The sequence below is a fragment of the Myxocyprinus asiaticus genome, chromosome 29 (assembly GCF_019703515.2).
Source record: "Myxocyprinus asiaticus isolate MX2 ecotype Aquarium Trade chromosome 29, UBuf_Myxa_2, whole genome shotgun sequence".
Lineage (NCBI taxonomy): Eukaryota > Metazoa > Chordata > Actinopteri > Cypriniformes > Catostomidae > Myxocyprinus > Myxocyprinus asiaticus.
In genome coordinates, this window is record NC_059372.1 from 7,525,520 (window position 1) to 7,597,608 (window position 72,089).

General features: G+C 38.0%; 3 protein-coding genes across 7 annotated transcripts in view; 2 read left to right on the plus strand and 1 right to left on the minus strand.

Annotated features, from left to right (window-relative positions):
* Nucleotides 1-2,068: 2,068 nt before the first annotated feature.
* Nucleotides 2,069-12,490, minus strand: LOC127420544 (glucocorticoid modulatory element-binding protein 2-like). Of its 4 annotated transcripts, none has more exons than XM_051662912.1 (10): nt 12,409-12,490; nt 11,925-12,098; nt 11,759-11,835; nt 7,273-7,391; nt 6,831-6,934; nt 5,659-5,816; nt 5,382-5,453; nt 4,768-4,905; nt 3,546-3,668; nt 2,069-3,068 (listed from the first exon to the last, which is right to left on the minus strand). In XM_051662912.1, the coding sequence occupies exons 2-10, from the start codon at nt 12,053-12,055 to the stop codon at nt 2,476-2,478; spliced, it is 1,515 nt and encodes a 504-aa protein (XP_051518872.1). In that variant the 5' UTR covers nt 12,056-12,098; nt 12,409-12,490; the 3' UTR covers nt 2,069-2,475. The 4 variants fall into 4 exon arrangements, with proteins under 4 accessions (XP_051518872.1, XP_051518871.1, XP_051518870.1 ...); XM_051662911.1 differs by having other exon boundaries at nt 12,236-12,490; XM_051662910.1 differs by having other exon boundaries at nt 12,219-12,490.
* Nucleotides 12,491-22,424: 9,934 nt separating this feature from the next.
* LOC127420557 (sterol carrier protein 2-like) lies at nt 22,425-47,680 on the plus strand. Its single transcript, XM_051662931.1, has 5 exons — nt 22,425-22,582; nt 27,171-27,270; nt 30,121-30,250; nt 31,323-31,402; nt 44,935-47,680. Exons 1-5 carry the CDS (start codon nt 22,560-22,562, stop codon nt 45,028-45,030), a joined length of 429 nt encoding a protein of 142 aa, XP_051518891.1. The 5' UTR covers nt 22,425-22,559; the 3' UTR covers nt 45,031-47,680.
* An 8,726-nt stretch (nt 47,681-56,406) lies between these two features.
* LOC127420540 (podocan-like) overlaps nt 56,407-72,089 on the plus strand; it is a 31,117-nt gene continuing 15,434 nt past the window's right edge. The window contains exons 1-6 of one of the 2 annotated variants that reach the window (XM_051662904.1): nt 56,407-56,548; nt 60,826-61,173; nt 61,709-61,802; nt 63,967-64,031; nt 67,126-67,235; nt 68,892-69,048. In XM_051662904.1, the coding sequence (XP_051518864.1) occupies nt 56,462-56,548; nt 60,826-61,173; nt 61,709-61,802; nt 63,967-64,031; nt 67,126-67,235; nt 68,892-69,048 (861 nt within the window). In that variant the 5' untranslated portion in view covers nt 56,407-56,461. Of the gene's footprint in view, nt 56,549-60,752; nt 61,174-61,708; nt 61,803-63,966; nt 64,032-67,125; nt 67,236-68,891; nt 69,049-72,089 lie in introns of both variants that reach the window. The other variant, XM_051662905.1, reaches the window with a different exon arrangement.

Consider the following 72,089-nt stretch of genomic DNA (forward strand, 5'->3'; position numbering starts at 1 on the left):
AACAGCTCAGTCCCGTGGAAGATAGAACGGCTAAAATAGCCTACAGCAACTTTAACTGGGATAATAGGTTAACAGCCTGCAAAACATCAGTTAGAGACCATAGATTTATTTTAATACTGGTCAAATAAATTCTCTTCCCCTTGTATAGATATCAATGTAAAGCAGGGGCGTAGCAGTCATTTTAAAAGTGGGGGTTGAGGACACGGGACACACAGCTGTTAGTATGTGGCTCGCACTAACCCAACACTTACAGTGCAGTATTAATATTTTACGGTATATATTAATATATTATATACTTGTATTTGTAATATTTTAAAGATTCACGTATTGCAAATTAATTGCAAAATTATCTGCAAAAATAAAGGGCATCTTGTGGAGCACTTGCTTCTGTTTCACCCATGACAATAAAAGATTTAATAATAAATTATTTAATAATTAATAATGTGCACAATTGTATTTTTTACTCTGTGCTTGTGCATTGTGGGATTTAAATGTATCCAAGTGGCTCGAGTTTTTTGACTACGTTCACTAAAGTTTGTTCAGATCCATTTAATGATTCAGTGATCATTCGGTGATGCCAGAAGGTGGTGACAAATAAGTGTCTTGTGTGAAATTAGTTAGTCACTGAATCAACAACCAAAATAAATTTTTAATCCTTTAAAATATGTATGTCTACAGACCTACAAAGAGACTTTAGTAGAGGTTTTAAGCATTATAAGAACAAAGCAAATCTATCATTTCCCTACAGTTTGTGAGCTGCTGTGCATGACTTTTATCAAAAGACAACAATAACAGTCTTATAATAATTATGAGTTTCAATAACATCCGTATGTTTTCATGTATATAATAAAAGTGTCTACATATCTATTGACTTCAATAAAATGCCGAAGCAGATCTATCTTTTTCCTACAGTTTGTCGACTGCACACCAGCATAGAGGTAAAAAACAGAAGCTGATATTAAAAATAGCTTTACATATTTAACACAGATCAAGTAATCTCTTAAACTGGCAAAAACAACAGATCAAACTATTACCTCACAAACATAATGTAAAAAGCATAACTTAATGAAGACTCATGCGCTGATATAAACTCCACTTACAATGTGTTTAAAAGAAGGATTGTCCTTTGTTTTTTTCTGCAGTGCATTTCAAGTAATGCTGCAAATCAAGAACAATATGCCGATAAATAACTCTCATTTGTGTGTTCCTCATCTCTAGATTATTAATTTACATCAACATCAATGCTGATTAAAAAACTTGGATAAATGAGCATTGTCGAAAGCAACTTTATAGAAATGAACGGAGCCGCATTGATTAGACTGTCTGACTGACGGGCTAACACGTAAGGGTTGTTTAGGCTCATGAAACTCACCTCTGATTGGACGGATGGTTGCTCAATCAACCCTAAGTAACAAAACGCAAAGAATACTGTATACAGATCCACCATTTGGACTCGGTATGGGTTTAGCTTGGAAAAGAGCGGGGGACCAAATCACCTTTTTAAAGAGTGCGGGTCCCCCGCGGCTGCTACGCCCTTGATGTGAAGTACCTTCAAAACAGCTAATATGTACAACGTGTAAAGATTGAAAAAAAAACAAAAAAAAACAAAAAAACAAGTCAACTTGTACAGTGTGATATCAATATTTGAAAATGTAAAATTTTAGGACAAAATTAAAGGAATATTCCGGGTTAAGCTCAATTAACAGCATTTGTGGCATAATGTTGAATACCACAAAAAATATTTTCGATTTGTCCCTCATTTATATAAATAAAAATAAGCAAAAATTTAGGTTACAGTGAGGCACTTACAATAGAAGTGAATGTGGGCAATCTGTAAGCGTTAAAATACTCACCGTTTCAAAAGTATAGCCACAAGATGTAAACATTATACGCGTTTACGTGATTTTAGTGATAAAATCGCGTACTAACCTTTTTTGTGTAAAGGTATAGCCAATACTACTGTGTAATACTTTACACAGATAAGGTTAGTAAGCGATTTTATCACACTAAAATCAGGTTAACACTTGTAATGTTTACGTCTTGTGAATATACTTTTGAAACAGTGTGTATTTTAGCGTTTATGGATTGGCCCCATTTACTTCCATTATAAATGCCTCTCTGTAAATTCTTTTTTTTCTTTATAAACGAGAGAATTATTTTTTGTCCACATCAACATCATGCCACAAATGATGTCAATTAAGCTTCGCTTGTATTGAACCCGGAATATTCCTTTAAGTCCACTGTTATTTCATACAAAATGACCCTTTTTTTTCACTACAAATAAATCAAATGAAACACAACAAAAGATATTCTTTTCATATTATGAGATGCCAGTTTTTAAGATACAAATATCTCAACAAAACCACTGGCAAGGCAAAGTCATCAGTCTCAATGCCAAACGACACAAGTTCATTTTGTGTATACAAATTTTGTGACACACTGACATTTGGTAAAACCAAACTTTTCAAGAGTATTTTACTCTTTCTCCTTCTGGTCATCACTCTGTTCTGCAGTCTGTTCTGCCTGTAGCCCAACAGTCTCCATGGAAGCAGTGCTAACCGTACTTACAGGCACCACAACTACAGTGTTGCCTGCAGCTCCTCCTACTGGTGCTGCCAGGTTCTGCACCGTGGCTCCAGCTCCAACCGTTGGCAGAGTGACCAGCTGAAATGGACTGACCACTTTGACGATAGTGGGTCCCGTGGTGCCCTCCGGTACAGCGGCAGTGCTCAGCACCTTTAGATTCGAGCCATCGCACTGGAGTTCGGCCCCTCCCGGTGACGTCAACACTGTGTATCCACCAATCAGAGGAGACTGCGTCTGGGTGGACAGCACTTTGTCCAATGGGATGCCGGCGAGCTGAGTGATGGGTAGGGTGAAGTGGGTGGGTTGTGCTGGCGTGGCAGCCCCAGTTGCAGGGCCTGAGAAGGCACGGGTCAGGCGAGGGTGCTTGGAAGTCGGAGGTGAGGTCACAGGGGTCAAGGTCATCAAGACGTTGTTGAGGTGTTGCGATTTGCTCTTGAGTTCTTTGGCATGCTTGCGATGTTCGTCACACTGTTGCTCTAGTGCTACAAACGCAAAGGTTGAGAGGTCACTTGCTATAAACCTTCCTTTAAATTTCCCCCTTCGATTAACTGGTCTAATTACACAGCTTTCTGGAATACTTGATTCTGATTCTGACTTGGCGCTCTCTACTCACATGATAAAATAATTTCAACCTAAATCAATATCATTTATATATTTGCTAAGTAGCCACGCATTAAACAGGACAATTTACAGTTAGAAGGTCATTATTGCAAAAATAAGATAAGCCGCTTTAGGGTGACACAAGACCCTGTCCGGGTTTATTTAGCAAGAACGACTGGCTAACTGTATGTTATCCCTTACATATAGACAAATATATGGTGCTGTGTTGTGATTTACTATGACTGCACATAATTTAATAAAGACGATTGTAATCCATCTGTGGCTACTACACTGCTAATTACTCATTTTTGCTTGCTCAATGAACATACACAAACACAACACACACAGAAGGTACTGACCCACTAAGCTGCGAGTGTACTGCTCTCTGCAGCGGTCCATCTGGCTTTTGTGACTGGCAAGAACTTTCTTCACCAGGTCCAACATCCCAAAGTTCTGAACAATATTGTTGAGCAGAGCTGCATCTGTTCACAGATCAATAAAGAATATCAGAAATGCATGATTGTGATAATGTACAGCACATTTATATACATATATATATCAGGGTTTCTGTTAGCCGATAATTACCGGTTTTTGACCATTAAAATATCCAAATGTCCACCAAATTCAAACATTGTCAGACACAATGTCCAGTGAAAATATTAACAGGAAGTGTCAGCAACCTGTTTAGTTCATGTCACAAGTGTACAGCATGATGCCATCCCAGTGATCACAGAGGTTTTAACTTTCCTGAAGCTTGCGAATTCCTAATCTGCGAGTGCACCACGTCGTATCCCACACATTGGCAAAAGCAGCCTGCGTTATTTTCCGGTATTCCTTATTCCCGCATCTCTCGTGCCTGCAGTCAGAAGCTTCTCACTTAAGAGTTGCATTAAAATAGCCTTGCGTGGCCATCTTCTGGAGAAGGACACCATGGGATTATGTGAATCTCAAGTTGTAGAGAAACACTGGACAAGTTTGACTTCACTTTGGCAGCAAAACGCTTTTGTGCTGCTATGAAACATCAGAGGAAACAGTCATAATAAAAAGAGCCAAGTATATTAGCCAAGGTGAGAAATTATATGATATAACCTAATTATTTGTTATTTTAATATCTCTTTGTAAATGAAAAGCTATAGTTTTTTTTTTTATTTGCACCCTGTTGAAAGCATTTTTTATTAGACTAATTCCATGAAGGGAGTTTTTGTTTATTTGTTTTTTTATTTTTTATGGAAAAGCAGCTATCCTTCATTTGACTTGATTGTGTGTCATTATTATATTGCATTATTATGCATAGTCCATCACATTAAAAATAGCACAAAATAAACAGCAAAATGAGATGACTGGATTTTTTACAGTTTGTCTGGCAAACTTTATCATTCCCGGACAAGTTGGCCAATATATATAGAATGTCAGACTAAAATGATTACAAAATAAACCCCTTCAGTGTGACAATTCACCTGGTCTGGGTGAATGTACAATCAGTTGGTCATTACTGCAAAATAAACCCAAACCAGGTGAGTTGTATTATATTATAAATAAAGGTAAATAGGGGTGGAATAAAAGTTGTTTTGTAACTTTAACCTTTAACCTGCAGTGGCGGTTCATGAATACGTTCCTCCAGACCATTGAGGATCTCCTGTATTTCTGTCTGCAGGTCTTCCATGACTTCATCCAACAACCCAGCATCCTTCAACCCTCTCCAGAACATCATGGTGTCCTCTGACATGAAACAGAATGGCCAGTGAGAACATTAAACTGACCAACTACACAGCTTCAAAACATTCCAAATTCTAAAAATTCAAAACGTTCAAAATTGTAAGACATCAAAAATTTCTAAATTCCAAAACATCAAAACGTTCTATATTCCAAAACGTTATAAATTCCAAAACATCAAAACGTTCTAAATTTCCAAACATCAAAATGTTCTAAATCCTAAACTTTTTCTAAATTCTAAAACATCAACAAGTTCAAAATTCCAAAATATCACAACGTTCTAAATTCCAAAACATCAAAATGTTCTGAATTCACAAACATACAAACATGATAAATTCTACAAAAACTTTAGAAAGCGTTAAACTGACCAATTATACAATTTCAAAATATTCTAAATTTTAAAACATCGAAAAGTTCTAAATTCTAAATCATCAAAACATTCTAAATTCCATGGAGAATTTTCTGGTCAGGCATGTTCTCACCTCCTATAGCCGTGACCCATTCTGTGCAGTCCTCATTAGTGTCTGAGGAAAATGTAGCTGAGGATCCATTCACTAGAACAACAATACAATTTTTTATTTTTTTTATTATCGACCAATTAAACAATTTATGGCAACTCTGCAGAAAAACATTCAGAAATCCTCTTTCACACAGCTGCCGTGGAACAGACCATTTCAGAAACTGTGTACAAGTATAAATGTTTTCTGTAAACTGTTTCAACAAACACAAATGATTCAGATTTGTGGGGGGCGTTCCTACCGTCCACTGAAGCGGGGTTTGCGGGGGCAGTCTCTGTGGACTGCTGGCTGCTGAGAGATGCTCGCGACCCCACCAGGTCAATCTTGGTACTGCGGCAGGTGTTAGAACAAAGTCTGGAGTGCTGGTAAAAGTCCAGCTCACCTGAATCCATGATCTTCCTACAGGGGAAACCAGGAGAAAGCACTCTTTAGATGGGGCAACAACTGAATAATTGTATGCTTATCTAGATTATAGAACATTATATGGAACAATTCAGGAATACTCTACACAACAGTTAAAGGATTAGTTCACCCAAAAATGAAAATTCTCTCATCATTTACTCACCCTCATGCCCTCATGCCATCAGTCCCAGATGTGACTTTCTTCCTTCTACTGAACACAAACAAAGATTTTTAAAATAATACCTCAGCTCTGTAGGTCCATACAATGCAAGAGAATACTTGCCAAAACTTGTGAGAAACAGATCCATTTTTAAGTCCTTTTTTACTATAAATCCTCCTCTCTGCCCAGTAGGTGGCAATATGCACGAAAAACACAAATCGCCAAAAACAAAAGAAGAATGTGGAAGTGGAGATAGACAGTAAAAAAGGACTTAAATATTGATCTGTTTCTCACCCACACCTATCATATCACTTCTGAAGACATGGATTAAACCACTGGAGTCGTATGGATTACTTTTATGCTGCCATTATGTGCTTTTGAAGTGTCAAAATTTTGGTACCCATTAACTTGCATTGTATGGACCTACAGAGCTGAGATATTCTTCTAAAAATCTGCGTTTGTTTTCAGCAAAAGAAAGAAAGTCACATCTGGGTGGCAGAATTTTCATTTTTGGGTGAACTATCCCTGTTTAAATCACTGTTTTTATTGTGCACAATTCATGTGTGCACGTTATTCCACACAAAGATGTTTCATAATCATTATTTATTAAAAAGTGTAATAACTTTCTCCACATCTAAAATGACTTTGCATTTCTGACCAAGAACACATGGGCTGAAACAAATAATATTAGCCAATAATACCTGTAAGGAAAAAAGATGCAATTAAAGTTAATCTACTTTTGAGTTCCATGGAGGAAAGAAAGTCATACAGGTTTTTTGAAAGTCAAACGGTGAGTACATGACGAGAGAATTTTCACTTTTGGATGAACCATCCCTTTAAGTTGCCCAGACCTTAACATGGTCCCATTGAGGCGAATGGCTCTCTTCCAGTCCTTCAGTGTGGATTTGCCCGCCAGGTACACAAACTCCTTTGGACTGATCAGATGCTCATTCAACTGAAACACAGCACTGACGAATATCATTCATATCATGAAGAGTGCACAATTACACTAAGAACATGAAGTAAGATCAATTCTCTTCTTAAGTTGCTTAGGTGGTAAGAAGTATGTGTGTTTCTTAAAGGTCACAACAAGACAAGTTTTATATGGGTGATTCTTTAATTTCAACACACAATTTCTTCAAATCCAGCTGTGCTAAAAAGCATGACGTAGTGACAGCTATGATTTAAAACAACAGTTCACCAGCTACTGTGTATTTCTGTGGCATAGTACCCACTTTAGCTGACATGTCAGGTACATTTAAACATACATGCTTGTATGTACAGTAAATTCACCTGCACACATTTGATGTTGATGCCAGGACACACAAATTTCTTCCATACGAGGTTGGCTTTGCTGTCCCCACACGTTATTGGGTAAAGAATTTCAGCCTCCACATCTTCAGAAAATTTCACTGTATAAATATACCAATGCCATTATCGTTTCATGAAAAAAATAATAATAATAATTCTAGAGACTAGAATGTTTGTTGCATTCAAACAATTGCGAACATATAATATAGGGCTGGGTATCGCCTGGCACCTTACGATACAATACGTATTGCAATGCACATGTCACGATTCAATATATTGCGATACATCACAATATATACGAATCAATTCCAATTTCAATTCCAATTCATTTGGGTATATTTCAGTTATATACTGATGTCTGATGAAGAGCATGTAGCTCGAAACATCACATTTTTATCTCTTGTCTCACTGGAAGTAACAGTGTGCCAACTCTGCTGTTTGTTTACATTATATGAATACATGGATCTAAAGTATCGATACAATATCATGAGAAAAATCACTGCAATATATCGATATTTGATTGTATTGACACAGCCCTAATATAATATTTGCATTAGAGAAGTTCTATAAAAATCTCTAATTACATAAAAGACAGTTATAGCTCTAAAATCTGACTGGACGTGTCGTAGTAAAATAGCTGATATAGATACAAATGTGACAAAACATTAACTGAATACAATATTAATGCACAGAATTGCTCATTATGCTTTGCTCATTAGTGTCAGAAATTGACTTTCCCCTGAAGATGACATTTTTTAGGGGTGTTTTATCTTTATGAGGTCATTTGCAAGCTGTTGCCAATTTATGCCAAATACTTCAATTATTGAAATTGTCACTACGGTGGCTAAACGCACTAGATGAGGCTTAGAATAGAATATGTAAGATAACAGATACAAAACGGGGCATTAAATATCTGAAGTTTCATTTTTCACTTTCAGTAGTATTATTGCCCCAAGCGTTGTTTAATTTCTGATTCTGGCTGGTGTTTTATAAGTAATAAGCCACTTAAAACCCTGCATTGTTACACCTAACAAACTCCTTAAAGGAATATTCCAGGTTCGATTCAGGCAACGGCGCAAACGCACCCACAAACTCGTTGCTGAACACAATTTGCATGTGCAATTTCAATCTTACCGGCAGATTCAAAGCACTATATAGCGGAGGATGCAGAAGACCACAGTTATCTGACACATTCTGCCGGGACTGTGCAGTGACATACCAGAGTCATCTCTTTAACATGCCGAAAGTGCGCTTGACTACACCGCGCATCTGTACTTCTCCATCATTTGATCATTATTTCATGAATTATTGCTGATGGGTTAATAAAAGCCGACACAGAGTAGAAAAATGTAATAATGCAAACTGTCACACGACAATAATCACTCGTGGTAATACAAGCCATCTGTTTTACCACCTCAAATGAAGCACGCTAAAAAATATTATGAAAGACATGCGCTCTGCATTAATTTAATACTGCATTAATTTTATCCCATTAATAGTCAAATATTTTTGCAATAAGACTTTACTTAATTTTGGATAATAGTTTGGATAATAGAAGTGTTATTTTCGATGACGTATGTATTAGGCATGACATAAAATATCGTTATATCGATTATTGATCGGCACATTATTTTATCTATATATTTTTGAGGCATCGCTATATTAACATTAGGCGACATTTAAATTAGAAGCCTAATTTGCGTGCTTTCCAATTCACAAAGTTGGGCTTCCGTTTAATGTCTGGTGTAATAGCGTTCAGATACCACAAGGGGGTGGTATAACATTTACTGAAGCAGGTCGCAAGGCACAGGTACCACAACATATGACGGGTATTTTCAGAGCTCCTTGCACAGGACGCATACACACAAAATTTACGACGTTTTTTGTACTCCAAAAAATAAAGTGACGTTGATGAGTTTGCAGGTTAGTTTATGAAACTGGTGTAACTGCGCAAACTGAACGATTAGAAATTATTATGCAATTTCTCTGTATGCATCTTTGAAGAGGTTTCATTCAAGCTTTCAAACCACAAAAAGATATACTTGTGCCTGAAAATACATTGTGTAGGCTCTATGAAACATACTTATACACAATATATCATCCAGTTATACTAGAATTATATTGTCCTTTGATAATGATTTGGGTTAAATTTAATGGAAATATTTGTGCGTTAAGCTTCATGGCACTGCAGATTTTTGAGCAGCCTCCAGAGACGGCGAGCCCGCAGTGAATTTTAGAATGTGCCATGTCGTATGTAAGACACGTCCGGTGTGCGACCCCCTTTAATTTACCCTGCCGCTCACACTTTAAGTTGTGTTGAGAAATATTTTTGAAAACACAAAGGCTGTTGTGCAACATGTAGCCCTATTTATATCTGAAAAAAGATCCCGATATATATCAATAATCATCGGGAAAATCTTCAGTTTGTCGATGCGTGAAAAAGGCATCGATCCCAAGCCTATTATGTATTTTTTTGGTTTTTGTTTTGTTGCGTTACTTTAAGAAGGTCTTGAGATTGTTTAGGAAAGATTATAATAGTAGTAATATTGGTCAACAACATATTAAACTGAAGTATTATGGTTAGGTTGATTTTAAATTTGTTTTTTGACTCTGAAGTTCCAAATAAAGACAAAATTATCTAAGAGGAAGTAGTTTTAAAATATAAAGTATTTAATTCACTAATGGATTTCCCATAAATAATCATTCCAATATAGTTGTTTAATATATATATATATATATATATATATATATATATATATATATATATATATATATATATTTCTATTTTTTTTTTATTTATTTTCCAGGAAAAAAATCTTTATATATATTGTTATCGTGACATATGTACTCATATGGTAATATAAGATTCATATCGCCCACCCATAGCTGCAAAGTTGTTTAAATTGTCATTTACCAGGACTACAGGGTTTACGGCGTCATGCCGTAATGACAACAAAGTTGTAAAATTAGATATAACTTTACAAAGATAAGGTTATTAATCCTTTAAGCTCTGAAGGTGTTTTTAAAGATTTCCTGTTTCAGTGGCATACCCAAAATTAAAGGCTTATAACTCGACAAAAACAAGGGTCAAGTGTTTGGTATCATTGTAAACATTTTCTTTCTTTTTTTTTATGTTTTAATGATATAGACTATGATACATGCTGAGACTCTCAGCCTAAGAAACTGCTGGAAAAAAAAAAATCACAAAAATTTAAAAACTTTTTTTCTTTTTTGACATTATATATCTCTGGGTGTAAATAAGGTGTCTCTGAAAAACTGCCTTTGTTTTGATCCCAATCATGTCAACTATATCTGAGAAATATTTTGTGCTGATATGACAAAGCAATCAAAAGTTATAGCATTACAAAAATCATTTATCATAGTGTCCAAAAACATCTCCATGTGTCCAAAAGAACTAATTACATATGCAAACACAACAATGACTAAAGGTATGCATAGCATGCAGACATGATTTTAGTAATGAGATTTTACAGAATGAGTGCCATTTGACTCAATGAGTCTGCATCAATGAGTCTGTGTCATGTACTTGGCACCATCTCCTGGTGGTCATATGTAACATTGTGCTTCATGTGGATTATCTAATGATCAATGCATCCGATTACCTTGTGTGTGGACTCGTTTGAAAGATAATCACCTCCAAGTAATGGTATGTGATATTTTATGTTCCGTTTATTTTTCGTGAAGTTATAAGTGAAACATATAAGCAACACCAACATAAATGTCAAATACATATACTTAGCTATTACTCGCTATATTTTTGTCTTTGAGTAAAACAAATTGGCTAACTGTATTCTACTCTTTGAGAGCTTTCCAATAACATGTGACACATGGCTATATGATGAGTTTTATGTTTTTACTGATTGCAATAATATGTGCAGTGCAATTTTTTTTTAATAAATGATCAAAACGGAGCACTTCTGATTTGTCTGCAAATTTCAAGGTGCTTGTTCAGTTTTGGTCATAATGCATGCATGCTTTAGAAAGTAGAGCTTCTAAGCTTTCAAACGAAACCTATTTTGTGTGGGTCAAGACTGAAGTTATTAATATTTTGACGATTCTTTTTTTTTTCTTTTCTCGTGGCCCATCCGAGCTTAAAGGTTTAAGCCATTTTATCGCACTTAATTCATGTTAACACGCATCGTGTTTACGTCTTGTGGCTATACTTTTCAAACAGTGAGTATTTAACGTTTACGGATTGGCCCCATTCACTTCCATTGTAAGTGTCTCACTGTAATCCAGATTTGTGCTTTTTTTTTAAAGAAAAGGCGGAACGAGTCGATAATATTTTTTGTGGTAATCAACATTATGCCTAAAATGCTGTCGATTGAGCTTAACTTGTATTGAACCTGGAATATTCCTTTAACTGTGGTAAAATCACTGTACACCACAGCCTCTAATGGCTTATTATTTCATTAGTATGTCTTTAATATGTGAAACACAAGTCTACCCAAGACGGTCTCTTTGGGCAGGGAGATGCTGGTGCTCGACTCGGCCTCTGACTCCATGGACTGCTCCATGTTTTTCCTGCACAGAAAAAGACAGACGGATGCTGTCAGTCTGAGAGAGGTGGATAATGGGAGATGATGGGACACGTTCAGTTTACATGTTCTCACCCAGACTGTTCAAGATCTGTCGCCACCAGTATGTTCTTCTCTTCTGAGGAGGGAGTCTGACCTGCGCTGTCAGGGGTCGTGACCACCACAACTTCCTCCATGTGGACGTTCACATCAGAGGATGATGCCATGAGGTCAGCAGCTTCTGACAGCTGTCAATCACTCACAGCAGGACTGAGGAGAGAAAAAAAGAGTGTCACATCCCTCATTACGATCCCAGAACGAGGCCCAAATGTCTGATTTTTTTTTATTTATTTTTTATCTGGAAATAAATTAAACGTTTTAGGAATTCACCAAATTCACTACTGAACTTTGATAAACCATGGTACTGGAAGATCAACATATTCATATATCAGGGTATTTACATGGCACTCCTCTGTATTTCAAAGAATACCATACATGTTCAAAAATAAATTATGGTAATACCACGGTGCTATTTCATAACCAATAAATAGCCTATAATAGCACAATCAGTATTCACAACCAATCACAACAAGCCCTCAAGGTCTCTAAGGTCCTCTGAAAATGTATTGCCTGCACGAGTTTGAATTTGTGTTTAGGAAGCGCTGAGCAGACCGACTCAACTGCGCATGCTCTATGACGACGTCATGTGCGTGACGCAGCGGGGAAGCAGCTAGAATGGAAATTCACATGAAAGCGGTGAGTGTTTATGTAGGCGGGGCTTATGTGATGACGCGATTCCGCCTTATTTAGCAACGTAAATCTAGCTTAATTTTTATATTTGCATTTTTAAAAAATGATTTAGTGTAAATTAATAATAATATACGTTGTATTATATTAAATTGGAATTCGTTTTAAAAAAACGAGTTGGCCTCTTTCTCTCTTCTGTCTGCTGCAATCCACCGCTATCTATATATTTTTAACTTTTGGAAAGCTGTGAAAGCGAAATAGTGGATTTTTTTCTTTTTTTTTCTTTTGCCATTGGAGCAAATGGGCAAGCGAACATTTATATTTGCTTTGGTCTCACATTCACCGCTATACACGTTTACCCTGCTATTTTTTTCTCAGCTATTTTAATGCATAAATGCAAGTGTGTGGAGAGCTAGGGTTGCCACTCGTCCCGTAAAATACGGGATCGTCCCGTATCGAATCAATATGGGACGCGATTTGTCCCGTATTTAAGCTGGTCAGATGGCGTCATGGTGAAATCGTTCCAGCTCGCTAATTTAACATTGATATAAGCTGGAACATTTGCCTACGGTGGGTAAAGGACCGTCCGAAAAGTCCACAAATGGTGCTAAAACTGTGGATTTTTTTTTTTTTTAGATAAATGTTCAAAAGATCAAACAATGTATGAATACAATCACTGAGTCATAAAGACAAGTACAGGTGAAGGAAGGAAAAAATATAGATTTTTACATATAGATACATCTATAAAAGATGTATTTTTTTTTTTTTTTATAAGTCAGGGGTAAGGAAATATCTAATTTCAGCATATAAGAAAGGGTATACAATTTGTATTAATAACACATATTAACTCTTAACGCATTTATTGCTAACACTGTGGAGGATGTGGTTAGGGGCTGTGATCCCCCCCACCCTCATTTAAGTGTCCCTTATTTTCAAACTTAAAAAGTGGCAACCCTAGTGGAGACAAACTTTTCAGTTTTCAAGACCTTACTTTGTTAGAAGATTAACAAAAAGACCCCTCTTTGTGTTTTGTTAACACTCTTGTAATGATGAACTAATGTTGACATTTTATGGTTTAATGTATGTGCCTTACCGTGCCTTATGAAATTTTAAGGGATTTTTTGTCAAATGACCAGAAAACAGTTAAAGAAGACAAAGTATGTTTCAGACATAATCGCTAAAAACTGTAATAGGCCCAGAGTTTTATTTTAACACTACAAAAATTGTTATTAATCCCATTGACACTGCCTGTCTCGATGTGTCTCAGATACCTGTGAACATTTTCTTAGCTTTTATGTTAATATGATGACTGATCTCCAGCCCATGATCCCTCTGTTCCTTTTATATGTCCTGCTGCTTTTAATCACTTTGAGCCTGTTTCTATTTCTTTTCTAGCGGAAATAGTAGACCATTTGAAACCTTCAAACTGTGCATATGACATTATTCCATCTAGGTTTCTCAAACAAGTTTTTGATACTATTGGGCCTAGTATTCTCACTATAATTAATAGTTGTCTTCTAACAGGGTCTGCTCTGGTGTATTTAAGCATGCAGTAGTACAGCCTCTTCTTAAAAAAACAAACATGGACCCAACGGTTAACACAAATTTTAGACCGATTTCTAAACTGCCTTTTCTTTCAAAGGTCCTCAAGAAGGAATCATTCCTATGTTCCCAGGGTCCTATGTTCCCCAGATTTATATGGCACCTAATGAAAACATGACAGAGGGTCCTATATGGCACATAATGAACACATGACAAAGGGTCCTATGTTCCCCAGCTCTATATAGCACATAATGGGAACCTTAAAAATGTGTTCCCCAGCTCTGTATTTGTTTAATATGACATGGGTTTAGGGTTAGCTTATATTTTAACTTGAAACGGGTAAAATTTGATCCGAACACAAAAGGAGGGTTAATGTGTGTTAACAGAATATTGAATAGGACCTTGGGAACATAGGACCTTGGGAACTTAGGACCCTGGGAACATAGGACCTTGGGAACATAGGACCGTGGGAACTTAGGATCCTGAGAATATAGGACCCTGGGAACATATATACGTTCCCCTGGAGAAAGTTGTTCTCAGTCAATTGTTTTTTGGATACAATTGCTGTTTTTGAAGTTTTCAGTCTGGGTTTAGAGCACATCACAGCACAGAGTCTGCACTTTTAAATGTTCTTAATGATATCTTGTTACCGGTTGAGTCTGGAGACTCTGTGATCCTTGTGTTACTGGACCTCAGTGCAGCATTTGATACCATAGATCATGGATCTTTATCTGCCATCTCGAGCAGTCAGTGGGTATCCAAGGAACTGCTCTTGAATGGTTTAAGTCTTAATTGTCCAATAGAAGTATTTCAGTTAACCTTGGACAAGTATCATTCTCTTCAGCCCCTCTTACCTGTGGGGTTCCCCAAGGGTCCGTTCTTGGTCCCATTTTGTTTTCGCTGTATATGCTGCCATTAGGGTCAATTTTTAATAAACATGGAATCTCTTTTCATTGTTATGCAGACAACATGCAAATTTATCTGCCACTGAGAAAAAAATATGAAGAGTGCTTTAGAATCCTTACTGGCCTGTTTGAATGATATTAAAGCTTGGATGTCTATGAACTTTCTAAATCTCAATGAAAGTAAATCTGAGATTGTTTGTTTTGGGGGATCTGAAATCCTTTAATCCTCAAATCTAGGCCCTTTGGTGTCCTGTTTGATAACACCCTTACATTTGACAAACAGATTAATTCAGTTGTCAAATCTAGCTTTTTTCATTTGAGATTATTGGCCAAAGTTAAGCCTTTGCTTTCTTTTATTGATTTTGAAAAAGTGATTCACGCCTTTGTTTCCACACGACTGGACTACTGTAATTCTCTTTGCATAGGAGTCAGCAAGTCGTCATCGTTCAGAATGCTGCTGCTAGGCTCTTGATGGGTACACGCAAGCTATATCATATTCCCCCCATTTTAGTCTCTCTTCTTTGGCTGCCAGTCCACTACAGAATTGATTTTAAGCTCTTACTGTTTGTTTTTAAATCACTGAATGGATTAGCCCAACCCTACCTCCCCAGCCTTCTGCATATACACAAGCCCTTAAGGTCTCTAAGGTCCTCTGAACAGAGAAATGTAACTGTACCCAGGTCCAGGTTAAAGCTAAGGGGTGACCCGGCTTTTGCAGTAGCTTGCCCTTGTACATAAGAACTGCCCCTTCTTTATCCATTTTTAAATCTCAGCTTTTTGCTGTGGCATTTAGTCCAAAAGAGTTTTGATACTGATTAGTGTTATTGATAGTTTTACTGTTGTATTTCCTTTTCTGTTTTGTTTCTTTTTGTTTATACCTTGTTTTATATTTGATTATTGTACAGCACATTGGTCAACAGTCTGTTGTTTTTAATCGTGCTTTATAAATAAATTGACATTGACATTACTAATGTTGACATTTTATGGTTTAATGTATATGCCTTGCTTCGCTGTCTATTCATTCATATTTAAATTGCCTTTATAAATGTATATTTCTATTGTTGATCAAAATAATAATAATAAAAACATAGCTAATGTTTACTTCCGCATTTCAAACATGGATATGTGAAAAGGGTCCATTGGTCAAGTGAAGTGTCCTGATTAGTCCTTGGTCAAGCCCAAACCACTGTTGAAGGCTGTGATGAGGAGGAGGGTGGGGCCGGGCCGTGACTATGCATGCCCGGCCCCCAATCAGGCTAATCAGCCAAGGAGAGGGCTAAATGCAGCCAGATGCAGCAGTTCGGGAGAAAGAGAGCCACACGCAGCTGCCGTGTGTGTGTTTATGTTTGTGTCTTTTTGTTTAAGTTCTTATTAAAATATTACTTTGACTGTTCAGCCAGTTCCCGCCTCCTCCTTACCCATCCTAAACCCTGTTACATTGGTGCCGATACCCAGGAAGGAGGAGGGATGCGCTGTCGTGGAGTCCTTGCCACTGCTGTCTGCCTAAAGGAGCAGCTGCAGCTGCTGCTGGCCGCCTGGACACGGAGGAACGGCCGCTGTCCGCGAGGGGAGGAGGGGCTCGCTGCCGGCCGCCTGGAGTGGTGGAGCCACTGCCAGGGGCGGAGGGGCTCGCTACCGGCTGCCAGAACGCAGAGGGGCATTCCATCCGCCAGGGGTCGGAGGACTCCACGGGAGGAGTGGCTGTCATCCGCTAGAGGGTGGAGGAGTGGTCGTGGACCAGGTGACGGCGTGTCTGGGAACCGGCGAGCAATTTTTTTTTCTCTCTCCTTTCTCCTCTCTCTCTCTCACTGTCGCTCCACCTTGCCCTTTACCTCTCCTCTTCCCCCCCCCCACCTTCCCTTGTCCCCCTCCCCAACTCTAGAGAGGAGGGGAAAAGCCTGCCGGCAGGAGCAGCCAGAAGGGCAAGGCCCCCCCCTTGCCCTCCTGCAGTCATGCTGGGTGTTCCCCGGCCTGAGGCAAAGGAGGGAGGAGTGTGACGAGGAGGAGGGCAGGGCTAGGCCGTGACTACGCACACCCGCCCCCCAATCGGGCTAATCAGCTGAGGAGAGGGCTAAACGCAGCCGGATTCAGCTGTTCGGGAGCTGGCAGCTGGCAGCTGGCAGCTGCCATGTGTGTGTTAATGTTTGTGTCTTTTTGTTTAAGTTCTTATTAAATTATTACTTTGACTGTTCAGCCGGTTCCCGCCTCCTCCTTGCCCATCCTAAACCCTGTTACAAAGGCATATTTACGTGATTCGTGATACTTTTCGCAGCGCTGGTCAGGACGGACCAATCACAGTCTGTTTGTGATTGCTGGATAAGACATTTTATTAAACTATTATTTAAAGATTGCAGAGGCGAATTTCAATGTGTTTACCAGATATCAATTATTGAAATTAATAGATAATTTTAATTTTTAGTGCACAAATATCTCCAAAAAGACAAAAAGCGTACTGAGTTTTGAATGAGGTTCAATGGAGAATTCGGCTTTCAGGGCCTCCATGCGCATCCTTGTGGAAGGAACCTTTTTGTCTCATAGGACACAGTATTTGTATACATTGCCCAAAACAATTTTAGGGTCTATATTTAAAGACAGTGAAATCTGTTTAGAACATGCCAAGAGTCCAGACCTTTTAACCCTCCTATTGCATTCAGAATCCGCATACACCTTTAGCATTCGTGGGTCAATTTTGAGCTGGTGAAATTCCGCCCGCTCCCCCAGAGACTATTCCTCCAGCGACTCCGCCCGCTCCCCCAGAGACTCCTCCTACAGTGGCTCCGCCGCCTGACCCAGTCCCTGTCCTGCGGCCACCTTCCAGGCCTCCTGACCCTGTCTTGGCCCTGCAGCCACCTCCCAGGACTCCTGACCCTGTCCCAACCTTGAGGTCATCTCCCTGGTCTCCTGGCTGTCCGCCTGATCTGCTCTGGTCTCCTTGGTCTCCTGGCCGTCCGCCTGATCTGCTCTGGTCTCCTTGGTCTCCTGGCCGTCTGCCTGATCGGCTCTGGTCTCCCTGGTCTCCTGGCCATCCGCCTGATCGGCTCTGGTCTCCCGGGTCTCCTGGCCGTCCACCTGATCTGCTCTGGTCTCCCTGGTCTCCTGGCTGCCCGCCTGATCTGCTCTGGTCTACTTGGTCCTCCGAGCCTGCAGCGTCGCCCTGGCTCTCCATCCCTCTGGCTCCGCCTTGGTTTCAAGCCTCCCTGACTTTGCCTTGTTCCTCTGCTCCCCTTGCCCCTTGTGCCCCCTTGAACCGCCTGTTTACCCCTTGTGCCCCCCTGAACTACCTGTTTTCCCCCACACCCCATGGACAATTTTTTATTTTTATTTATTTTTTTGGAGCGTCTGAAATCCGCTCCTTAAAAGGGGGGCTCTGTCACATATTCCCTGTTTTTTGTATTGACTTATGTTTAAATTCTTGTTTAGTTTCTGTTTCCTGTTAGTTTGTAGTCCTTTTGTAGTTTCATTTTATGATTGGTTTTCCCCTGATTGTTTCCACAGGTGTTCCTCTTTCCCTTGTTTTCCCTGTTTCCCTTGTGAGTCTTCGCTTGTATTGTCATGTTCTGTACCGGGTTCCCTGTGTTTTGTTTTCGTTTTTATTCTGAGTTACTTGGTTCATCTTTTGTTTCTATTAAAGACGCTGCATTTAGATCCTCCATTCTCTCCTGACTCGTTACACTATGGAGCAAATACATGCTTTTTTCCTTTTTCCTCGTTTGCTGTATTACAGAGCACTGCAGGCCAACTGAATAAATGATGCAGCTAAAATTGTGCAAACAAAAAAAACAAGCTTCTTGATGACAGTATTTTATGTGTCACTCCACAGAAAATGCAAAACTTTGGTGCCTGCCACTAATAATAATAATAATAATTATAATAATAGATACAAATAAACAATATTTTTCAGATTATAAACATACTAAGCTTAACTTAAACATTAAGCGTAGCCAAGGGTGGGCTGGGGTGGGCCGGGGTGAATTCTTTGACTTCAAATATATATTTATAAAATAGTTAAAAAATGCATAAATTCTGATTTCTGAAAGTGTGAAAGTACTGTTTGAATGTGCCGCCTTTCTGTTATTAAGGAAAATAAAAAATAAATAAAAAAATTGGCCCAACCATTTTTATTGAGGCCCACCCAAAAGTAATTTCCTGGCTACGCCCTTAATACTAATACATTTGAATGGAAATGCGCTGACAAATAAACAATACATATACTGCAGAGCGCCCGACATCAAAATATAGAGGAGATATGCATCTATCACTTTTAGTCTATTTGGTCTGCTGGCCCCATACTCCTCCAAAAACTGAAGTGTTATAACGGTTTCATTTGAGTCACTAGTAGTTATACCTCCAGGGGGTGCCTGATGGCCCCAAAAGCCGAATCTTCCATTAAGACGCATTCAAATCTCAAGATGTTTTACGTCTCATTAATGAGCTTTGTTGATTGAAAAGTATAATCTTTTAAATCTATGAAGTACAAAGATTGGTATGAGACACACAAATAGATATCTTACCTAGATAACTTTATGCCTGTATTCAAGCCACTTAGAGAACTTAAAAGAATAGTTCACCCAAAAATGAACATTCTCTCATCATTTCCTCACCTTCATACCATCCCAGATGTGTATGACTTTCTTTCTTCTGCTGAACACAAACAAAGATTTTTAGAAGAATATCTCAGCTCTGCAGGTCCTCACAATACAAGTGAATGGTGACCAACATTTTGAAGCTCCTAAAGTACATAAAGGCAATATAAAAGTAATCCAAAAACCTCCAGTGGTTTAATCCATATCTTCAGAAGTGATGTAATAAGAAAAGGTGAGAAACAGATCAATATTTAAGTCCTTTTTTAATATCAATCTTCACTTTCGCTTTCACATTCTTCTTTTGTTTTTGATGATTTGCATTCTTTGTGCATATCGCCACCTACTGGGCAGGCAGGAGAATTTATAGTAAAAAAGAACTTAAATATTGATAGTTTTGCTGTCAAACGGGACGGGGCATCAGAAGTTTATCGAGGGGCTTGGGGCAAACCCCAGAAAACAGGGGACATCCCCCTGACTTTCACCAATGTCCGCTTAGGTCTATTTGGTTAATTTTGTAACGTTCGACACAGGACGTTCCCAGGCCATTTTGGATATTCGCCTCAGATCCCATTTTGGTCCGGGTGAAACTTTCTGAAAACCACGTTTAAGGGACATTTGCGAACGTCCCTGTTTTGTCCCATTAACATCTCTTAGTCTTTGTTCCCTCAGTTGAAGTTTTCAGAATGTTCAGTGATCTTCCATGCAAGAATGCTTTTAACTATAGGGATGCATTTTAAAGATAAGGGTGTAAATTGTAATTACTTGACCTCCAAACATTTTCAAAACATATCCATCTGTACCAATGTGTTGCCTTCTTTCTTCAGACCTACTGACACCTGACACTGTCAATTAAATGTGTGCCACAATGTGAAGTATACATTAGTTTTATTAGGCAAAAGTGCAATGGAAACAGACACCACTGTAAAATTATAAATTAAAAGTGTCAGTGTCAATATTACTAAACATCCTTTTTTAATGTCTAAAGAACGCTACTTGAGGGAACGTTCACAGCGGCTATTCCGGGGACCTTTTTTTGTTCTTAGCTGGGATCTAGGGAGGCAATGCCCCCTCTAGACCCACCCCCCTTTGACATGTCCATAGTTGGTAGTCATAAAATGTCCCATAAAATACCAAGAAAAAGAAGACACCTGCAAAATAATTTAAAAATGTAAAATCTAAAGTTAGGGGACAGCACCTATTATGAAACATGACGTTGTATGTTTATTATATGTGCAAAATGTCATTATGCCTGTGAAGATGCTTACCAAATTTGTTACTTTCCAGAATCGTCATTTAGCCTGTCCTTTAGCTGTTAAGCCCATTTTCCCATCAGATGGCAGCAGAGTGCTGATCTGGAAAAGAGATGTTTGACTATCAATGACTATGAAAATCTGTTTCCTAAAACAGTTTAATGTTTAGGAAGGATACAATCTGGAAACAGGGGTCATTTTTTTTTTTTTTTTTTTCACAGGCTTTGAGGGCATACTCTTTTACGTTTTTGCCAAAATATATCCAACCAATGTAATTAATATTATTATTATTATTTCTTTATTTTCATGTACTATTTTATTTGTTTACCATTTCAACTCAGATTTATACTGCTGGACTTTCTGTATGTCTTAATATATTTTATTTTATGATGGTCTGATGTTTGTGAAACACTTGTAACACTACTTTAAATCGTCCCAAGGCTGTAAACTTTAATGAAACCATTGTCTTAATGTTAAACATTTTACAAAAATGCTAATAATCAGTGTTATGGTTCTAACACTGTCTATAGTATATATATATATATATATATACACACACACACACACACACTATTGTGCAAGTTATAAAATATTCTTTGTTTTTCTTTATTATTTATTTCCTCTTTAAAGGTGCAATCAGTATTTTTTTTTTAATTTGTAGTCTGGGACTTACACTGACACCTAGTGGTGTGGATGCAACATCATTCAAACGCAATAGTTTTCAGTTACCAACGGCATTATATAAATTTACTTTTCTCAATCAGCCATAATTAACTTAATTCATGAGTAGAGGGTCCAACAACAGGGCGTTCACTGAAATTAAGCGAGTAGTATTCAGCTGGTCATGTGATTCTAACATGGCAGCCCCAATGAGGGGACCCGCTCCATGTAGGATAAAACCGCTTTTATAAGGTTACTGATATGACTGGTGTCCTAATCTCATGTGAGTGCTCATGATTTTATACACGTTTCAAAATTACAATTAATTTAATTAGGAGTAAAAACTTTTTAAGAAATGACTGAGTGCACCTTTAATTATCTTAACAGGCTCTTTGCATATTTTAGTTGAATGAAAACTTTCATTCGGATTGCAGTCGGTATTCGATTATTCTGCCTGATGGCCACAGAACCCGGAAGTAGCGTCCTGATTCAATGTGTAACAACAGAGATAATTCAGCAGAGACGGGCCACTTCTATTAAAATGAATGGGAGAAATTGGAACGCTCAACCAAGGAGCTCTGAGCGCTTAACGGATGTAGAAAGGAAGTCCCGCCTTAATGTTAAAAGAGCCAATCACTTTTTATACACAGACATCACCTGTCAAGCAACTCTACAATGCGCATGCGCATTAGCTATAATTATAATTCCATTAGCCGGGAAAATTGCGTTTTTGTATTAGCGTACTATGAGATTAAGTATCACAATTTATGATTCCAGTATTGTCAAATTTTATTGCTGATTTGAAATATGTTCTTTGATCGTAATCTTGACCAACCGTTTTTAAGATTTCTGTGTTCCCCCATTCAAGTAGATAGGAGCTGCACTTGCATGACTGGAAATAGCCTCCCGCGAGCGTTCCAAAGATGCCCGACAGTGGACTGACTCGCTAGAGTACCTTTGGTAACAATCGCCGATTGTTTGAGTGTCAGCGGCCTCTGATGAGAGTTCACTTCACTGTCTGTCTACTGTTGATATAGAAGAACAATGCGAGTCACAGCGGTGTCAAGGTGAGAATGACGATGATCAGACCTGCACAACACGATTCATGTGCTTATAATCACACTGTGCGTTTGATGGTTCTGAAGAGTTGAATGAATTGACGAGTTGAATACACACACGAGTGCATATGTAGGTCATTTACATGTGCTTGTTTTTCTTTGATTGCATGATTAATGTTGATTATTCTCTGATCTAAAACATTTGGATCAGTCTGAATAATGGCAGTGGGTTGAAAGGCTACCTAGTTTATTAAGGCACAAATTAGTGTCCTATTTTAAGTCAGCACCCAAAATACACTAAATGTGCAATTGTATGATTGTGTGATTTAAAAAAATTCAGTACTGTGGTGTACATAGCAAAGCACCATCACTGTACCATGGTACCACCATAGGGTCATTATCAAGCCTAAACCACAGTGAATCAAAAGCATCTATTTTTTGTGCTTAAAGGAATAGTGTAATTAATCACAGATGACGAGGTAGTCAAAACGTTGTCAATAACATTATCTGGTTGAACTTCTACCAAGGATAAACGAAGAAAGTGAGGTTTACTTAAAATGATACAATGTTTATTCAACAAGTTATATACAGTCAACGGTATGCGCCGTAAAAACAACTTTCCATTTCAAGTTGACAAAACTTAAAATTTTAAAGTTAGCACGGAAACGTACTTTTTTTTAAAGTTGAAATAACAAGATTGAACTATTCCTTTTTTAAAGCCGAAGTCATGTCTCTTTAAACATATCTCTCTACATGTATTGTACTTACAGGATGTGTTTGATTGTGAATGTGATTGATATATGTCAGTTTTGGTTGTCAAAATTGGCCTAATGCTTCTCTTGCCAAAGAACAGATTAGTGTTGTCAAAAGTACCGGTGCTTCGGTACCAAGTCGATACTAAAATAAAAAAGATGTAATGATACCAGTGATTCTACAGTACCGGTAGTACCAATCACTGACTTAATTCGGTACCCGCACACTGTCTGGCTGACACGACTGCTTTCAAATGCTCACACGCTTATTTGAGAGTGTGCTCCGTTACTCCGCAACTAATCCAATTCAAATCGTAATATGTCCTAGTGTGATTAATAAACCGCGAAATGCTGCAATCTTAGTCTGTTGAGCTGAATGAGCTTTAAATAAATGTGTGAAGAAGTCCGCTCATACACTGGAAACTCCACAGACTATGAGAATCATTCACGTTGTATGAGATGACAGAGCAGAGCACTAATCCACTCTGAAGCGTTATTTTGATATAATTTATATAATTAAAATCACAGCATTTGCGTTTTAATGATCACACTGAGCAGTGTAGCGAAGCCGTCAAAAATACTCGTCAAAATAAAAGATAAACGCCTGAAATTGAAGACATTTTAACAGAAATATATTATAACTGTATAGTCAAATGTAAACCTCACTGTAGAAATAATAATAGTAAATAATGATTAATGAATAATGATTGTAATAATAATAACAAATTAAGCAATATATCACAAGCAAGAGTGCTTTTGTACTGAATAAAAGTTTGTTAAAAATCCAATCGTATGTTGATAATAATTTTTCTATTTTTTATTTGTTAAAAGTTTATTAAAAGTTTAAGGAACATTTTTTGATTAGACACCATTTATATAATGAAATTAAATTAAATTTAAAACATGCTGGAATTCTGGAAAAATAATAAAAAAAATAAGGAAAAAAGGATTTGGTGAAAAAATAAAACAGATTTCCGTAGGGCCCTACTTAAAAACAAACAAGTGCTAGAAACACTTGAAGGTAACATGCATTTCTTTTCTATTATTATTTATATTGAAATGTAACTTTAGGCTTAACGGGTGTGTTCAAGAGCACATTATCATATTAGCACATTTTTTCTGTGGTATCGAAATTGGTATCGAGAACCTGGCATCGGTACCGACTACTGAAATGTTGCTACCATGACGACACTAGAACAGATGTTAATTTCTTCTGGAGAGCTCTATAAAACCCACCACCAATTTTCATTTGGAATTTCTCTGTTTGTCCTTGAGAAAACGTTCTATTGTTCTTCATATGGTAAAAAAAGCGGTTGTGTAACATGTTTATGTCTTATAACTGAGTTGTTGTGTACTCTTCTGCACATTTATAGGAGTGTTTGGTTTGGTGGTTAATCGCAGCAGCTCGGTGTTTTTGTGGAAGGCCTCTGAGTAACTTCACGTGTGTGTGTGAAATTCATCTGAGGTCTTTGTGTTTCGGATGTCTTCCTGTCTTATATTTGTCCCGCACTTTAAAAAGGCCCCAATAGTCTTTTAGGACAAGCTGAAAAAGATATGATAGTATTGTACACTAAAAAAAAAAAAATCTTGTCGTTTCAACTTTAAAGTAAGTTACCGTGCTAACTTAAAAATGTAACATTTTGTCAGCTTGAGATGGAAAGTTGTTTAAACAGAACATACAGTTGACTTAAATGTAATAACTTGTTGAATGAACATAGTATATTTTTAAATAAACCTCACTTTCTAAGTTCAATCAATTTCATTCTAATTTAGTTCAAACTCAGTACAGAAGTTCAACTTATTTTACATGATCCCCTTTCACACATACAACCAGTTAAATTACAGGACAATCATTGGGTTGCCTTTACTGGTAAATGTACCACATGTGCTATTCAAACATGCTTATTTTTATAGTACTATTCACAGATCAGCACCAAATGCAGTTAAACTCTGTGACGTCATTTGCTGGAAATGACATCTACATGGCTGTGCCGGAAATGTAGGGTTCTTGTTTGAAAATATGGCAGGGTATTATTCATATAATTTTGACTACCTCATTATCTGTGATAATTAAAGTACCATTGTGTGGCAAATGGCCAGCAATTGATAAGAGACCAACATCTGATGCCTTTAGCATGTTCATTGTTAAGGTTATCAAGCAGACACATGTGGGACTCAACACTTTACATGCCATTCCCAATGATGGTGACAAACATTAAACACATGATTGAGTAAAAAGATGAGCTTTGAATTATTGTTAAATGACAAATGACTGAAAGTGACAACAAACATCAACAAACATCATAAATATAGCAGCAAAGAGTAAAAAAAAAAATAATAAGACAGTATGTAACGTGGTAAAGGTGGGCAAGAAGGAGGCGGGAACCGGTTGAACAGTCAACGTAAATTTTAATGCCAAACTCAACTTAAAACAACATAAAACATAAGACACACACACACAGCAGCTGCGTGCATCTCTCTTACTCTCTTGAACTGGCGTCTCTGGCTCCCCTTTATCTCACTGTCCCTGATCAGCTGACTCAGCGCCGGCCGTGCACCCTCACGGCCTGGCCACGCCCTCCTCCTCGTCATACTCCTCTCCCTCCCGATTCAGGCTGGGGCACCATCCGGACTGAGCTACTCCCCCCCCCCCCCCCCCATCTCTGGAGGGGAGATGCTGCCCTCCGGCCATTCCGCCAGCCGGTGGTCCACCCCACCTCCTGGGAATCTGGGGGAGAGACGAGACAAGGGAGAGGGGAGAGGGAAAGTGCGAGTGGGAGACACACTGAGAGAGAGAGAGAGGAGAGAGAGAAAAACTTGCCCGCCGGTCCCCAGACACGCTGTCACCTGGTCCTCAACCACTCCTCCGCCCTCTGGTGGTTGACAGCGCACTCCTCCCCTGGTGGACGGCAGCGAGTCCTCTGACCCCTGGTGGACGGAACGGCTCCTCCCCTTCTTGGCAGACGGCAGCGGTTCCTCCGACTCTCGCCGGCCGGCAGCAACCCCTCCGTCCCCAGGCAGATGGCCACAGCTGCTCCTCTGTCGGACGGCAGCGGCGAGGACTCCGCGAAAGCACATCCCTCCTCCTTCCCGGGTTTCAACACCAATGTAACAGGGTAAAGGTGGGCAAGGAGGAGGCGGGAACCAGCTGAACAGTCAACGTAAACTTTAATGCCAAACTCAACTTAAAACAACATAAAACATAAGACACAGACACAGACAGCGGCCTTGTGCGTCTCTCTATCTCTCTCAAACTGGCGTCTCCAGCTCCCATTTATCTCGCTCTCCTGCTGATCAGCTGACTCAGCGCCGGCCGTGCACCCTCACGGCCCGGCCAGGCCCTCCTCCTCGTCACACATTAATATTGCAATTTGCATAATTTGTTCATGCCACTGCAAATATGGGAATCAGAGTATGTGAACGTGAAGTGCGTAGTTCTCTTGACTTATATATTTTATTTTAGCTGAATATTTTTTTTTTAAGTTCGAAAACTTATCACAAGTTCAGCCAACAAAAACTTGGATAATTGAGTTATCTCAACAACAATAATCCAGGGCAGTTATTCTAATGCTACATTTTAAGTTATGATAACAAAAATCATTTTTACATTGTAGAGAGAGGGATCATCAACAAGATATGAAACACTGGATTGAACCTGTGTGCCAAATGAGATGTGCACTACCACTGGCATAGATCTGCCTTGTTAGCACGATGTTACAGGCAATACAAATATTTTATGGAGCTTGACAGCCTCTGATCACATTGTTCTTTTATTAAACCATGTTACGTGGATACGTTTTTTGCAAATGTGTCATTCATTTTATGTATATATCTTTTATTCCCAGCTTTCCGAGGATCCAGGCAGTGTTGACCAGTGCTGCTTCAGGACTAGAGGGCTTCAAAGCTCACGCTGTCTTCCAGGAGATCAATAAGAAGCTGCAAGAGGTACGAGAATCACATCTCAGGTTAATTAATGTGAATTCATTCAGTGGGGATAAAGCCTCTTAACACTTCAGAGTCTCTGCTCGCGGCAACACTGAGATGCCAGATGGATCTGAATTTGTATTATTACCCAGATTTAATTATGTAAGCAATGATCCACTGTCAGGTTTCAGGCTTTTCCCTGCTGGCTTGTGTTGATAGGATTTTATTCAAACTATGGTGGGGCCTGGGTAGCTCAGCAAGTAAAGACGCTGACTACCACACCTGGAGTCGCAAGTTCGAATCCAGGGCGTACTGAGTGACTCCAGTCAGGCTTCCCAAGCAACCAATTGGCCCGGTTACTAGGGTGGGTAGAGTCACATTGGGTTAACCTCCTCGTGGTCACTATAGTGTGAGTTTAGGTGAGTCACTACGCCACGACGAGGACTTAGAGCGCATTGGGAATTGGGCATGCCAAATAGCGTGGCCCCCACAGAGCCCCCCACTGAACACAGAGTCAGTCTGAGATTACATGAAGAGACAGAAGCAATTGAGACAGCCTAAATAGATAGAAGAACTGTGGTGAATTCTCCAAGAAGCTTGGAACATCCTATCTCCCAACAACCAAGAAAAACTGTGTCCAGGTGACCTAGGAGAATTGGTGCTGTTTTGAAGGCAAAGGTGGCCACACCAAATATTGATTTAGATTTTTTTATGTTTACTGGACTTTGTATGACATTAAGTGATAAATGAAAATGTTTTATGGCATTATTTTTGAAGACATCCTCACTATGCAACATTTTTCACAAGTGCCTAAAACTTTTGCACAGTACTGTATGTATATATATATATATATATATATATACATACACACACACAAATCAATAATAAGTAGTTTGAGTTTTGTAGGAATCCTGATTCGGTTGCGTCATTTAAAGTGCGTCATGGAAGTGGGTGGTCGCTGCACAGCTCTTTTGGCACGCTTTGTTGGCCATGATTTTCTGAGCAGTGTAAGTATTCACCAGAAATTCCACTATAAAACATGATTTTTAACAAATGAAGATGAAATAACGTAGACTGATGGCTTCAATGGAAGCATATACCATCAATTAACAACCTCAGAGCTCATGGTACATCTGTCTTTAAAGGTTTTTCGAAGTTATTGTTAACAATCAATTCCCCTATGGAATAAAATAAATGGTAGTTTTATTTCTGGAACCAGACTGTTGCGCTCTGTTTGACCTGAAGCATGCGGCCATTTTCAGTGGGTTTGCCCATATGGGTTTGTTAGGTCCCGTTGCAAGATGCGAGTCATAGAGTTTTTCTTATCTTTCAGCCTTGACAGTTGGACCCTTTTGAGAGTCACCCCATTTAGCTCTCACACAGGCAAGACGCTGCTATTTCTATCACTTACCGTTAGCCACAAAATAACAGCTCAAAAAGGCCTGTTATACAACCAAAAGTACTCTGGGGAAAAAATGATTCATCTGATCCTTTAAACTTTGTAACGCAATATGTACTTTTTGAGGGAAATTTAATAGCGGATCTCTCACAGGCTAGATGTGGTTTACGTTAAAACGGCATGTTTTGCCACTCTTATTCAGCTGTTTATGATTGTTCGGTTTGTGTAATAAGCAAGCAAGCGTCACAAATAGGATGGAGACGTGTTTTTTCCCTCTTTATTAGAGAAAAAAGTTTGGGGTTTCATTAATTATCTCAACACTTTAAAAATGTTTTAGTTTTATTTATATATTTTATTTATAAGTGACCAGAAATGATTAAAAATGAATACTGTATCTAATATATATATACACTCACTGGCCACTTTATTAGTTACACCTGCACATCTACTTATTAATGCGATTATCTAATCAGATGATCATGTGGCAGTAGTATAATGTATAAAATCATTCAGATACGGGTCAGGAGCTTCAGTTAATTTTCACATCAACCATCAGAATGGGCAAAAAATGTGATCTCAGTGATTTAGACAAGTATTTCTGTAACTGCTGATCTCCTGGGATTTTCACGCAGTCTCTAGAGTGTATAGAGAATGGTTCGAAAATCATCCAGCAAGTGCAGTGCTGTGGACGAACAAATGAAACGGTTCATCTTGTCGAACAACTGTGAGGCGGATGGGCTACAACAGCAGAAGACCACATTGGGTTCCACTTCTATCAGCCAAGTACAGAAAACTGAGGCAGCCTCAGTTTCCTGTTATAAGCTGACAGTAGTGGTACCCGGAGGGGTCTACTGCTGCTGTAGCCCATCCGCCTCAAGGTTCGACAAGTTGTAAGGTCGACTAAGATGCTATTCTGATCTCTACAATTGTACAGAGTGATTATTTGAGTTACTGGAGCCTTTCAGTCAGCACAAACCAGTCTGGCCATTCTCCATTGACCTCACACATCAACAAGGCGTTTTCGTCCACAGCACTGTCCCTCACTGGCTGTTTTTGTTTTTGGCACCATTCTGAGTAAACTCTAGGGATTGTTGTGCATGAAAATCCCAGGAGATCAGCTGTTGCAGAAATACTTAAACCAACCCATCTGGCACCAACAATCATGCCACGCTCCAAATCACTGTGATCACATTTTTTCCCCATTCTGATGGTTAATGTGAACATTAACTGAAGCTCCTGACCTGTATCTGCATGATTTTGTACATTATACTGCTGCCATATGATTGGCTGATTAGATAATCACATAAATAAGTAGATGTACAGGTGTACCTAATAAAGTGGCCAATGAGTGTATATAATCATAAAGATAATTTCTGTTAGCTATTTATTCAGAATTAGCATTTCTTTTTAAACTAGCCACAGTTCAGTTTACTGCGGGTTTGCAACCGATGTCCTGTGATGTGTTTGTGTAGGACGGAGAGCAGTTTGTGAAGAAGATCGGAGGCGTGTTTGCCTTCAAGGTGAAGGATGGGCCAGGTGGGAAGGAAGCGACCTGGATTGTTGATGTGAAGCATGGAAAAGGCTCTGTTGACAATGATAGCGGTGAGTTTGTTAGAAACAGTAGCAGAAAATAAACACTGTATTTTTCTGTGCATAGCCAGCATTTCACTGCTTGTAAACGCCTTAGACGTTGAACTGTCTAAGGTGCAGTTATTTTACAGGAAAACTGCTGTAAAGATTGTTTGTTGGGGTCAGAGGTTAAAGAAAAAGTTTTATCCCAAAAACAGAACAACACTCGCTCTGACCACACACACACACACACACACACTCTCTCTTCAGACTAGCATAAAAACTGACTTAAGTCAGGTTTCCCAAAGTCATGGAAAACCTGTAAATATAAGGGAATTTTAAAAAAAGTGTCATCCAGGCCAGAAACAATCATGGAAATTAATAAAATCTCATGGACATGGACATTTCTATAGTCAATAGTTCTAGTTTTTTCCTCTGCTCTAAAATATTTCATGAGCTAGATGATGCTTTTGTGTTGAATAAAACCTTCTCGTTGTGATGTCCGATTTGTCTTTGAATCGTTCTTTCGAGTCAGTTTTTTTTTTCAACAAATTAGTTAAAACGGTTCACAGACTGGTTTAAATGATCATTAGAAAAGCACAGTCTGTGATGAATCAAAATAATTTTTACAAATCTGTATCCAGTCATCACAAATGTTATGGAAAAGTCATGGAAATTCATTGGTCAAAAATGGTGATAACCCTCTTAAATGAACTCAAGTAATAAATAAACTCGCAAACTGAACCTGCTTAACGTTCGTTCTTGCATTACCGTGGTGGTAACAAACCTCAGTACTCAAGGGGGCGATAGAGTTACACTCAAAAGTCTGTGCCATTAAACTGGATGTTATTATTCAGGTATATTGACTTTAACTTATTTGCTCAGCAATATTCTTTTCAGACTGTTGCTCCGCCATGACAGTGGTTGACTTGAAAGAGAAAACTCACTGTAGAACTGGACAGTTCACACTAATGTCCGCTATAGCACCCCTTGTGGCAATGTTGAGAATGCAACGCTTAGTTGCACTGTGCCATAAGCTATAAGCTTTAACTTTTTTATTCTTGTTCATTTCCTCCCGATTAACATTCTCCTTTGTCTTTCCCAGGAAAGAAAGCCGACTGCACCATTGCCATGGCCGACTCTGACCTGCTGGATCTCATGACAGGAAAGATGAATCCACAGACTGTGAGTACTGAAGAACCATTAAACATCCATAAAATGAGCCGCCTGTCCTACTTTTCAGTTGCATACACTACACTGCAAAAATATGACTTTCTTGATCCGTATTATGTTTTGCAGAAACAATATCTAAACATCCTTAAAACAATATTAATGTTCCTTACCACATTGGCAAAATTTAAACTGGGATGAAAAACCAAAAAATAGTTGTCAAAATATGAACAACTACAGTCTTGACCAACACAAAATAGGTAATCTACTTTCTAAAGCATGCATGCATTATGACCAAAACTGAACAACTGTTTTAAATTAGCAGACAATCAGAAGTGCTCCGTTTTGATAATTTATTAAAAGAAATTGGATTGTACATATTATTGCAATCAGTAAAAACATCAAACTCATCATATAGCCATGTGTCACATGTTGTTGGAAAGCTCTCAAAGAGTAGAACTATTTGTTTTACTCACAGACAAAAATATAGCAAGTAATAGCTAAGTATATGTCTTTGACAATTATGTTGGTGTTGCTTATATGCTGCGTTTTCGCTTAACTTGACAAAAAATAAAAGGAACATAAAATACACATAACATTACTTGGAGGGTGTGATTCTCTTTCAAACGAGTCCACATCATTAGATAATCCACACGAAGTACAATGTTACATATGGCCACCAGGAGATGGCGCCAAGTAAATAATACAAACTCAATGATGCAGACTCATTGAGTCAAAAGGCACTCATTCTGTAAAATCTCATTACTAAAATCATGTCTGCATGCTATGCAAACCTTTAGTCATTGTTGTGTTTGCATGTGTAATTAGTTCTTATGTACAATTATGTTTTGTACACTAGAATAAATTATTTTTGTAATGCTATAACTTTTGATTGCTTTGTCGTATCAACATAATAAACCAATTCGGAGCCACCTTATTTACACACAGAGATATATAATAATTAATATTCTGTAAAATAATAATTTTTGGCTCTTTTTTTATTTTATTTTCAGCAGTTTCTTAGGCTGAGAGTTTCAGAATGTATCATAATCTATATCATTAAAAATTTGAAAGGTTTTCTTTACAATGATACCAAACACTTGACCCTCCTTGTTTTTTTTTTGTCGAGTTATAAGGCTTTAATTTTGGGTATGCCACTGAAACAGGAAATCTTTAAAAATACCTTCAGAGCTTAAAGGGTTAAAGCATAAACCTCATTACAATTTGTTAGATTTATGCTTGAAACAAGACAAAACTATGGGCAAATGGTGTAAGAAAGAGATTCTCTAAAAACAAGTCAATAATAAAACATGGAAATTTAACTTGTTTTAAGGATGTTTATGGACAAAAATACCTATTAAGAAAATGGTCCAAAGTTTGGATACTTTCATGAAATGTAATATTGTACTGTAATGTTATATTCGAATTGACGTCATATTTCACCCCAAAATCAAATGATACGAAAAAAGAAAGTATATTTTGCATATTTGCATTAATGATAATTAAACATGTAACACTCTGAAACGGCCACGTTTTGCGATCCAGTCAATTCCTGATATATATAAATAGGAACCTTATGTCCTGCCTTAAAAATGTTTTCTTATTGAATATCTTGTTTCACTGTGTGCTTCAAATGTGAGCGCTTGTGATTGTATGGAGACAGTGTTGTTCCTACGCTGGCTGCACATACCTTTTAAAGCTCCTTCTTGTTTCATACACAGAAAACAACATAATTAGCGTCTCACGCTCTGTTTGCAGCAGATGACCGTGAACAGACCGCAAATTCACTTTGTAGCATGAGGCACATACAGACTACATATTTATTTAATTAAATAGCAGCCTTTTACCGTGTAATCACTTTGAGTCACGTAGTAACCAGCTTTTCCAGATTGATCATCATAACAACACAGAAACGCTTCAAAATAAAATCTCAATTTAAATGAAAAAAGAATGACAGAAATATATCACTAGTGTAGTATTATGAAATATTCACTATAATAGTACTACTACCACCACTAATAATAATAATAATAAATCAGTAGTAATTGTATAACAGTGCATTCAGAAAGTATTCAGACTCTTTTGAATTTTTTCACATTTTGTTGTTGCAGCCTTATGATAAAATGCTTTAAATTATTTTATTTATTACCCCATAATAAAAAATAAAATAAAATAAAAAAAAAGATTTGTGATAACTGCAAAAAACTGAAATATCACATTGACATAAGTATTCAGACCCTTTGCTATGACACTTTTTTTTAGCTCAGATGCATCCCATTTCTATGGATCATCTTTGAGATGTTTCTACACTTTGATTGGAGTCCACATGTTGCAAATTCAATTGATTGGACATGATTTGGAAAGGCACACACCTGTCTATATAAGGTCTCACAGCTGAAAATGCATATCAGAGCAAAAACCAAGCCATGAGGTCAAAGGAACTTCCTGCAGAGCTCAGAGACAGGATTGTGTCAAGGCACAGATCTGGGGAAGGCTACAAAAAAATTTTGGCTGCATTGAAGGTTCCCAAGAGATCAGTAGCCTCCATAATCCTTAAATGGAAGAAGTTTGGAACAACCAGGACTCTTCCTAGAGCTGGCCGCCCGGCCAAACTGTGCAATCAGAGGAGAAGGGCCTTGGACCAAGAACCCGATGGTCACTCTGGTTGAGCTCCAGAGATCATGTGTGGAGATGGGAGAAACTTGCAGAAGGACCCTCCACCGATCTGGGCTTTATGGCAGAGTGGCCCGACGGAAGCCTCTCCTCAGTGCAAGACACATAAAAAAGCACCTAAAGGACTCTCAGACTGTGAGAAACAAGATTCTCTGGTCTGATGAAATGAAGATTGAACTGCTTGGCCTCAATTCCAAGCATCATGTCTGGAGGAAACCAGGCACTGCTCATCACCTGCACAATAATATCCCAACGGTGAAGCATGGTTGTGGTAGCATCATGCTGTAGGGTGTTTTTCAGAGGCAGTGACTGGGGGACTGGTCAGGGTTGAAGGAAAGCTGAACACAGCAAAATACAGAGATATGCTTAATGAAAACCTGGTCCAGAGCACTCAGGACCTCAGACTGGGCTGAAGATTCACCTCCTAACAGGGCAATGACCCTAAGCACACAGCCAAGACAACACAAGAGTGGCTTAGGGACAACTCTGTGAATGTCCTTGAGTGGCCCAGCCAGAGCCCGTAGTTGGAACCAATCGAACATCTCTGGAGAGACCTGAAAATTGCTGTCAACCGACAGTCCCCATCCAACCTGACAGAGCTTGAGAGGATCTGCAGAGAACAATGGCAGAAAATCCCAGAATCCAGATGTGCAAAGCTTGTCGCATCATACCCCAAAAGACTTGAGGCTTTAATCGCTGCCAAATGTGCTTCAACTAAGTACTGAGTTAATGGTCTGAATGCTTATGTCAGTGTGATATTTCAGTTTTTTTCTTTTTAATAAATTTGCAAAGTTATCAAAAATATGTTTTTTGCTTGTTTTTGCATCATTATGGGGTATGGAGTGTAGATTGTTGTGTACATTTTTTTTTATTTAAAGCATTTTAGCATAAGGCTGCAACATAACAAAATGTGAAAAAATGAAGGGGTCTGAATGCACTGTGTATTTAAACAATATCTCACATCTGTGATGCTCTGTTATGCAGCACTTTATTTGACAAAAATAACTCCAATGTTGTATTTTGGATTGTGCTGTGAGGTTCTGTATAAAAGCACTTCATTTGATAAAAAGAATAAAGTATTTGTAGTCCTTAGTTTGTGTGGTTATGATTAGTGGTCGACCGATATTTCACAGAGGCCAATAAATCGGCCGATATTCTGACTTTTTTAATTATCGGCATCGACCGATAAATTTTCCCGTTTGGCCGATTTGTTTCCTGAGGGTGCCGAGAATCGCCTACTTGCATGTGAAGCGACTGAGACATGTAAACAACCAGTCACGGTTCGTTTTCTTGTTACATGCCATCGTGTTACTACAATAGTAGACCAGTGTGCAACACAGTGTCATTTAAACATACTGTATATCAGAGCCACGGCAGACGCGTTTGAGTTTATAATGTTAAAGTGTTCGCCTGTTTCATTCTCCTTCTCTCTCCTCAACAGTTCCCTGTGATTTTTAACTGTCTTGTCTAATGATAAAATGGCAAATATCAATAAAATTAATATCATATACTGTCTGCAAATATGCGCATATCTTGTTTAAACGGATGTAATAAACCAACCTCACACAACTTCAGCAGATCCAGCATCCTGTGGATAGCTCATATATCTTCCTCTAAAGCACGTATTCTAACAGTCTCTCCTCAATAGTTCCCTGTAACTTTTCTAATGATAAAAGGTAAATATCAATAAAACTTGTATTATATACCATTTGCAAATATGCAGATATCTCATTTAAACAGATGTCATTCACGAACCTCACGAAAATCCAATATTTTCTTCCCGTCGGGCGCTCATCTAATATCTTCCTCTGAAGCGTGTGTATCATCAGCCAGAATAAAAAACTTCAGGATCAGGATAAAAAGTTCCTCTGATTCACAAATCATGATGGTCACTCCGTGTTACTCCAAGCAGGCAATCCAGGCCGCTTAAACTGTCAGGAGATTAAGGCTCGCGCTGGATGCGCACGAGCGCGTGAGTGCAACTTCAAGGCTGCATCCGAAAAAAACTGTAAAATGCTGCCTCCAGAGGCTGTATGCGGAGGTACGATGAAAATAAGATGCTTTTCAAACTGTTCGGAGACCAGTTTCCTTAAGAGTTCCTTTCATTCAAAACAGCTGTCAGTTAAGCCATTAACTGATTAGGCAGCTAGGTAGCAAGTCAGCTGCCTACGTATTCGGATGCAGCCCAAGGTAAAAGTGCTTCACGTGTGCTATAAGTAAATGACTTATTCACTATGCACTGTATGTACAGTTGGTTTGATTCTGTATTTTTTGAGTAAATGCGATTGCTAATGCGCACATGCCATCCATGGTTGCTGGACTGCTGTGTGTACTGTTATTTCCTTCTTCATAATATATTAACAATTTCTTCATGTGCAAAAAAATTACAAACATTTGATGACTAAACAGAAATCAGAAGAAACTGCTATCTTCCATTTACAATACAATATTATTTTGAACTTAAGTGATATCCCATTCTTAATCCATAGGGTTTAATATGACGTCGACCCACCCTTTGAAGCTATAACAGCTTCAACTCTTCTGGGAAGGCTTTCCACAAGGTTTAGGAGTGTGTTTATGGGAATTTTTGACCATTCTTCCAGAAGTGCATTTGTGAGGTCAGACACTGATGTTGGACGAGAAGGCCTGGCTCGCAGTCTTCACTCTAATTCATCCCAAAGGTGCTCTATCGGGTTGAGGTCAGGACTCTGTGCAGGCCAGTCAAGTTCTTCCACACCAAACTCGCTCATCCATGTCTTTATGGACCTTGCTTTGTGCACTGGTGCGCAGTCATGTTGGAACAGGAAGGGGCCATCCCCAAACTGTTCCCACAAAGTTGGGAGCATGGAATTGTCCCAAATCTCTTGGTATGCTGAAGCATTCAGAGTTCCTTTCACTGGAATTAAGGGGCCAAGCCCAGATCCTGAAAAACAACCCCACACCATAATCCCTCCTCCACCAAACTTCACAGTTGGCACAATGCAGTCAGACAAGTACCGTTCTCCTGGCAACCGCCAAACCCAGACTCATCCATCAGATTGCCAGATGGAGAAGCGTGATTCGTCACTCCAGAGAATGCGTCTCCACTGCTCTAGAGTCCAGTGGCGGCGTGCTTTACACCACTGCATCCGACGGATGCAGCTGCTCGGCCATGGAAACCCATTCCATGAAGCTCTCTACGCACTGTTCTTGAGCTAATCTGAAGGCCACATGAACTTTGGAGGTCTGTAGCGATTGACTCTGCAGAAAGTTGGCGACCTCTGCGCACTATGCGCCTCAGCATTCGCTGACCCCGCTCTGTCATTTTACGTGGCCTACCACTTCGTGGCTGAGTTGCTGTCATTCCCAATCGCTTCCACTTGTTATAATAGCACTGACAGTTGACTGTGGAATATTTAGTAGTGAGGAAATTTCACGACTGGACTTGTTGCACAGGTGGCATCCTATCACAGTACCACGCTGGAATTCACTGAGCTCCTGAGAGCGGCCCATTCTTTCACAAATGTTTGTAGAAGCAGTCTGCATGCCTAGGTGCTTCATTTTATACACCTGGGGCCATGGAAGTGATTGGAACACCTGAATTCAATTATTTGGATGGGTGAGCGAATACTTTTGGCAATATAGTGTATATATATATTAGTAATTTTATGTTTGTTATTTACTATATTAAACTGTGTGATAAATCGGCATTGTATCGGCCTACCGGCCACCCTGTTAATAAATCGGCATCGGCATCAGCCATTAAAAAAACCCATATCGGTCGACCACTAGTTATGATGGTTATGATTCTGGCTGATTATTCTTAATTTTCCTGTTTGGATTTACCACCTCATCCCATATGAACTTGATTATCATGGCTTTTTTCAGGCAGCGTTTGTGTTATTCTTTCCAAGCTGTGTACGTGGTTTAATAGCTGTTCTTTCTGCCAGTACACAAATCTCATGGTTACAGATTTATTTGTGACGCACAAAAAGACCGCTGTATACATGTGCGTGTGGGGGTGAATTCAAGGCGCTATTGTCATTTAATTACACAGCAAGAGTGCAGATCTTACGCATGTTAAATTTACAGTACCATCTGTGATTTGCAATTGAATGAAAGAAACATGAGGACATTTTATAATTCAGGGACTTCACTCTTCTAAGGAAGAACACCAAGGTTGAGCATTCAGAAATTCAGATTTGTAGAGCTCCAATCTTCCCTTCCTGCATTGTCTCAAACCCACATTGAGTTATTCTCTGTGAACAATTTCTTCCCCTTGACAAAAGAGCTCACTCCTTACTCGCTCTCCTCTTCTAAAACTGATGCACCGTTTTGAGAAACAAAGTTTGTTCTGCAGTTGTAGATTGGGTGCTTCAGCTTTTAGCAATTTCATGTCCCAGGGGTTTATTTTTACTAAAACAAGCCAACTTTTTGTTATATGAAGGTCACATTAAATCTGACTTGGAAACTTTCTTACCAGGCCTTAATCTTTAATTTTTGGTCCTTTTCAAATGTCTTTTATGTATACATTTTACTGTTTTAGTCATGTCCCTGACCCAGACTTTCAGTATTAAACTATGAAAATCCATTATGAAAATACAAATGATTACATGTTTAAAACTATGATTATCTAAACAAAGAGTGAAATAAACTTAAACCTTTTTCATATTTATTGTGTGCAAATGATGAATATTTGTATCTGAATCGGGTCCGATACCACTCTCACATACTTGTACTCGTGCTTGTAAAAATGCTCCGATACCAAAAACTGATACCATCTGACGTACAAATGTCATTCTGTAAACATTCAGCACACAAATTAAAATCACGTTATCTCCTAGTGTGATTATTAAACCGCAAAGGCTGCAATTACATAAGATAAATATATAGTTTGCATGTGCTGCACGCTTCAAAGTGTATATGTTTGGAGCCGGTGTTGTGCTGACACTGGCTGCTCATACCTTTTAGAGCTCCTTGGCTAATACATGGAAAACACTATTTTTCACATTGCCTGCTGTGTTTATAGCAGATGGCAGCGTGCAGAGCACTGATTCACTTTGTAGTGAGAGGCACATACAGACTACATACACTATATGGCCAAATATTTGTGGACACCCCCTTCTAATTAACAAATGTGTTTACTCCATTAAATCCAGCAAAGAAAAATCTTAATGTTTCTTTATGTAATGGCTTGGGCTTTGTGTGCTTCCAAATTTGTGGCAACTGTTTGGGGGATAGCGATTTTACAGCATGCCTATTATGATTGTTCTCCCCTTCGGAGGCTGATTCATCCTAGTTTGTGTGCAGGGTGTCAAAAACACACAGAAACGGAAAGGTCTTCACTCCAAAATAAAAGCTTCTGCCAAAATAAAAGCTCAATTTAAATGGAAAAAAGTACGACAGAAATATATTACTACTGTATAGTTATGTAATATTCACTGTAGTACCACTGCTACTACTTCTACTACTAATAATAATAAATCAACAGTAATTGTATAATATTTAAGCAATATCGCACATCTGTGATGCTCTGTTTTGTAGCACTTTATTTGACAAAAATAACTCCAGTGTTGTATTTTGGATTGTGCTGTGAGGTTCTGTATAAAAGCACTTCATTTGATAAAAATGATACAATATTATGCTGAAAATTACTTTTTTTTTTTTTTATTTGAATAAAGTTAATTTATTTAGACATTTTGATGATAAAATGGAAATAAACTTTTGATGGAATTCAGAAAAACAAAACAGGTATCAGGATCGGCGAGTATCGAAGAGGAACTCTCGGTATTCATACTCGTTCTAAAAAATGTGTATTGGGTCATTCCTAAAAATGATTACACATATCCCACAGTTTTTGTGCAGTGTGAGAACACACTTAAGATAATATATGGGACAAGTGATGTTTGAAGAAAACTGAAAATTCAATGTAAATATCAAAGCAGAATATTTTTATTGGTCGTCATTTCTAGCTGTTATTTTGCATAATTATGCAAAAATTATGTAGATATTATTTAATTGTGTGTATTTAGGATACATGCATGATATTAGCCTTAGCAAGACAAAGGATTAAGCCATTTTATAAAAAAAAAAAAAAACAACTTAACAAATGTCATTTCCATCAGCGCCATTTGAGATGTGGTAGAAATGACACTGTTGTGAATTTTCAAGACTGTCAGGAAAAATAAAAAAAAAGACACAAATCTGCAGTGATGCATGAACATACACTGTTGGACATTGTTAGTAGACAAATTAAACTAGCGAGAGTGTGAATTTTTTCAACAACACTTCACCTTCCAGAAGTTATTAGAGCTATTAATTTTTTTTTATTTTACAAAATTAGTTAAAAAAGAAAAGAAAAAAAAATTAGCTGGAAAAGTTACACTTTTGAGACCCAACCCTGTCGTCAAAGAGCCATATGTGTTTCGCAAAAACCTTAGGAATATGTTTCCTCACTCTGCACCATTTAGGAGCACTCATCATCAGTGTGGACTCTCTCTATACTTGGCTCTAACTGAGTCACAGTTCGATCTTAACTCATTTAGCAATTGTGTAATTGCACCAGTGCTGTTGGGGAACAAACTGAAATGAGAAGTCATTAACAGGGTTCACTCGTGACTCTCTTTTAGATTCCTGTAACCATGGCTCGTTGAAGGTGTACAGGTTGTGCAGTGCTTGTAGCTTACAAAGTTCTTCAGCAAGGCACTCTCACTCAAATTGCTTCAGCGTGACTAATTTCTGTCCTCCGGGAAAAGAGCAGTGCACTCGTTGTACCCTGCGCATCACGATTGCAGCTGAAGTTTGCATTTTTTTAACATCACAAAGTTTCTTTCTATGTGGCTAGAGAGCAGTTCAGAGTATGTTTGACCATGAAAATGCCTTTACAATAAACGCAAGTAAAAAGGCTCCCAAGTTCATCTGTTTATTGTCAAGTCACGTTGCACCTTGACAGTATTATTGATTGTGGTGTGTTTAACCTTGAGAATGAATGTTGATGATACGTTAGAATCTCATGAAACTTGGCAAGAACATGTCCTGGTCATATTTCACCCCAAAGTAAACAGACAGAAATAAGAAGTTACATTTTGCCTAAATAAAATGAAGCCTTTGTGATTCAGGCATTGTGATACTACAGTATTAGTAAAAAAAAAATTAAGCAGGATATTCTCACATAACTTGTCTAAAAAATGCCTTGGTCACAAGGACAATCAAGGGGGGCAGTGCCCTCCCTAGACCCAGCCATGTGTTAAATATAATTTCTTATTTTCTTGATAAGTTTCATGAGAATCACCCAAGCACATTTAATCCCATATTTTTCATTGCTGTAATGCAAAAAAATAAAAAATAAATAAATAAAAAATCTAATTCTCATTACTTTTAATGTAAAAAAATAAATAATGCAATATTATTTAAATTGTGAAGTGCTTATTAGGGATGCACCGTATATTATTATTATTATTATTTATGTTTTTATTTTTTTATTTATTTATTTGTTGCCGATATAGATTTAACAAAAACAAGATGACGATCATATCACTGATTTACTTAGGAAGTATGCTTTAATATTGTGCAAAGAGGTACAAAAGCTTTTTTACTGTTATAACAGTAAATAATTTCCACTGAACATGAATTGGATCTGTTGAACACAGGCCAAAATTTAAAAAAAGAGCCACAATGAAAGTTAAGTAAAAGATATAATGAAAAAAAGGAAAACTAATGATAACATGATTGATATGAAAAAAAAATAAAAAAAATAACTTCTGAAACATTTGTGCACTTTTTCTGTTCAAAACAACATAACTGTATATGATAGAACGTTACAAATGTATATTATGCATATGTTGGGCACTTCCATGGAAATGTTAACCAGATCATGGAACAATAAAAAGTTTAGCCAAAGGAACAAAACCCCTTTTTTAAATTCTGTTTTATACTGGTTTAATAGATAATGCCGTCCAGACCGCTAGAGGGCGCCGCATGCTCACACAGCACTGAATACAGCCTGTATTTTAAAACGCGGCCTTTTAAGGTTTTGTAACTGCTAGAGTTGGGGTACTCGAGTTCGGAATTGAGTCCGAGTCATGAGTCCAATTTGAATGGACTTGGAGTTGTCACGGACTCGGATGCATATTTACTCGGACTCGAGCCTTTCGGGCTCCATGGCATGGAGTCCATGGCATTTGTTATGCAATGAAAAATAAACAAACAAACAAAAATAATGAAACAGAAATAAATGAATACATCTCTGTCTGCACGCAGCTGTAGCACCCCCTGAGTTTGCAGCCAGAGTTTGCTTCACCGTGTTAGCAAACACACCCACACACACATACGCACGTGCATAAAATGTGTACCTGACATGGCATTTCGTAATTACACATGCAATATGATATTATATGGATAGCATAGGCTACATGGAATTTGTACATAAAAAAAAAAAAAAAAGCTAAAATGTGGTTAAATCTTGAAAAGCAAAATAAAAAATACACTTTCATATTTTTCATATTTCATATTCTATATATAAAGTTAAGTGCAGAATTTTGCATGTCCCTTTTGTTTTATAAGTTTTCAAATCCCTTTCAGAATTTGTACAAAATATAAGAAATAAAAGATCATATTTTTTATGTAGTCTGCCCTTCAGAAGCTACATAACACAACATTTACTCTACACAAATCATCCTGTTCAAAAGTTTGCATCCCCTTTGTTCTTGGTACTTGTGTTGCCTTCTTGAGTATCAATGAATGTTTACATCTTTTGTAATAGTTGTGTATGAGTCCCTCAGTTGTCCTAAGTGTCAAAAGCTAGATGTCAATATCATATGTCGGGAAGAACTGAAATCTGCGGAAGATGCGGAGAAACCAAAGAATGTACAGTTTTATAAGAGCTCTGTGAAGTTTACTTTGGTTGGTATTTAAAGATTTAATAATGACTGCAGACCAACACGGTTAGGGTTAGGTTAGGTTGGGTTAGGGTTAAGGTTAGGGTTATCTGCCGCTCAAGCAAATATAAAAAAATGTATTATATTTGGCGTCAGCTGCTGCGAGATGCACACGGATGCAACAGGGTTTTATGTGCACGAGCAGCACGCTGAACTGCCCGGAATTGTGCCGTGTTCCGCGGATTAAATAGACAGTACTGTCATGTCCGTGTTAAATGGCCCTAATATTATCAGTGGGCTTTTTCCAGTGTTTTTGGATGTAGCATTTGCAGTCAAATTGTGAGATATAACTTTTCGACGAGTGCTAATTACTACTGTGTTGAATCATTTGTATGTATTTTCCCAAACCAGTCGGCAGATGGAGACTCAGTAAGAAATATCAGTGTAGACTGTTATTTCTTTAGATAGGGATCATTTTAGATAAAACTAAACTAAACTTGAAAGGGCAAATTGAAAATGAAGTAGAAATAAAAACAAAATTAAAATTCGAAACAATAATAACCCTGGTTGTAATGACTAACGCAGCTTTCACTTTCTTTAGTCTGTGTTTGTGTGGAGGAGAAAAAGCAACAAATAAATTAAAATGTCAACAGAACGCTAATAAGAATTGTGCTGAAGGACAGTTTTGTCTTCGTACACCTGAAGCATATGCTTTCATTCTGAAATCACTTTGAAGTTTGTTCAGTAGGAAACTTTTTTTATATCATTAAAAAAATATAAATATGAAAGGCAACAGAGGTGTTTTTTACATTTATATATATATATATATATATATATATATAAAATCTTAGTTGTGAAGTTTAAAATAAGCTTAAGTTATTGATGCTGAAGTTTACGGTTACAATTTTAATTCAGATTCATGAACAGATTCATTCGGACTCGACTCGAACTCAGACTCGGCCTGTTATTGACTCGGTCTTGAGTCCGACTCGGCCCATTTTGGACTCAAGCTCGATTGTTTAAAGACTCGAACTTGACTCGGAACCGACTAAGGTGGACTCGTACCCAACACTGGTAACCGCACAAGGCCATATTGCGATTTCAATCTTAATCAATCATGCAGCATTGATCAGAGTCAGAATCAGAATCAGCTTTATTGCCAAGTATGCTTACACATACAAGGAATTTGTCTTGGTGATAGAAGCTTCCAGTGCACAAACAATACAGCAACAAGACAGAGATGATGATAATAATAATAATAATAATAAAAGAATAAAAATAAGTTAATAGAAAATAAAGTGTTTATATACAAATCTGTTATATACAGAAGCAAGGGAATGTAATGACAGGAGAGGTAGAATATGTTGGATAAATATAAATAGACTAAGCTGTGTATTGCACATAATTATTGCTCAATGGGGCAGATGGATATCATATGAAGTCAAAGTCTGCTGGTTCTAAAGCATTTTGAAAGGTTTCCCTTCTGTAGCCTATAGGTAAGTGCCGCTTTCACAACCGTCACGTCCATTTATAGCATTTTTTTCCACATTAACATGAGAACGAGAAAGAATACAATTAAATGTGTTCTTAGAAGTGCCAGCCTTTCTACATGTTGTGGCTATTACAATTTCTGGATTGTGTATTTGAATTCACAGAGTTTTAACAAAGTGTGTTACTGATGAATTATAAATAAACCATCGTTTTTTTCACATCAGCGTTTTCATGCATATAAACGATGTGCCGATGGTTTTAATTTGGTCAATAATTAGTTGATAAATATTGGCAGCCGATTAATCAGTGCTTACCTAGTATTTATATATCATGGTAGTAATTGTTGTAGATATGCAGATTTGAATTAAAATCCATTGTATTATAGTAATTTTTACTGTTAGGCAGTTGTCTCAATTCATAAAATCTTAATGGTCCAAAAAATAGTCTCAAAATAAAATAGATTAAAAAAAAAAAATTCTTATGATTTTGGGGTGAAATGACACACTTTCTCTCTTTTTTTTCTCGCAGGCGTTCTTTCAGGGCAAACTGAAGATCACTGGAAACATGGGCATGGCCATGAAACTTCAAAACCTGCAGCTACAGCCTGGCAAAGCCAAGTTGTGAGAGGCTCCACCTTCTGTGGGCGGAGTTTTGAAGAGCTCCTCCTGTAGACTCCACTCTATTAGTGTTCAGTGGTGGCCAAAAATATTGGCACCCTTGGTAAATATGAGCAAAGAAGGCTGTGAAAAAAAAAAATCTGCATTGTTTCTCTTTTTGATCTTTCATTAAAATAATTCACAAAAATCTAACCTTTAATTGAAGTAAAACAATTGAAAGAGGGGAAATATCTCATTATTAAATATTTTTCTCCAAAACACATTGACCACAATTATTGGCACCCCTAGAAATTCTTATGAGTAAAATATATCTGAAGTATATTCCCATTCATATTTTAAATTTTTAAGTGCACCTGGGTGACTATGAACATGAAATTGTTCAGCCATGACTTCCTGTTTCACAGGGGTATAAATATGAGGTAACACACAGGCCAAATTCCCTTAATCATCAATCACAGTGGGTTAGACTAAAGAATAAAGTTCTGATGTGCAGTAAAAGGTTGTTGAGCTTCACAAAATGGGAAATGGCTATAAGAAAATAGCCAAAGCATTGAAAATGCCCATTTCCACCATCAAGGCAATAATTAACAAGTTCCAATCAACTGGAGATCTTAAGAATTGGCCTGGAAAAGGACGTATGTCTATATTGTCTCCACGCACAGTGAGGAGGATGGTCCAAGTGTCCAAAGAATCTACAAGGATCACAGCTGGAAAATTGCAGAAATTAGTTCGGTCTTGGGGTCAGAAAGTCTCAAAAATATATCAGATATCACCTACGTCACCATAAGTTGTTTGGGAGGGTTTCAAGAAAAAAAAGCCTCTGCTCTCATCCAACAACAAACTCAAGCGTCTTCAGTTTGCCAGACTCTACTGGAACTTGAAAGGGACCGGGTTCTGTGGTCAGATGAAACAAAAAAAGAGCTTTTTGGCAGCAAACACCAGAGATGGGTTTGGTGCACACAGAGATGAAGTAGTACCCAATGCCCATGGTTAAATGTGTTGCTGGATCTTTAATGTTGTGGGGCTGTTTTTCTACCAGAGGTCCTGGACATCTTGTTCGGATACATGGCATCATGGACTCTATCAAATACCAACAGATAAAAAATCAAAACCTGGCTGCCTCTGCCAGAAAGCTTACAATGGGCCCTGGTTGGAACTTCCAGCAGGACAGTGATCCAAAACTAACAAAATGGTTCACTGACCACAAAATCAAGTTTCTGCCATGGCCATCCCAGTCCCCTGACCTGAACCCCACAGAAAATTTGTGGGGTGAACTGAAGAGGAGAGTCCTCCAACATGAACCTCTGAATTTGAAGGATCTGTAGAGATTCTGTTCGGAGGAATGGTCTCAGATCCCTTGCCAGGTGTTTTTCAACCTCATTAGGCATTATAAGAGAAGACTCAGTGCTGGTATCTTGGCAAAGGAAGGTTGCAAAAAGTATTGAATAAAAGGGTGCCAGTAATTATGGCCAATGCGTTTTGGAGAAAAATATTTATTTAATAATGAGATATTTCCCCTGTTTCAATTGTTTTATTTCAATTGAAGGCTATATTTTTGTGATTTATTATTTTTATTTTTTTAATGAAAGATCAAAAGGTTAAACAATGCAGATTTTTTTCACAGCCTTCTTTGCTCATATTTACCAAGGGTGCCAATATATTTGCCCACAACTGTAGCTGCACAGGATCAGAAACAAATGTGTGTTTCTGTGCTGTAGTGTTCAGCTCTCTCTAACAAGTTAAAGGAACAGTTTACCTAGAAATAAAATTTGGTCATTATTTACTTGCACTCTTGTTGTTCCAAACCCAAATGCTGTTTTTGTTTTTTTTCCCTGTGGAACACAAAAGGAGAAAGCTCTTTTCCTTACAACAACAGTAGTGACCACATCTGCCAAGCTCCAAAAGGGAGGGAGAGATTATCAGTGAATAATGACTTAAGTTTGGGTCTGTTCCTCTCTTAAAGCTATCGTATAGCTTCAGAAGACTTAGGGGTGCATGAGTCATATAGACTGTGTTTTTGTTCATTTTTTGTTCCACAGAAAAATAACAGCATATGGGTTTGGAACTACATGCGGGTGAGTAAAAAATGACAGAATTTTCATTTTTGAGTGAACTATTCTTATAATTACGAATAAGAACAGCATGATAGAGGTACACAGAAGATGTGCTATGAAATTAATACTGCTCTTAATGAGATCTATTTGTAAAGTTTGCATATAACTGGCCACCCATAACGGTTTAATTTGTATCTGTGTATTCAGAGTTTTCGAAATGCCTTCCTGTGGTGTGTTTAAAACGGTGTGTGATTGCTCAGCAGTAGTATATTGGAAGTTAAGGATGTTAAAGTGCCTACAGGGCATGTTTGTGAGTGTCTGAATGAATCCTCATCTATCGACACAAATATACAGCATGGTACAAGGGTTTGTTAAAATGTTAAACAGCAATGAATTCCTTTAGTTATTCCAGATCTTCTGTTTGATTTTGGCATCTTTACAGTACACTTTAATAAAAACAAGTCAGTGAAAGGATATGTCTTTATGGGACAGTTTGAACTGGAAGTATATGTCTGTGATTTCTAAGTGTTTCCCGTCTCATTCTTGAATTCTGCCCACCAGATTCTAAAGTTATTTTGTACTAAATAAACATAATCTTTCTCATCAAAATGGCAAGTCTCTCTTTTTTAAATGCCTTTCTCAATTTCTCCTTTACAAAGCAATAATGGATGGCGGTCAGAAGTTCAGATAAGATAAGGTAAGCTCTTTAGTCTGGTGTTTAAATATCACTCTCTTTTGCTCTCTTTTTCAGACACTTCATGAGTGTAGTAATGCAAATGGGTTAGATTAAATGTGTTCAGTGTGCTGTGGTTAAAGATCTTTTAACAGAATGGTTGTAGGTTCAAAACCCACAATGGCTGTCCGTAAAGACACTATTTCTGAGAGCACATAACAAACTAGCTGTATTGCACAACAACAATTCCAAATCTCCACTGTACTTTATTGTTCATTTATGCTCTAGTGTTGTACTTTTTAATGCTTTATTGAAATTTGGTGTGGTAACACTCTAAAATGGAGCCTTCAAGGTTAGTATTAACACACATAACGTAGTGGTACACTGGCGAGGAGACAGGTGGCCATTTCTTTTTTAATGGATGTCTATGGAGGAGATGCATCCGCATGCTGAATAAACTGCTTTTGTGAGGAAACAGCTCACCACTTATTGAATTGATCTTCAACATGTTTTACTCTAAACAGTCCTTTTGAGGTGAACTATGTGTGGAGTTTACTATGATAAAATTGCTGTTTTATAAGAGATGTCGGAGTAGAGATTAAAGCGACAAGTAGGACTCATTTACGGCATTAACACCAGCTTGCAGAGATTCTGTTATTTACTGTCTCCAGCCAGGGGTGTAGATTCCAGGAGGGATGGGAGGAGGTAACTTCCCCCAATTATCAAAACAAGCAAGTACAACCCCCCCACCATTATTTATACCATGTTCAATGGAAATATGTAAATGCTTCACGCTGCAACCCCCCAATGTTCAAGCCAAATCTACGCCTTTGTCTCCAGTTTGCAAAAATTGCATTGATGAATTAAAATAAGTGTTTAGTATTAACATATGATACATTATGTGCAATATTGTATATTATCTAATAAAAAAAAAAAAAATGAAATTTTTTTTTCCCCCTTTGGCTTGAAGTATTCAACAATAAAATTAGACTAAAATAAATTGTAATGATTAATATGTTATATATGTAATTATATTAATGTAAAGACTATTATGACTGCTGTGTTTGCCAATAATGCTATATAATATAAAATATTTTTTTATTTATTTATTTTTAAATAGATTAAGACTCTCATGCCGAAATCTGCAGCAGCAAAAGTGTGCTCTTTTTCCCGCTCACTGAAAAGTATTCCACAAACATTACATTCCCAAAATATGTTAACTAACGTAGATATATCTCAAAATCTACCGTTAGACAAAGTGCAATGAAAACTGTAAAAAACTGTCGTAAAACCCTGAACGCGGTCCATTGACGTCAGCCATTATATGACTGGCCAGAGAAGACTCACGTGATCCAAGTTGACCGTTATGCTCTCGACAATGGTAAAAGCACATATCTCTGTATAGAATATCTCTGGTAACATTACTTATTTTTTTCTCAGTTAAGTTATTGCTATTATAAAGCTATCTGTTAGCATTAGCATTCTCATTCATTTAAATGGCATCTGCTCAGCTAGCGCAGGGTTCCCCGCAGTGGCGTAGCCAAGGGTGGGCCAATCCCACCCAAATTGGACCCAGACCCACCCAGAATATTAGAGATTATTCTTTGACATCAAATATATAAACTCAGCAAAAAAAAGAAAGAAAAAAAAGAAAAGAAATGTCCCTTTTTCAGGACACTGTATTTTAAAGATAATTTTGTAAAAATCCAAATAACTTTACAGATCTTTATTGTAAAGGGTTTAAACAATGTTTTCAATGCTTGTTCAATGAACCATAAACAATTAATGAACATGCACCTGTGGAACAGTCATTAAGACACTAACAGCTTACAGACGGTAGGCAATTAATGTCACAGTTATAAAAACTTTGGACACTAAAGAGACCTTTCTACTGACTCTGAAAAACACTGAAAAACACCAAAAGAAAGATGCCCAGGGTCCCTGCTCATCTGCGTGAACGTGCCTTAGGCATGCTGCATGGAGGCATGAGGACTGCAGATGTGGCCAGGTTAATAAATTGCAATGTCTGTACTGTGAGACGCCTAAGACAGCACTACAGGGAGACAGGAAGGACAGCTGATTGTCCTCGCAGTGGCAGACCACGTGTAACAACACCTGCACAGGATCGGTACATCCGAATATCACACCTGCGGGACAGGTACAGGACGGCAACAACAACTGCCCGAGTTACACCAGGAACGCACAATCCCTCCATCAGTTCTCAGACTGTCCGCAATAGGCTGAGAGAGGCTGGACTGAGGGCTTGTAGACCTGTTGTAAGGCAGGTGCTTACCAGACATCACTGGCAACAACGTCACCTATGAGCACAAACTCACCTTCGCTGGACCAGACAGGACTGGCAAAAATTGCTTTTCACTGACGAGTCGCGGTTTGTCTCACCAGGGGTGATGGTCGGACTCATGTTTATTGCCGAAGGAATGAGCGTTACACCGAGGCCTGTACTCTGGAGCGGGATCGATTTGGAGGTGGAGGGTTCGTCATGGTCTGGGGCGGTGTGTCACAGCATCATCGGACTGAGCTTGCTGTCATTGCAGGCAATCTCAACGCTGTACGTTACAGGGAAGACATCCTCCTCCCTCATGTGGTACCCTTCCTGCAGACTCATCCTGACATGATATGACAATTCCACCAGCCATACTGCTCCTTCTGTGTGCGATTTCCTGCAAGACAGGAATGTCAGTGTTCTGCCATGGCCAGCGAAGAGCCCGGATCTCAATCTCATTGAGCACGTCTGGGACCTGTTGGATCAGAGGGTGAGGGCTAGGGCCATTCCCCCCAGAAATGTCTGGGAACTTGCAAGTGCCTTGGTGGAAGAGTGGGGTAACATCTCACAGCAAGAACTGGCAAATCTGGTGCAGTCCATGAGGAGGAGATGCACTGAAGTACTTAATGCAGCTGGTGGCCACACCAGATATTGACTGTTACTTTTGATTTTGACCCCCCCCACCTTTGTTCAGAGACACATTATTCCATTTCTGTAAGTCACATGTCTGTGAAACTTGTTCAGTTTATTAATTGGTTGTTGAATATTTTAATGTTCATACAAATATTTACACATGTTAAGTTTGCTGAAAATAAAGCAGTTGAAAGTGAGAGGAGTTTATTTATAAAATAGTACAAAAATGCATAAATTCTGATTTCTGAAAGTGTGAAAGAATTATTTGAATGCATCACTTCCCGGTTGTTAAGGAAAATTTTTAGACTGGTGAAAACTTGGCCTATCCATTTTTATTGAGGCCCACCCAAAAGTGATCTCCTGGCCATGCCCTTGGTTCCACGGAAGTGCACGATCTGGCCGATCACTCATAAATGGAAACAAATAGGGGGTAATATAAGTCCATTTTAATTTTTAAAAAACCCTTTAAAAATATGTCACTGTAAAAAGATGTACTGTAATGTAATTAGATAACTGAGATTGAAAATAGATAGTTTGTTCAAGAAAACACAGCTACTGTTGAATGGCTGTCAATAGAGAAAGATGCTTTTTCCATCACCTAGGGTGTGGGTGTAGTTCCAGCATCTACCAGCAGGGGCTAACGAAGACCGGCTGCTGACCAGCTGACCCTCTATAAATCATAGACATAAATTAAAAAAAAAAAAAAAATCTACATATTTAAAAATGTACTTCTAAATGTGGCTAAAGGGATAGTTCACCCAAAAAAAATAGAATAAAAAATTCTCACCATTTACTCACCCTAATGCCATCCCAGATGTGTATGACTTACTTTCTTCTGCTCAACTCTGTTGGTCATCACAATGCAAGTGAATGTTGACTGAAATTTTAAAGCTCCAAAAAGCACATAAAGCAGCTTAAAAGCAATCCATAAGACTCCAGTGGTTTAATCCATGTCCTCTGAAGAGATCCAGTTGGTTTTGGGTGAGAACAGACCAAAATGTTAAATTTTCATTTTCATGGGTGAACTATTCCTCTAATGTGGTGAATAGCACGTTTTTAAGAAATGGTTGATGTTTTATCAATTACTTTTATCAAATACCTATTACTTTTTTATATTACATTTCCAGTATAAATCTCTCTGTCAGCACTTCTGAAAAGCTCAAAACTATCCACCCGAATATATTGGCATGTTTCAAGCCTGCCACGCTTTTGTTTTCCCTCAGAAAACTTCAGCTGAAACACAAAATCCCTAAAATGAACAAGATCTGACCTAGATTCCATTGCTGAAACCTTTCAGTTTCTCTCTCTCTCTCTCTCTCTCTCTCTCTCTCTCTCTCTCTCTCTCTCTCTTAAATCCTTTATTTGAAATTTGTATTCTTACAGATCAGATGTACTATTTCAGATATCTGGATTCAGTATGCCGAAGTAGTGTAGAATTGACATTATATTCCACCTTGAGCATTTTGCTGCTTCAATACAGAAAGGGATGTCTTTATATCAGCCAAAATACGGGATGTTACGCTAATACGGGACAGTTGGCAATCCTAGTGATTGGCCTGCTATGCTAACATTCCATCATGCATTTCCTACGCTTTTAATTACCCTGTAAAGCTTTAAAAAAAAAAAACATTCAGCCCAAGTACTTCATGTAATTACATTAAAACTTTGAATTTACTTTGAGGATGAGAGTTTAAGAGATTTAATGCCCATTGCAATGAAAACGCCACCTATGTAGGGACTAGTTCTTTTAATTAGTCAACCTCCCACTTAGACTTTGGGAAATGTTTAATTTATATAATAAAGTATATATAATGTCAAATTTCCAAGCTTTCATTGCTTGACCAATGGCAGATGGTGGGTGTGTTTAGAATTATTTTTTAATACAGTCTATTTTTGCCTTCCACTTGGTGATGCTAGTGGCATGTAAATTGCCCTCTTCGGCTTTAAACCTCGCTATATCTTTTGTTATGATAGTGTTCTGAATTGACAGTGTTCTTTGAAGAGTACAGTTTAAAAGAAGAAAGATCAAGTTTGCAATATGTAAGGTCTAATCTGCTGTCTGACCTGAAGGGAGTGTTTTCCGGGCCGCTGAGAGTTGAAAAATCCCCAGGGAGAGTTTTTAACAGGAGGGAATAAGCGATAACATTCATGGCCATTAAATTTATGGTCTGTTTCCTCAGATTCCAGACAGTGAAAAGTAAAAGATATTTTTTTATTTATTTTATTTTGATCTGGACAGGTATGTGTGGCCATCTGATGATAAATCTTTGAAATGTGGTGTTTATATTGTAAATTAATCTTTACAGTGCAGATAGTCACATATAGCTTATGCAAAGATATTATATGCAGCACACCTGCAGAACAAATATAGCTGTGTTTTTCAGTCCAGTTCATTGGGCAGGTTCTGAAAGAAATATGTCTAGACTAGATGGAGACCATTAAAGGGATAGTTCACCCAAAAATATAAATTCAGTAAAATCATGATTTACTTATCATCATGTCATGTCATTTGTTTCTCCCATGGAAGACAAAAGGAGATTTATTTATTTATTTATTTTAAAGACTTATCTGGACTGAATTCTGAATATCTGAATTTTCTGGTTGCTCTTTAATTAAAACTAGATAGGTAGAGTTTGTCAAGACAAACTTTGATGTGAGATAGATTGATAGATTGATTGATTGATTGATTGATTTAGCAACGCAATTCAGAACAGTCTGAAGGTCTGTGCCAAATTTGGTGGATGTAGCTTGAAAATTCTAGGAGGAGTTACAATTGATATTTTTGGTCTTGGCTCAGGGATTTTTGGAAAATCAAGCCAACATAATTACTCGGCAATAACAATGAATGGTGACTAGACCATTCAGTCTTCAAAAAGAACATAAAAGCACTATAAAAGTGTTATAAAAATAGTCCAAATATACAACTTTCTACAGTATATATTCCAAGTCTTCTGAAGTCATACGATAGCCTTGTGTGAGGAACAGACTGAAATTTCAGCCGTTATTCACCGATAATCTTCCCTTCCAGTGAGCTGTTTACCTGTAAAAGATGACCGGTACATCTTTTAGAATTTCTCCTTCAGTTTTCCATGGAAAAAATAAGGTTTTGGAACAAAATGAGGGTATGTAAATGATGACAGAATTTTCATTTGGGGTGAACTGTCGCTTTAAGTGTGTGTGAGTGTGTGTGAATGTGAATTTCATCAGTTTTGTGTTGTGGGTCTCTGACTGTGACTCTGACTCACATCACCTTAAAATGAGATATGTATTATTATTAATAAATGTTTCATAAAAAGGGCTTTCAAGGATGTCTAGAGTATTTAATTTGTAATGCTTTGATTGCCTGTTGTTGCTCACCCACTGAGCTCCAGGCACCCACAGGATTTCTTAAAAAAAAAAAAAACATCAAATCTTCTAGTGTGAACCTTGATGATTTAATGATACTCAACCCTTCTGGAAATTACCTCTAGGTAAAGCCAGCATTTCAGGAAAGACAGAGAGACTTTGTGTATGTTAGTGTGTTTGTGGTACAGTATATCCATTATTACAATCTTGACTATGACATAGTACGGTGTGTAAATGAGCCAAGCTCAGACTAAACGAATAAGGCCGTTTTTTTCCCATCCAAGATAAACAATCATACCAATCAAAATTGACTTAAAATGGGCTTCAAGGCTTGATGGTTGTGTGGAAGAATGTTTTTTTTTTTTTTTTTTTTCAAACATTATATTTTAAGAATTAAGCCTATTATGAATTTGGCTTTTTTTTTTTTTTTCTCCCAATTTGGAATGCCCAATTCCCACTACTTAATAGGTCCTCGTGGTGGCGCGGTTACTCACCTCAATCCGGGTGGAGGAGGACAAGTCACGGTTGCCTCCACTTCTGAGACGTCAATCCACGCATCTTATCACGTGGCTCATTGTGCATGACACCGCGGAGACTCACAGCATGTGGAGGCTCATGCTACTCTCAACTTACTACACGCCCCTTTGAGAGCAAGAACAACTAATCGTGACCATGAGGACGTTACCCCATGTGACTCTACCCTCCGTAGCAACCGGGCCAATTTGGTTGCTTAGGAGTCCTGGCTGGAGTCACTCAGCACACCCTGGATTCGAACCTGCGACTCCAGGGGTGGTAGTCAGCGTCAATACTCGCTGAGCTACCCAGGCCCACGAATTAGGCATATTTTAATTAATTAATTAATTAATCATTATTACGTCAGATTTTTAATTGAATTAATTAACTTCACATTTATGCTTAATTCATAATAATGCACATAATTTAAAGGTTACGCAATTCGGTTTGTGTAAATCTTTGAAAATATTTTTGGGAAATTTATGTTCTTTATTATTTGAGGGGTATTATTATTTCAGGGTACATTAAATTTATGTATTGTTTATATACAAATAAAGAAATTATGTAGAAAAAATAAATAAAATGTACAAGTGGTAATAAAAATAATACAATTATTATTATTATTGTAATTATAATGATCGTAATTACTATAAATTATTATATATTATAGTTAGCAACTAGTTATTTAAAATGATATAACAGCATAGTGGTATGTGAACTGTAAATAAGAAACATATGTTTGTTAAAAATGCTAAATATTATTGGATGAGGTCAAGCAACTTGTTACATTTCTAATGAAAATAAAATAAATAAACTAAAATTACAAGACGTCTTTTGCAGACACATGTGATATATTACAGTGGGTCACATCTTGTTCTGTTTCTCCCAGCACAAATTAAAATCAGATGAAAGATTAACTAAAATAACCCTCATGCCCCCCATTGTCTAGTTTTATTGCCATTAAGAAGAGATTTATATGATTTTAAACGGTCTGTGATTTAATGACTGTGAATTATGTTTACGTTTCTTTGGTGAGAGCTGTTATCCCATTTTTATCATCTTGTCCATGGCTAAATCGTGAATCATGAATCCTGTTTCCTCTCACTTTGATGTCCACGTGCTTTCACCCAGACAAGTTCATTTTTAGAAGGATGACAAAGAGTTTAGGATCTTCCTCTTAAAATTGGCAGACTGCTAATGCTTCTCTCTGGACTTTATTTCGTTTCTTTACATTAGTTATACTCTTATAGTCAACATTTAAAGAAAGAATTACAAAGACGATCACTGATAAATCATGTGCAATAAGTAAATAAGTAAAATTGTATTTTATGTTGACATTCAGACAGTCACATTCAGCTATAGCTCCATTCTGCTATGGAACGCCCACTTTTCATGATCCGATTATTAACCAATGGATAAAATCAAGTCTCGTCCTACATTTTTATCTCATTGAATATCCTGTTTCATGTTGACCTTTGAATATCTGCAACAGTTTAGAAGGATACAACAGTGAATAAAAAAATTACATGAAAAAGGAGTTACCACAACCTGACATGCTTTCTTATGATAAGTGATGCAGTCTAAACCAAGAGAATAATAAAAACCACATGTTTTACTGTGTTGACCTATTTGTTTCCTAATTGTGCTGAGGAACTTTCTAGATGTGAATGACAACTTATAATATTGTTTAACGAGTAAAGTGATAACATTTCTCAGAGCTTCTGATGTTCTTATTAATGTTTCCCAGAACGTGAAATCCACACTAGCCTGATATTTCCACTAAAATCATGAAAAAAAAAATTCGGGACAGACAGATGTAAGAAGTTCATTTTTGGCGACGCCACTTATTCCCTTTTCCTCTTTCCAGTTTCCACTCCGGGTCTTCACACATCTGGTCGGTGACTGTCTCTGCAGCTCTCCTGATCTTATTAAGTGTATGGGCATTTTTTTAGGATACTTTGAGCCTTGGACTTTTACTTTACGTCCTGAGCTTGTGTTTGGATGTGTTTCAGAGGCCGTAAAGGTATGGAATTTATAGATTATACAGTAGTCCCTTTTTATGCACTTCACAGTTTCTGGATTATTGTGTTTTTTTCTTACGATCCATTCCAGAGCATGTCAACTGACTCCAGATGTTTTTGATGTTATTATGTTAAACAGGTGTGTTCTAGGTTATCTCGTGTCATGTTTATGCAGTGTTGTGGTTTTTTAAAGTGCTGTAGTGCTGTTCTATTGGATATGACATCTGGATATGTTCTTGAGTTACAGTTAGTCTTACATAACAGCAAACATTTGTGAATGTACCTGTTTTATTCTCAGAACATAAATTTCTTCATTATTATGAGCATTTCTATTATTTGGCAAAGAAACTGAGCACAGAAGTGAACATATTTAGTGTGGTCCAAAAATCTGAGACAGTGAAAATGCTTAATTTAATACAAAGTTTTTATTTTAATTTGAGGAAAGATTAAATTGAACAATTTGCATGAATTTCATAATGTCTTAGTATTTGATATGTCCCTCTTTTGCTTTAATGACAACATGCACTCAAATTACAATCATATCCAGTATGATTTGAGAATGTTCTAAAGAGTATCTTCATTTTTGTACAAAGTTAACATATTATAACTTTAAATTAAACTGTTTTTAAATAGTAATAGTCAAACAATTGTACTAATATGATGGTATTTGTTATATATGATGATATATGTTTACCCTATAGCTCAAGCAGTAAAGCATGTTAGTAGTAACACCAAGGTTGTGGCTTCGATGCCCATAAACCACATCTTCTGGTATAATGTTTACCTTCAATACAAAATAGGTTGATTTGGATTGAAACATCTGCCAAATGAACAAATGTAGTGACAGTATACCATAAAAAAACTAAAACAATTGAACAAAATAATTATTGAATATTTTTGGTGGATTTCTATATATATATATATATATACGTATTTATGAATTTTCATAATAGATTTTGTCCATTTCCTGTACCTCCCCCCAAATATATATTAAATACAGTATATATATACTGTATGTAGTGACAATATACCATAAAACAACTAAAACTGTAGATAATATAAGTATCTAATATTGTTGATGGATTATATTTTAAATTTTTATATATATTTTGGACCATATATGTATTCAGTATATTACATATATTGTCCAAAATATATGTATAAAACATATATATGTATTTATGAATTATTATATATAAATGTTTCCTAATATATTTTAGCCATTTCCTGTACATCCCGCCCCAACCCATATATATACAATATATATACAATATATATATATATATATATATATATATATATATATATATATATATATATATATATATATATATTGACTTGAAATATACAGAAAATGGCAACAAAAAAAAAAAAAAAGGAAACATTTTTTTTTTTTAAATATACAGTATGAGCAATATATTTTCTATTAAAATACATTTAAACTACACCTTAAATATAAATAAAATATATAAAACATGTATAATATATTTACAATATTTATATATTTTAATTTAGTTTGTTTCTTATTTTCTTATTTATTTATTTATTGCTGCATGGGGAATGTTGTTCCAAGAACACGTCCTACTTGGCAAAATCACGGTCATGATGGCTTTGAGAATATTCCAGTTTTATTAGCTGAGATTATTTAGAAAGCCTTTTCCCCAAGCACCCACCTCAGATCAGCACTTCTTACTCTGATTTTAACTATGTTTATGTAAGACACCTGTTTGTGATTGACAAAACTCATTCCAGATTTTTATTCCAGTTCATATTCCTTCCAATTCCTCAGCAGGACATTGGGAAACAAGGCTTTAATGAATGGAATGTTGGTGTTTGTCATGAAACTGCTCTAAGTTCAGGGGTTGTTGGTCATTTCACTGGGAGAAAGGGGTGAATGAACCCCAGGAACCAATCGACACTTGTATATATTTACAGGAGTAAAATAAACCATATTAATTAATTTGCTCTACATTAATTGCTGTTGTATCTGGCTTTTTCAAGCAGCTACCATCTGCTCTAAAGAGCAATCCAAACCATTCAGAAATCACAAATCAAGTAATGAGATTTTACTTAACCCTGCAGCAAACAAGTAATATCCTTAAACATAAAGGTAGATATAAAAATAAAAAGGCTTCTTTGAGAATTGTAATGTAGGTTTAACAGTACTAATATATAAAAAGTACATAAAAATTACATAAATTACTCTGGTCATTCTGCTTACTGACTCTTTAGCCACTTACAGTATCTACTGTATACTTTACATTGTATATACATTTATGCATTTGTCTTTTATCCAAAGCATTCAATCAATACATTTTCATCAGTACTTACTTACTAATCTGATCAAACTGCACCAAGAGGAAAATTGTGTTGCTCAGGGGTTGTTCTTTTATGCCTCAGGACAGCCTAAATTTATGCTAAAATGTTAGAATCTCCAAAAACATAAGTCAGGCATATGGGGTACTGTTTGATTAGAATCTGAACTTTTCGTAGATAACCATCACTTCTCCATTTATGTTACATAAAATAACAAAATAAGGCATGAAAACATTTGCGTCACAAATCAGCACCACCTAGAGTTCATATGGTAGAAATATGAATATGAATATAAACGTCTTTCAAATAGCATTTAAAGGTGCACTCAGTAACGTTTGTCTTTGTGTCATCTTGGACTTACACTGACACCTAGTGGCTTGGATGCAGCATAATTTAAAATCAATAGTTTTCAGTTTCAGATGCCATTGTAGAAATGTAGTATTCACAGTCAGCCATGATTACTTTAATAAATGAGTGAAAGTGTCGGTGGGGCCTGGGTAGCTCAGTGAGTAAAGACACTGACTACCACCCCTGGAGTTCGCTAGTTCGCTAGTTCGAATCCCAGGGCGTGCTGAGTGACTCCAGCCAGGTCTCCTAAGCAACCAAATTGGCCTGGTTGCTAGGGAGGGTAGAGTCACATGGGGTAACCTCCTCGTGGTGGCTAAAATGTGGTTCTCGCTCTCAGTGGGGCGCGTGGTGAGTTGTGTGTGGATGCTGTGGTGGATGGTGTAAAGCCTCCACACGCGCTACGTCTCCGCGGTAACACACTCAACAAACCATGTGATAAAATGCACGGGTTGACGGTCTCAGACGCGGAGGCAACTGGGGTTTGTCCTCCGCCACCCAGATTGAGGCGAGTCACTACGCCACCATGAGGACTTAGAGTGCATTGGGAATTGGGCAATCCAAATTGGGGAGAAAAAGTGGAGAAAAAATGTGTGTCAAAGTGTCAAATAACAGAATGGTTACTGAGATTCGGCTGGTCATGTGATTCTAACATGGCAGCCCCCTGTGCGAACCCTCTCCATGTAGAATAAAACAGCTTTTATAAGGTTACTGTTATGACTGGTGTCTTCATTTTAATGTGAGTGCTCATGATTCCCTACATATATTGCAAAATTACAATTTATGTCTTTAGGAGTTAAACATTTTAAATTAGGAAAAAATTACTGAGTGCACCTTTAAATACACAAATAATGTATTAAATGAAAGCTCTCATTCTCAGGAATGCAATTCTATGATTTATTTTGTTGTCATGATGTGACAGATTGAAGGAATTTAAAAAGAATCACAAAATGAAATATGATACATGTAAGACATTAAATACAAATGTCTCTTTATGCACCGATCACTGCTGCTGTAAGCCCCAAATAGCTAAAAACTTTTTACTATATCTGCTTTTACCTTAGGCAGTTTTCTAAAAAAAAAGAAAATCTATTTTTTACTTGTCTGTGAGCTTGCTTGTGTGAATAATCCAATGTTACATCTTAGATGTCCAGAACAAAATATGCGGTCCATATAAAAATCCATACAAAATACAGGGGGACAAACCAGCAGGAACAGCATGCTAAACAAATCACTGGAAATATATATTATCGATTATTGATGAGAAAAGTTTTTCTAATGCTTTTCTAAAGCTATCTAATGACACCTAGATTGAGCTTCTAGTCCACTCAGAGGCCGAGATATTCGATGAAACAGTGGGGGTGAACTGAAAATGAAACCGAATGTCTAATATGGACGAGCACATCTTTGAGGGTTAAAATGCATTAGAGCGCCACCTACATTTCATATTGGCATTTTGTGAACTTCTTACTCTTTTAGAATTGATCCCATCTTTTTAATCCCATCTTATCAATTACTAAACTTGTTTCATTTGTTTGCATCCAGAACTCTTTGTACAATTGAGCAGGTTTCTTTTGATGCCCTGAAGTCCAGATATGATTTGGTTCTGGCTTGACAGGTGGATACATTCCAGAGCTGGAAGAGGAATTTTGGACATTGTTTAGGCGACGTGAAAGTATTATCCGGCCTGAAAGTGATGGGTCAGTGGAGTGGCCGGCTGGAGCTGTTGTGTTTGGTTTTGTTAGGCTGGACTCTGATGCGAGGTCAAGGAGAAACTAACCTGGATCTTCAGCTGCTGGATGAGAAGCAAGTGGAATTAGATGAAGCAGCGAAAAATGTGAAGGAATTGATATTTTGTCCGGAAAAGTGCAGCTGCACTGTGGAGGAGGCAGTGGACTGCAATGGAGTGAGCCTCACAGAATTCCCACCAGAATTGTCAGAAAAAACCCGTCAGCTCTCTCTGCAGGTGTGTGTGTGTGTGTTTACTGAATATTTTGCTTGTATCTTGTTGATTCTCTAATAAAATAAGTGAAAAAGAAGCAGCCTAATCGAGATAAATGGCTGAAATGTTTTGAAAGGACATTAGAGGTTGTGAGGTCTGCAATATTATCTTCTCAAATGTTCCAAGTCCTAATCTTTCCATAAATCAATTCAGTTTACAAATACATAAAAAATATGTTTCAACATAGTTTCAACAAATAATAGGTTTCAAGCAATATTCAACAAACTAGAAGATTAGTTCTGTCATCATTTACTCACCCTCATGCCATTTAAAACTCCACTTTCTTTCTCCAAGCATGTCCAAGCCGCTCTTTTCCATGCAATGCAATTGAAGTCATTGTATGGAAAAGAGCAGCTTGGAGATTCTCCTTTTGTGTTCCATGGAAGAAAGTCAGTCATATGGGTTTGGAACAACTTGAGGGGGAGTAAGCGATTACAGAAATTACATTTTTGGGTGAATCATCCCTTTAAATGAAATGTTTTTCTTTTTTCTTTTCCAGAATAACCAGATCACAGAGGTCACACTAGAACATCTTTCACACCTTCAGCAGTTGGAGACCCTAAACTTACAGAACAACCGCCTCACAACACAAGGTACAGAGGAAGAGAGGGGAATGAGGGGGTCAGTAGAGGACAGCAGCTGAACAGAGCGGGAAATAATGTGTTACAGAACTTAAAAATGAAAGAAAGAGAGAGGGAGTGAAAGAGCAGGATGAAAAGGGGTATGCTGTGTTTGGAACTCTGCTGTTTCCTGCATGTGTGGTCAGCATGACTGTTTAAAGTGGAAAATGTTGGTGGGAGGTTTTTTTAAAGGGGTCATATCATACTTTTTTTTTTTTTTATTATTATTTAAGGTGAAGTCAGTCATTTCTATGCATCAAGTTTAGAGGTCTGCACAGCACAGGCATTAAGTTGAAGAGACATAAAATTTTGAGCCCAAACCTGACCTGAACTCTAAATCGTTTATTTAAGCATCGTAACATTAGTATTAATATAGTAACTGTAAACATACATAGTTTTTAACAAAGCATGGCGGCCCCCAGCGCACCAGAGCAAAAGGGAAAAAAAACACTGGCTTACCGTTTATCAATCGCTGATACTTTGCTGCATGGGAAACAATCTGGAATCAAGTGTATCAGTCACACGAAGTCCTCTTTGCAACCTGAACTTTTTCAGAACATCGAATCTTTGTGGAACCTGTGCTTAAAAAGGTTTCTCAAAATATATTTTTAAAAATGGAAGTTCTCTTTTAACTAGACACAGTGTCTAAAAAATTCAGCAGCCCCTGAAACACTGAAAAACAATGAGAAGCGGCACAGTTGTCAAAGTCATCCATCTAGCATGTTTACAAAGAAACATTTCCTGTAAAAATATCTAAAAATCCTTAAAACAAGATCAGTTTGATTTATTGTGTTTTAGAAACAACACTGCATAAGATATTTAGGTTTTTCAGAGAATGTATTTTTAACATGTGTATTTTGTCTTACTGTACTGGCAGAGTTTTTATAGTCAAAACAAGTGAAAAAATCTACCAGTGCTGAAGAAGTAATCCAAAGTATTTAGAATACATTACTGACCTTGAGTAATCTAACAGAAAACATTACAAATTACATTTTACAGCATGTATTCTGTAATCTGTAGTGGAATACATTTCAACAGTAATCCTCCCAACTCTGCGTGTTGTAGTGTGGACAGGGAAAACTGAGATATTCGAAAAAGATGACCTTTTTTTTTTCAGGCCGTACATGGAAATGATGCAGAGCCACGCTTGTTACATTTTTTTTTTTTTTTTTTTTTTTGCATGTGCAGAAAGGTGATTTAAGCCTTTTTTTTAAAGAAAAGACATTTCAGTGTGGATGTAGAAAGTGTAAAAAAATGAAAACGCCCTTTTTAAATGTATCCGGATTCGCCGGGGTCTATGAGTGAGATTGCATGCGTGAAACAAACAAACAAACAAAAAACTAAATATATCGAATTAAATAATTTATTATAATCATTGTTTTTTTTTTTTTTTTCATTATTTACAAACCCAAACACGAAGTTGTAGAACTTCGAAATCAGCCCGAAACCAGAATGTCATGTTCCGTTGGGCTCGGGTTGGGTAGCAGACCTCTACTCTAGTGTCACCAAATGGAACTGCAAAAAGTAATGACTGTTTTCAAACAGGTTTCCCAAAAATTCCCTCTGTCTTTCATTGTCGTAAAAACAGATGGTCAAACTCACGGTACTGGTTGAGCCAATGTTGCGGTGTCAGGCTGGACGGGCCGCTCAAGCAAACAGAGATACGTTTTGATAACGCCACACGTGTTACACTTTCCCACATTATAGTTGGTTCTTTTGGTGTTTAGGAGAGGAATAATAGCGTCTGTTCCTCTTTCTCCTAATTATCTCAACACGATCTGTGTGACATGAAGTTGCAGAAGTTCTGAATTTTTTAGTTCTCAAAGTTACAGTATGTCTACCTTCTTCAACAAGCACTTGTACCTCAAAAGATCAATGAAAATGTTATTTCTGAAGATTTTGACCTTATTTAAAGGGATTTAAAGAGGACAGATAAATTGGCAGAAACTTATGTTGAACTAACTTTAGTTTAACATTCCAGCCCACTGTTCTGTCAGTGTACTGTAGCCCCTCTATAGTTAGACTGCCCATGCACATTGATGATTTTTGAAAATTGCTTTTAGAACTTAAAATGAAACCTGAAATTAAGGAATGTGCTGCATGTAATGGAATAATGTTTGTGTTTGTGTATTTTCAGGTCTTGATGATGAAGGGTTACATATCCTGGAAAGGCTGAGTTATTTGTACTTGGCAAATAATAAGGTGAGTCATAAATGTTTATTCTCAAGCTCTCATATCTCTCCCTCTCTGTGTGCTATAAACACCATCAAACCTGGACACAGCTGTTTTCCCCCTTAATTCCAAATAGGAATTTACATAAGAAAATAGTCGTTAATTAGTTTTTCATGACCATTTTCACCCTCTTATGACCCTTTGAAAAAGGCCACTTGAGTTGCGCTTGGCCTTACAAAGCTTGCTGCCATGATGCAAGAGTATTGTGGGTGCACTTTAAAAATGTGTTAACCTTACTATGTATGGTAAAAAAAAAACAATTTATATATATATATAAGATAAATAAAACAATACATATAATTTTACAGTAAAATATATACATAAAAAAATTTTTATTAGAAGTAAAAAGCATGATTTACCTTATACGTAGTTGACTGTAAATTTATATTACAACACAAAATATTTTACATGACGATACATACTTTTATGGTAAACTATTGTTAAAATTACAGTAAAAAAATAATTTAAAAAAAATAATTGGGAGTTCCCAGAAGTCCCTGCTTGACCCACCACATTTGATTATATTTTATTGAAATATTTATGTTTCTTCATATTTTTGCTATTGGTTATGTATATTGGGGTGTTTTATCCTCCTGAGACCCGAGCGTGACTGCTGTGCGCATTTTCCATTTCCCTTTTTGATTTGTAACTAGTAGAGCCTAATAAACATGCAAATAAATAAATAAATAAATAAATAAATAAATAAAAAAAAGAGCAAATAGTTTTCTTAAAAATGTATGGCAACATAGAGTATGTGGACAGTGGGACAAAGGAAAATCTTTCCAGGAGTGTTGGTTATTTATGTTTTTGAGACATTACAAAAATTTGCATAATTAATTCTGATTCAGAGTAATGGCCAGCATCATCCAATCACTGCCAACTAAGTAAAAATAAAATTATACATTTATAAATTCTGAATCTATGTACTGATTACCATTGTCCCATGTCTGCCAAACATGTTGAGTGGTCCAAACATCATCTGCAGCCTGAAACTGAACTTTTGTTCGGATTTTAGGAGTGAATGCATTTAGCTGCATAGAGAGATATAGGGAGCTCCCTTGCTCCCTATTTAGTGAATGACTTAACCTCCAGTGTGCTGTCTGTCTGCACTGTTCTCGGAATAGTTTGAAATGCATCTTTTCATCCTAACTCCATATAAAGCCTCTGAAAGCAACATTTTTCAGCTTTTGGATGAACCCAATGATTCTCAATGTGATAATGCAGTAAATAGGATTTCCAAGAAAAAAATGCACTAAAGTACATATTAGTGTACATTGTGTTTAGCAGCGTGGCGTTTCGCGATAAATCACTCAAATTTGAAAAATGGCACATCTCTACAGACTCTAATCTTTTGACTCAAACAGGTTTCAATGTAAAAGCTTAATTAGGTTTCTTACCAGATGTGGTTTTGCTGGCGTTTCTCCCAAAGACAAACTCTGCTGTGATCGGCCCCATGTTGTTTTGTCACATGACTCCTTATGTCAAAAGTTTAACCCTTTACTGACAGCACAGAGTCTCCTGAACTGAGATCAGTTGGTTTAAATTAATTTAAATTGTGTGTTGTGTAGCCAAAAATACAATGTCCACGCATGTGTATGCAGGGTTGCATGAGGTTAAGCTATATGTTGTTTAGTTAGTGTTTATTGCATTATTTTAGCATCACATATGTTATAGTACCATGATGGTGACTGTGCCCATACAGTGTTTACACATTTTCATTAGCCATTTCTCCTGGGAGGGCCATTTATGATGACATTTAAGTCATAGTGTCGCCTTTTGTTTTACCATCTGTATTACGTTGGTTAACAGCACATTTAAAAGTGCAAAGCAGATTTTTCTTAGTTCAGTAGGTTGGTATATTAACATTATAGCATTGAATGATACAGTATATAAAGTAATGAACTGTACCCCAAAATGACATACTGCAATGCCTGAAACAATTACACAGCTGCCAGTACTTTACCGTAAGTGGGATTTGTTTGCCTGCGAAAATCGTCAGATTGCTTAGAGAAACAATAGCACACCTCTCCTCAACAGGCGGCACAATTTGATGTATTATTCATGTCTGTGGCACAAACGTGTGAGATGAGTTACACTTCATTTTCAAGGTCTATGGGTGCATGTTACATCACCCTTAAATATGAGTCCTGCATGTTTGTTAAAGTGTTCAAACATTTACACGGTATCATATGAGAGTTCCTCTGATATTATGCAGTACACTTTTGAATTAAAACAAGTTGCTTCATATCCTGAGTGTTTCTCATTTGCACTGTTGATTTTCCACATAATCACCCACTTCTAAATAACTGAATGGTACAATTTAATTGCAGTTTTTGTTGGCAAGCAAGCACACACTGGTAACAAACTCCTTGAGAGTCATAAAAAAAAAAAAGAGTGGTTATAACAAATAAACCCTCAAAATTATGACTTTTGGTGAAATGCCAAAATGTTCATCTATAGCCTGTGAGAGTGACTCACTTATGACTTTTTACGATTGTTTTCCAGAAGCCATTTACTCACTGAAGCCATTCCCAGCTCTGATTAAAACTGACTGATGGCGGAAAATGAAGTTTGATATTTATGTTGGGCAGGAGACACAGTCATTTGTTTTCTTATTCCTCTTGTTACCATACCAAGCGGTGTGCTCGTTGTTGTTCAGCTAGCCACAATCCTCCAATCCGTTAGTCATATGGATTGTTCTTATGCCAGCTGGTAATGGGGACATGGTGGCAGCGGGTTTTAGTGCACACACATACACTCTTGCTCCTGTCTGTGGATGTACCATGCCAGCTTTCCCTGTTAATCAGCCAGCTGTGCACACCAGGTGGTTGACATTAAAGCAGACTCGTCGACCTCTAGCTGTTTCCACAGAGTGAATTCTGGACAGATTTGCAGGACTTAAAACAGGATAGGCTTTAATCCTAACCCCAGATCAATGCTGAAACACTATCAAGGGGGACCAACCCAAGTGAAATTTTAAAGAGGCACCCCCCCAGTCTGAGATAAACAGTTGCCCCCCCACCCTAAAGATCACATCCTAGTACCCAACCCTGCTTTTTCACAGCTCACAGCTGCTCCGAGACACCTTCCTTCCTCTTTGGTCAGTGCTGATTTTGCTGCTAACCAGCTCACCAGAATCTACCCTGGCACCTTTGGACAGAAGCCTGCTCTCAAGTAAGCATGAAGCTTTCTTTTGACATGTATTATGTTGCACTTTGTGGCTCAATGTACAGTTGAATTCAGAAGTTTACATTCACCTTAGCCAAATACATTTTAACTCAGTTTTTCACAATTCCTGAAATTTAATCGTAGAAAACATTCCCGGTCAATTAGGATCACTATTTTATTTTAAGAATGTGAAATGTAAAAATAATAGTAGAGAGAATTATTTATTCCAGCTTCTATTTCTTTCATCACATTCCCAGTGGGTCAGAAGTTTATATACACTGTTAATATTTGGTAGCATTGCCATTTAAATTGTTTAACTTGGGTCAGACATTTCTGGTAGCCTTCCACAAGCTTCTCACAATAAGTTGTTGGAATTTTGGCCCATTCCTTCAGACAGAACTGGTGTAACTGAGTCAGGTTTGTAGGCCTCCTCGCTCGCACACACTATTTCAGTTCTGCGGATTGAGGTCAGTGCTTTGTGATGGCCACTCCAGTACCTTGACTTTGTTGTCCTTAAGCCATTTTGCCACAACTTTGGAGGTATGCTTGGGGTCATTGTCCATTTGGAAGACCCATTTGCGACCGATCTTTAAATTATTGCCTGCTGTCTTGAGATGTTGCTTCAATATATCCAAATAATTTTCCTTCCTCATGATGCAATCTATTTTGTAAAGTGCATCAGTCCCTCCTGCAGTAAATCACCCCCACAACATGATGCTGCCACCCCCATGCTTCACAGTTGGGATGCCGTTCTTCGGCTAGTAAGCCTCACCCTTTTTTCTCCAAACATAACGATGGTCATTATGGCCACACAATTAAATTTTTGTTTCATCAGACCAGAGGACATTTATCCAAAAAGTAAGATCTTTGTCCCCATGTGCACTTGCAAACTGCAGTCTGGCTATTTTATGGCAGTTTTGGAGCAGTGGCTTCTTCCTTGCTGAGCAGCCTTTCAGGTTATGTTGATATAGGACTCTTTTTACAGTGGATATAGAGACTTGTCTACCTGTTTTCTCCAGCATCTTCACAAGGTCCTTTGCGGTTGTTCTGGGATTGATTTGCACTTTTCACACCAAACTACGTTCCTCTCTAGGAGACAGAATGCGTCTGCTTCCTGAGTGGTATGATGGCTGCGTGATCCCATGGTGTTTATACTTGCATACTATTGTTTGAACAGATGAACGTGGTACCTTCAGGCATTTGGAAATTGCTCCCAAGGATGAACCAGACTGAGTTCTTGGCTGATTTCTTTTGATTTTCACATGATGAAGGTAGACCTTAAAATACATCCACAGGTACTCCTCCAATTCAGTACACCTCATATCAGAAGCTAAGTGGCTAATTGTCTAAAGGCTTAACATCATCTTCTGGAATTTTTCAAGCTGCTTAAAAGGCATAGTTAACTTAGTGTATATAATCTTCTGACCCACTAGAACTGTGATATAGTAAATTAAAAGTGAAACAATCTGTCTGTAAACAAATGTTGGAAAAAATACTCGTGCCATGCACAAAGTAGATGTGCTAAATTACTTTCCAAAACTATAGTTTGCTAATATTAAATCTGTGGAGTGGTTAAATTTGTTTTAATGACTTCAATCTAATTGTATGCAAACTTCTGACTTCAACTGTATGTTAATCAGTCATCTGTGTGCTGTGGGTCAGGTCAGTTTATCTCCATAACAACAAGCTAACAGATGCCGGTCTACCAGAGAACATGTTTAATGGATCGGACAACCTGGAGATCCTCATCATGTCCAGTAATTTCCTCCGGTGTGTTCCTAAGGATCTGCCAACCGCCCTCTACCGCCTACACCTGAAGGTATGGCCACTCCTGAACTCCAATAGCTGCTTAGAGTCAGTTTACCAAAACATGAAAAGTCTGACATCATTTACTCACTAGGCTTGGGATCAGTGCTTTTTGCATGCATCAATTATCAGAAAATTTACCCGATGATTATTGATATATAGGCATTTTTTTCAGATTTAAATAGTGCTGCATAATAATTTATTGCGCAGTTACACCAGTTTATATACTAACCTGCAAACTCAATGCCACATTGTTCATTCTTGATGTAACGAACTGGCCATGGAGACAGTGTTAGGATCCATGTGCAGGAAGTTTATTAAAGTACACAAGCAAACAGTCCAAATCGGCAGGCAAATAGAGGTAGTTAAGCAGGCGGTATAATCCAATAAACCAAAAAGACGGTCCAACAAGTCAAAGAAAACAAAGGGTTATCCAAAGGCAGTAAATCCAGGAAAACAGGCAATGGTCATAACAAGGGAACAATCAGCAATGGCAATGGAAAAACACTTGGTAAGGCAGGGTAAACTGGCAATACGTCACAAAGTCAAAATGGATCAGCATGGTATTTATATAGTTCCAACAGGAAATCAAAGAAGAAACAGTACAGAGTTAGTATTCGGGAGAGGGCTCCCTCTGGTGGCTGGTAGCAGGGTTAACAACCTCGGATGTTACAGAACCCCCCCCCCTCTACGAACAACTCCTGGTGTTCTGCTACTGGGACGTCCCCTTGGTCTTGGAAGATTAGGATGGGCATGATGAAATTCTTGGATCTGGGACGGGTCCAATTTGTCCTTGGTGGCTACCCATGATCTCTCCTCTGGTCCGTAGCCCTCACAGTCCACCAAGTATTGCATCTGGCTCCCTCGTTGTCTTGAGTCCATGATCTCTCTGACCATATACGCTGGGGCTCCATCTACCTCCAATGGAGGTGGAGGCTCAGAATCCGTGGTTCCAGATGCCAGGTGGACGGGTTTCAACAAGGACACATGGAAGGAAGGAGAAATGCGGTAATTAGCAGGAAGCTCTAAACGGTAAGTAACTGGGTTTATTTGATGGATAATTCTGAAAGGACCCACATACATTGGACTGAGCTTCCTGCAGGGTAGCCGCAACTTGAGATCCCATTTGGACAACCAGACCTTCAGTCCTGGCTGATAGTTGGGATGGGGGCACCTCCGTCGGTCAGCCTGGAAGCGTTATGCTCAGACCGCTCGCTGTAGCCGGACATGTGCGCTGTCACACACCCTCTCGCTTCGCCTAATCCAATCGTCCACCACTGGCACCATAGAAGGTTCTCCTGACCAAGGGAACATCGGGGGTTGGTAGCCCAGCACGCATTGGAAGGGGGCTAAACCCATAGAGGTATGAGTGAGGGAATTCTGTGCATATTCGGCCCAGAGCAGGAAGTCGCTCCACTTCTCCTGTTCACAGCTACAATAGCTCTGAAGATATGACAATCTCTTGGTTTAGAAGTTCCACCCGTCCATTGGCCTGAGGGTGATAACCAGGTGAGACTCACATTGATGTCCAGTTGTTTGAATAACACCTGCCAAACTCGGGACGTGAACATCGATCGGACACGATCTTAAACACTTGGAACAAAGCATTAGCGGTTTCCATGGCAGTGGGAAACCCTTGAGAGGGACAAGTCAACATGATTTAGAAAATCGATCAATTATTACCAGAATGGTAGTATATCCATGGGAGTTTGGCAGGTCTGTGACTAAGTCAATGGACAGGTGAGACCATGGTCTTTGTGGTATGGGCAGTGGTTGAAGCAACCCCATGGGCAGTTCTCTGGGGGTTGGATTGGGCACACACCTGACAAGACTTCACATAGTTAGTCACATCATGAGTCAGCGATGGCCACCAGAAAGAATTACGTACTAGGGTAACAGTTCTTTGGATACCAGGGTGTCCTGTGCTCAGGGAAGTGTGGACCCATTGGATTGTCCTCTGACGTAGAGCTTGGGGTATGTATTGCTTGGTAGGGGGGCAGTTAGGTGGTGACGTTTCATGCTGTTGTGCTCGTTGTATCTCCTCCATGATGTCCCAGCTAATCGGTGCTATGACAGATGGTGGCAGGATGGACCCAGGGTGAGGTTGGAGGTGAGGTGGATCATGTCTGCATGACAGTGCATCTGCCTTGCTGTTCTTGCTGCCAGGATGGTAAGTGACTGTAAAATTGAACCTGGTAAAAAAACAATGACCATCGTGCTTGACGTGTGTTCAATCTCTTGGCTACCTTGATACATTCAAGATTCTTGTGATTGGTGATAACTTGGAATGGGTGGACTGCCCCCTCTAACCAGTGACGCCATTCCTCGAGTGCTGCCTTCATGGAAAGTAATTCTTTATTCCCCACATCATAGTTCCATTCAGCTGAGTTCAACTTCCTGGAGAAAAAGGCACAAGGGTAAAGCTTGCCTGGTGTTCTGTGACAGGACCGCTCCAATCCCACAATCTGAAGCGTCTACCTCAACGATGAAGGGAAGATTGGGGCCAGGATGTTTCAGTATCAGAGCGGTCATGAAGTTTGACTTGAGGGAGATGAAGGCTTGGTATGCGGCATCGTTCCATGGCAACTTGCTTGGCTTTCCCTTGAGCAACGACGTAAGTGGTGCTGCAATGGTACTGTAATTCCTAATGAAACGGCAGTAGAAGTTGGCAAATTCCAGGGACCGCTGTAGTTCCTTGATTTTAGAAAGTCGAGGCCATTCGGTGACTGATGTTACCTTTGAGACATCCACCTCCACACCTTGTTGGCTGATATTGTAACCCAGGAAAGTGGTATGAGAGGTATGGAACTCACAATTTTCTGCCTTGAAAAATAGTTGGTGTTCCTGGAGACGTGATGAGACTGTCTTGACCTGCTGGATATGTTGTTCCTGATCTACTCAAAAAACATGGATGTCGTCAGTGTAGGCCACCATACAATGATTCAGTAAGTCTGAATATTTCGTTGATAAAAGGACTGGAAAACTGAGGGGGCGTTAGCAAGTCCATACAGCATGACCAAATATTCATAGTGCCCCCTGGTGGTGATTAAAGCA

Excerpts from the sequence above, each read along its gene's own strand:
- LOC127420544 (XM_051662912.1), bottom strand. The coding sequence starts at position 12,055 with ATGGCATCATCCTCTGATGTGAACGTCCACATGGAGGAAGTTGTGGTG. Across the intron at positions 4,906-5,381 it reads ATGGGTCACGGCTATAGGAG|AGGACACCATGATGTTCTGG; the intron begins GTGAGAACATGC and ends GTTTCATGTCAG. Across the intron at positions 3,069-3,545 it reads GTACACTCGCAGCTTAGTGG|CACTAGAGCAACAGTGTGAC; the intron begins GTCAGTACCTTC and ends TTGCGTTTGTAG.
- LOC127420557 (XM_051662931.1), top strand. The coding sequence starts at position 22,560 with ATGCGAGTCACAGCGGTGTCAAG. Across the intron at positions 22,583-27,170 it reads CGAGTCACAGCGGTGTCAAG|CTTTCCGAGGATCCAGGCAG; the intron begins GTGAGAATGACG and ends TTTTATTCCCAG. Across the intron at positions 27,271-30,120 it reads TCAATAAGAAGCTGCAAGAG|GACGGAGAGCAGTTTGTGAA; the intron begins GTACGAGAATCA and ends GTGTTTGTGTAG.